The sequence below is a fragment of the Spea bombifrons genome, chromosome 2 (assembly GCF_027358695.1).
Source record: "Spea bombifrons isolate aSpeBom1 chromosome 2, aSpeBom1.2.pri, whole genome shotgun sequence".
In the NCBI taxonomy this organism is placed as follows: domain Eukaryota; kingdom Metazoa; phylum Chordata; class Amphibia; order Anura; family Pelobatidae; genus Spea; species Spea bombifrons.
In genome coordinates this window covers 63,468,871-63,540,959 of record NC_071088.1, presented here as the reverse complement: position 1 = coordinate 63,540,959, position 72,089 = coordinate 63,468,871, and the positions used below count along the sequence as shown (strand labels likewise).

At 39.4% G+C, this 72,089-nt stretch overlaps 1 protein-coding gene across 1 annotated transcript; it reads left to right on the top strand.

Moving 5' to 3' along the window:
- The first annotated feature begins 15,902 nt into the window (after positions 1 to 15,902).
- Positions 15,903 to 53,386, top strand: LOC128472631 (ephrin type-A receptor 7-like). The gene is made up of 3 exons (XM_053454543.1): positions 15,903 to 16,035; positions 47,896 to 47,960; positions 52,070 to 53,386. The coding sequence occupies exons 1-3, from the start codon at positions 15,966 to 15,968 to the stop codon at positions 52,778 to 52,780; spliced, it is 846 nt and encodes a 281-aa protein (XP_053310518.1). The 5' UTR covers positions 15,903 to 15,965; the 3' UTR covers positions 52,781 to 53,386.
- Positions 53,387 to 72,089: the final 18,703 nt, after the last annotated feature.

The following is a 72,089-nucleotide window of genomic DNA, read 5'->3' as shown; positions in this document are numbered from 1 at the left end:
TTTTTACTACTATCATCTGTATCTTGGTAGAGGACCAGATTTAGATCCCAGATGCTCCAAGTATTAACCAGCTCATTCTTACATTTTAACCTTTGCTCTTTGATCAGTGGCATAATTATACATTGGGAACCTACTGGAAGTTGGCTGGGCTTGGGGAGTCCAGTGTCCTTGGTGGTCAAGAGGAGAGAAGAGATATTGGTTATTCTGTGCCTTCTTTCCCTGTTCAATACTATGGACACAACTAACAGGTTATGATGTCAATTAAAGCTATACCCTCTGTAACCCCTATCTTTACCCCAGTTTATTTGCTTTAGAGCATTGGTAATAACTGAGAACTGGTAGTGGGAGGACTACACGGAAACAGACCATATGGGAATGGTAAGAACTACCAATAAGCCATGCCATTGGCCCCCAGCACCATTACACTCATCAAAAATGTGCTAAGATTGTTGTCTCTCCTTCCTATAGGCAAACTACCATTTAATGACTTTATCCAAGTAATCATTATTATGGCCTCCTGGTAACAAAAACTGATGCAAGTAGGTCACTATCTGACTAATCCTATTCCCTATTAATTGGAAGAATGGCATCGAAAATGAACAGTTACCTGCCAACGAGGCAAGTGTGTATTTACAATAGCCTGTAGCATTCATCATGAAGACAGAGAATGAAGAAGTGTGCCTTTAAGACATATTTTTAAATTATTTTCATAAGGTGCAATATAAGGCATTATTTATCTTTTTGGACTAATTCAATTTAAGTTATTGCCTTAACCAACCTGTACCTGTTATCTGAATAGGCCTCAAACAAACTTACAGTGCAGATGGACTGATAAAAACCTGATGCTAATGTAATAAATGGAAAGCCTTGCGCAATTACAATAATTTAATTTGCATAGCAAACGACTCAGAGGATTAGCTAATTGCTGCCTTTGGCTGTTAGCATCAGATGGCGTTGCATAATAGAGTGCCTTATTGCGTTATCATTCTGGCATGTGGTACATAATTAGAACTTTTGATTTGTACACAAACCTTTTTTAGCTGTTTAGGTTTCAAGAGCGGATTCTCTTTTTTTTTTTTTTATTTGTAATATCTGAAAGCATATAATTGCATAACAATACAGAAACTGTTTCCATAGCACTGTGCACTGAGAATCCAGGCTGTAGGTAGTAAGTTATTTCTGTCCATGTCAAGAAATGTCTTATCTCTGCTCCCTGTGGTTACCTCCTTCTTGATAATATAAAATGCTTTTTTCTTTTATTATATCCTCCCCCCCCCCGACAACCTAAAAAGTCCATTGAAAATGTTTCAGAATCTTGACAGAAGATCTATGAAAATTTTTATTTATTCTCCTGCTTTGCAGGGAAAATTATCATAAGTAATTTTCAAAAATAAGTAAGAAACCAGAGACTGTAAAAAAAAAAAAACACAAAAAAAAAAACCAAAAAAAACAGATGAAGCATCGTGAATGGACAGATTTTTTTCCACAAGTCAGAAAAGCTGATTCCATGCTGGCCAGGAAATTAAATACTAAATTTAATCAAGTTCAAATTTACAAAAAGAGGCAAAAGAACAGAATATGCTGAGATAATCCATAATTAATTTACAAATAATTTTACAAATGTTACAAATTTTAAAACGCTCTCATAATTACAATCATATTTTTATTCTACTGCCATTTGCCACACTCTGCTATTAAACTTTAAAAAATCTTAATTAGCCTTTAGACTTATAGTGAAGTCTGCCAAGTGCAGTGGACCAGATGGATTTGTGTGTGATGTCCAGTTCCCAGAAGAGGGCATAGCTAATATAGAAGAGCTGCAATGGACTACTGAGGACTTCTGAGGTACCAAATTTAAAACAAAAAACCCAAATATGAGTCTAGGATATGTTTTTATATCAAGTGTTAGATTATATCCCCTGCTATAAAATTTGCAATGGCTTTATCTTAATATTTTACTGGAGTCTATGGGGAAATTAGTATTCTACTGGTAGGGGGCATAATAACTGATATGCCTAGAGCTTCCCATCTCTTGTGAGTGCACGTGTGTTATGGGCTGGGACTAGGCACACATAGGGCCAGGGCTAGCCCCAGTTACCCTTTGTAACACTGGCGCACCTGGAGGGACCCCTTCTTTCTGTCTCCTCTTACCAGTTTGGAAAGGGCCATTCCTACCTGCACCACACCGATCCTGGTCAGAAGGGCCCTTTCTAAACTATTTTGAACCGACACGGGGAGACAGGAACATATCAGGGTCACGTGACATATATATTTATATATATATATATATATATATATGTATATATGTGTATATGTACTTGTATGTGTGAGCATACATGTGTACTTGTGTGTGTGAGCATACATGTGTACTTGTGTGTGTGAGCATACGTGTGCACTTGTGTATGTGTGAACATGGATGTGTAAGTGGGGTGAGATGGAGTGCGCGTTAGTGTGTTTACATATGTTGTATGTTGGAGGGGGGGCAAGGGGCAAAGAAGGCACAGACCAGCTGTTCAAGTTGAGGGGCCCCGGGGGGAATTTTTCACACCAGGGCCCTGTGGTTTCTAGTTACGCCCCTGCTTTGTAAGTAGGTGGGGGTAGGTGTAATCTGACACTAGAGACTCAAGGTCACAAAGCACAGTTACAAAACAAAACAGTTACGATGGAGATGCAGAGGGCAATCACACCATTACATGTCCAGAGAAACTGGGGGAAATTTGTAGCCCTTGAAGACTGCAGTTAGGAATTATTTGGGTATAATTTACTTGTGTTTGAAATGTTAAGTAAATCCAAGTGCAATCAGAGAGAACAACTTGGTATACACATAGGACATCTACAGGGAGCACATGGCCTTTCAATTCCAGCCCGCAAGTCAACTGGAATGTAACCTCAGAATGTGATTAGAAAGTGCTGTCACAACTCTTCCGTCAACTACATCTAAGCATCGTTCTGCCCCATTGGATGCAGAATGTTATCAAATATGCTAAAAATACCTTCATATGTATATTTGTATATGTAAAAATCGGTGACCTATATGTGACTTTTGAAATCCTGCCCCAGAAACAAAACAAAAAGAAAAAGAGGGATTATACAAGCAAATAATGTGATTTAATTATCATGTATGAGACTCCGTGAGGCAGCTTATATTTACACTGCTATTATTCTCCTTTAGTATGAGAGTATACTGGCTTAATGGTGCTAGACTTTCTTCTGAGTCAGCTTTGATATGAAAACATTACATTCAATTGGCTACAGAGATGAAATTCAAAGAATATCTCAATCCTCCAACCATTCAGTAAAATGTGCATGTAATTTAATCAAAGAGAGACCTTTGTTGTATAGAGAAAATGTTCTATAAAAAAAGAAAAAAAAAACTACATTGTGAAAAACACATGCTGTATTTTTTCCCCACTATTTATGAACGCAAACGATATTTTTACTCTAAAACTAAAAGCTATAAATTTTATTTAGTTATGGCTTTGTCATGCGGTGCACATTAACACACTTCCTGCAAACTAGTTGGATGGAAGTTGCTTGTAATGAACACAGCTGTGAGTTATCTGAGTTTAACCTGAAGTCTCCAGGTCAGTTCCCTCTATCTTAAGGCTGGGGAGTGGCATTTGGTCATTCCCACTTTTCAGCTGCCCCTCACCCTCTTTTCTCTGCTCAATGCTATCTTGCTAAAGGCTAGATCCACCCCTGCGCATGGCTATCCTTGCCCCTACATGTGGCTAACATCATACTTTCATAAGCTACTCCCCATACAAGGAAATGCTCTGGGTCGCCTACTTTGTATTATTCTTTAGTGATGTTTAGCCCCACCTGGTTTCTGTCTAAGTTTACCTTACACCCCTCTCCCTAAATAGCCCTACTTTCCTGCCCAGGTCTATGGCCCCATGCTTTTATATGGACCAGTCCCTCATCAGCCAACTATCAAAGTTAATGCATTTGTGGCACTCCCTGTCACGACTTACCTTCCCTCTGGGGAATCTTCGTCCGGACGCCGTGGCTCCCACTCATGGCAACACAGCAGACCATGAGTCTCGGCTCCACACCTCCCGTCTCTGGGCAGGTAGAGTTACTCAAAAGGAGGGGGTGCGTCCGTTCTGGAGACTGATAGGGGGCGTTCCTGCGTGTGGCGCCGGAATTTAATGTCCAGAAGTCCTGTTTGCAGTGGTCTTCGAGTTCAGACGCTCTAGCAGTTCTGTCCTATATTGTGTTATCCTGTGTACTAGAGCCCTGCGCGGGACTACTTTTTTAATCCCGCTCCCGCGGATTTTAGTCCCGCTCCCGCCCGCTCTCGCAATGTGGGTGTTCCGCTCCCGCCACATTTGTGACGAATCCCGCCCGCTCCCGCCACATTTGTGGCCAATCATGCCCGCCTCCTTACCTGATTTCCCGCGCAGTCCCGCGCGGCTGCCCTCGAGTTGTTCCCTCACGGCGTCTCTTCTCTTGCTCCGCCCAGGAACAAGGCGGAGTCACAGGAAGTGACGTCACATCACGTGACTCCGTTTTGTTCCTGGGCGGAGCAAGCTAGGAGACACTGTAAGGGAGCAGCAAGAAGGCAGCCTTGCGGGACTGCGCGGGATTACCGGGACCCGCAGGTACAGTGTCTGACCGCCCGCTCCCGCCCGCAGCCCCAGCAAGACCGCCCGCGCCCGCAGCCCCGGCAAGACCGCCCGCAAGTTTTTTGGCCTCCCAGTGCAGTCCTCTACTGTGTACCGATTCCTGGCTTGTGTGACTACCTTCTCCATGTACCGACCTGGCTTGTGTGACTACCATCTCCGTATACTGACCTGACTTGTGTGACTACCTTCTCCGTGTACCGACCTGGCTTGTGTGACTACCTTCTCCGTGTACCGACCTGGCTTGCTTTCGACGCTCCATTTAGCAGATCCAGCCCTACTACAATTATCTACACTACTGGCATTATTTTTACTCAGACTGTCTACATATTGCCTATACCCTCCCTGCTCTCTGTCTGGTGTCTCTCCTGGCCTGTGTGTCCCTTTGGGGGTCTCCCCATTCGGTATCTCTCAGGATGAAGATTGGACTGAACAGGTTTTGGGTAACAGGTGCATGACATTACACAAGGGTCATGGATCCCTCTGAGTTAGGCAAGGCATTATCATTCAAAGGGCAGATGCTGCAATCTCACAAGGTACGCTTTAAAAGTATGGAGGACAAGATGGATCAACTTTCCCACGCTATGCAGGTCCTGCTATCCAGATCAGGGTATGACCTCCTCTGCCGGTACTGCTGCTTCTGCTCAGACTACTACCCAGGCTGTTTCTCTACCAGTAGCTTCCTCTGCTCCAGTCTCCTTGAAACTTCCTGCACCTAGTCGCTACAGTGGAGATCCTGATCCATGCTGAGGTTTCCTCAGTCAATGTTCTATCCAGTTCGAGTTACCGCCTCAGATGTTTTCTTCTGAAAGAGCCAAGGTGGGATACATCATCTCATTATTATCCAGTAAAGCTTTGGCATGGGCCTCTCCGCTGTGGGAGAACGGCTCCCCCTTGGTTTATAATAGTACTTCGTTCATCTCAACCTTTCATAACACCTTCGATGTACCTGGGAAAGCTGCTACTGCATCTTTATCATTGCTGCATGTCTCCCAAGGTTCCTGAACAGTGGCTGAGTTTGCTATTGAATTTAAAACCATTGCTACGGAAGTTAATTGGTTAAGTGAAGTCCTTACTGCTGCTTTCTACGATGGTCTATCAGAACGGCTGAAAGATTAATTATCCACCAGAGATCTTCCTGGGGACTTTGATGACTTTGTATCTTTGGCTCTAAAAATCGATAGTAATCGGTAATAAGGTACATCTGATCCTGGTAATTGAGTTCTGAGTGCTCGAGAGGGTGGCCACTAGTGGTAGCAGATTTATATACCACATGTATAAAAAAACTATGGTCTGTGAACAAAATCTGTATGCCTTTAATAAACTGAGTAGAAGGGTGTACGTGATTTCTTCTTCTTTGCCTTTTTTGGTAAGGCTTGCTCACGGATCTCCAGGTCTTCATTTCTTATTATATTGCCATTCGAGGTAATGACACAATCGTAGGAAAGGTTATCTGTGGTGCAATTGTAGTTTCAATCAGGACTGGATGCTGAAGAAATAGATGAGACGGTATGATACAGTGCTTTCTCCTTCCATGCACCAGGAGTCATATAGCTGCCCTGTACCCAGGGTACCACTGAGGGCAGTTCAGTATGAGAAGCATTGAAGGAAGGCCCCTTCTTATCCAGAGATGGAATAGGGTCATGAATCTTTGTTACCAGTCCAGAGGTGATACTAAGGGCTATAGTAGTCTCTGGTGTATCACACTTTGCTGAGGTAGTGTTGATAGGAGTTGCAATCATGGCTGAACAGAAAGCATCAGGAAGTTCATCCATATGGGAGCAACCCACACTGCCACAGACTGTATAATCACAGACGTTCACAAAGCAGGAAGTCCACTTGATAAGGACACAAAGCAGGGAGTCCACTTGATAAGGAATGGTTCAGACAGTGAAAAAGTGGACCCTGACCTAGTAAGGATTTGCGTGCAAAATTTCCTTCCAAACCAGAGACATATTGGCCTTCGGCCGGCTCTCAAAGGGGAGGTAATGTCACAACTTACCTTCCCTCTGGGCAGTCGTCGTCTAGACGCCATCGCTCCTGCTCACAGCAACACAGCGAGTTACTCACAATAGGGGTGCATCCGTTCTGGAGACTGACAGGGGGCATTCCTGTTAGGGCGGATCTGAGCCCCGCTCGAGGGCCATAGCCTCGTGTTGCGCCAGATTTAAATGTCCAAAAGTCATGCTTGCAGTTACCCTGGTGGGGTCTTGATGTCCAGACTCTCTAGCAGTTCTCTTATATTGTGTTATCCTGTGTAGCGATTCCTGGCTCATGTGACTACCTTCTCCGTGTACCGACCTGGCTCGTGTGACTACCTTCTACGTGTACCGACCTGGCTCGTGTGAGTACCTTCTCCGTGTACCGACCTGGCTTGCTTCTGAGGCTCCATTTAGCAGATTCAGCCCTACTACAATTATCTACTAATGCTAATGCTACTGGCTTTAATTTTTATCAGAGACTGTCTATATATTGCCTATACCCTGCCTGCTCTCTCCCTGGTGTCTCTCCCGCCCTGTGTGTGCCCATTCGGTATCTCTCAGGGTGATGATTGGGCTGACCGTGTTTTGGGTAACTGGTGCGTGGCACTCCCTTCTCTTTATACTGGGGACAGTATGTGCTCTAGTTCCCAAGCATCTAAAATAATATTTATTCATCAGATTTATTATACTGTAGAAGTTTAAAGGTAGGCATAATGAAGATTTTTAGAGAAGTTCCAGATTCAATTCACAGTGCAGATAAATATTTGTTTAAAATGTTTTATTACATTACTTACTTTACTAGTAACCTTACACTCACCTATTGCCAAAAAAATCACAAGGACACTATTCCTGAACTTGCTATAGAGGATAGAAAAGAACTGCAGGTAAGAACATTCAGATCTAACCTGCCCATTGTTTCCTGTTGTAAAACATATTGAATATTTAGGATATCTTTATGCCTGTCCCTCGCTGTATTAACTTGTACTGAAGAAATTCAACTGCCAATCTTTCTATTTACAAAAAGTCAAGGTGGCAGTGTTGTTGAAAAAACTAATTAAACACAGTGGAACTGACAAACTTGGTAGCAAACCCAACCTTTAACATGTCTGTGTCACACCTACCGTGTCCGCCGGGGTCCCGCACTGTGCGAGCCGCCGAGGCACGCCCACGACGTGCGCACAGTGTCATGTGAGTTATGTGTTATGTGCGTGACTACGTGGCATGTATGCGACGCCTGCGGGTGTATCACACACTGACACTGCACGTCTATGGTATGACGTGTGCGACGACGCTATTCGCTTGCCTCACAATTACAATGTCACAATTACGTAATTCACGTTTTTATTAATTGTTTGTTTGCTGCTCTGTCTCTGCCATGTGGGTTCAGCAACCTGTTCTACCCCGGGCCCTGCGTAATAGTCTGTTCATATTCATAACTTTATTTTGGGCTAGTTAGAGGGAGATCCATGATCTCCCCAACCACCATGCTCCTCCAGTGGCGAGCAGGAGGAGAACTGAAATAAGGCTTAAACCACAGGATCAAAGTAAGAAATTAGGAGAGATAAAGCTATAGGGCAGAATTAACGAGGAGGGAAGAGAATGAAGAAAGAAAGAAGGGGAGAGTATGAGAAAGAATAGTGATTGGGAAAAGAGGGAGCAATAATGATAAAGAGGAAAGATGGATAGTATAGAATAAACCAAAAGAAAATGATAAAGATATAAGAGAGAAATAGAAGGAGATGATAATGATAAAGAAGAGATGGGGAAAAGGGGGGATAAAGAGTAAAGAGAGATATAGGAGGAGGAATGATGGGAGATAAGATAAAGAGAAAGGGAAGGATCAAAGTGAATGGGAGAGATAAAAGATAAAGGGGAGGGGTAGGTAGGAAAGGGAAACATGAACTGCTGGTTCAATCTGGGTGCTGGGGAAAAACCTGTAGGGCTAATCTGGGTGTTGGGCAAGTCCTATAGGTGCAATCTGCATGCTGGGCTAGTCTTGTGGATGCAATCTGGGTTCTGGGACAAGTCCTGTGTATGCAATTGGGGCATGTCCTGTTGGTGCACTCTTGGTGCAAGGGCTAACCTTTGGGGTGTGCAACCTGTGATCTACTATATATTGCTGTTTGGGATTTTCATGTATGATTTAATTGATCTATACCTTCAATGCTGAGTTTGCATGTGATTTTCAGTTGCTCTATACCTGCAACGTTATGTTTATTGGTAGGGATGCACCAATATATTGGTGGTCGAAATATATTAAAAGGGCATTATCGGCAAAATGCCGAAATAAAAAAACAGACGAAAATAATCGTCCGCAGTGGCAGGGATGCTTACCTGCGCATTGCTCTGTGCGAGCAGCATCTTGTCCAGGAAAAGCAGGAACCCAGCGGAGTCAAGAGAATGCACAAAACATGACTCTGCTCCGTTCCTTCTTCCCCTGGGGGCGTGACCAGAGAAGTTATTCGAGAGGAAGCAGCAGTGTCCCTGCAGTAGACGACAAGTGAGAGGTCTGCAGCTCAGGTAAGGGTGTGTGTGTGTGGGGGAGCCTGTAATCACACTCCTATCATGCCCAGGTTCTAGCATGTGCTGGCTGCCTGGGCATGATAGGAGTGTGATTGCTGTTAGACCTCATTTTTTTGGTGTGGTAGCCATTTTTATTAAAAGTAAGTAACACATCCAAATTGGACAATAAATGCAATAACAATAACTATATATATATATATATGATTGTTAACAGCAATCACAGTCCTGTCATGTCCAGGCATACCTAGATTCTATATGTACTGGCTGACTTTGCATGATAGGAGTGTGATTGCTGCTAACAATCATATAAGTAATATTGTTATTGAAATCACACTCCTATCATGCCCAGGTTCTAGCATGTACTGGTTGCCTGGGCATCATAGCACTGTGATTGCTGTTAACAATATATATATATACAGACATAAATGCAACTATATTATAGGTCTTTTAATTTTTTATACATTTTTTTTGTTTATGAACCCATCTTCAAACATTCACAACAGAACTTTGGTTTACCCTCCACGTTAGATCCCTGTCCTCAAAATACAGAAAATAAATCTACCATTAAGTGAGCATTGCCAGCTAAGTAGGTTTTACATCAAACCGTTGATGTTGTGTCCCTTGAGTTCTTATTCCCATCTACCATGAAAGATCAGACCCTAACAATCCTTTCACATGTATTAGGAGTTTTGGTTGTTTTTGCTTCCCATCAAATATGACTGTGTATAATAGCCTGAAGATTTTTTTTTTATCTACAAATAATTTGTTAACATATTTTATAGCTGTAAAGAGTATTTTGTTCCCACTAAGCATTCGATTTGTGTGCTAGTAAGTTATAGTATTTGTATATTTATGTTCTTGAAAACCAGACAGATTTTAGAAAAAGCCCTAGCCTTTCTCACTCTCTTCTAGCAAATAATACAAGTAAAACTGCCAGGGCTTTGACCTTTGCTCCTTACGACAAGTATCCATAGCAAGTAAGGGTAGAACCAGTAAACAGTATATATTCCGTTTTGTGAACAACATTCATAATGATTCATCAGACCTTGTTCATCACACCTTGTTCCATTGCACATTCTTATGCTCATGTGCCCATTATAGGTAAGTGGACAGGGGTCAGCATGGGCACCCTGACTAGCCATCCCAAATTGGTCGTTGTCAAAAATCGCTCAGATCCTTAAGCTTGCCCATATTTCATACTTCTACCACTTCAACTTTGAGGATGAAATGTCCACTTGCTGCCTAATATATCCCACTCACTGACAGGTGCCATGATAACAAGAATATCACCTGTCAGTGGTCATAATGTTACGGATACATACAGACCACAACAGGAAGACTTAACTGCCTCCCATCTCTTTGGTAGTAAATAATAAAAAAACAAACACTAGATCCACTGCTTGCCATAGACCTGCAGTGAACAATCATTTTATTCTTTTCATCATTAAGTCCTACAGCAATCTAAATTAGCATACATGATCGTGCTTATACACTCACTCATTTCTGCCCAGTTGTGCAATTTCTGTAATGCTTTTTAAAGTTAATAACATTAACTGGTGACATTTTTCCATTAAAACTGTGTACAGCAGCACATTGCCAATACCAGATTGAGATTTTTCACACTGCATTTTTACAGCGCTCATGTCTATCATGCATATTAAGTGTAGGTCTGTATGTTTTTTTGTTTTTTTTAAAATAATGATGGTGTACGTAGCACTGGCTTAAATGTCAAGCTATTAATAATGCTTTTGTTTGGACCTATAATATACATATTCACATATATAAAATAGTACTCCATGGAAAAAGAAATTCATGCAAATTAGTCACACACTCAACAGCTATATTCCATCCCTAGGCAATACGATTTTTGGCAAAGGAAGCTAATGCTGGTTTGAAAAATTCCTGCAGCACAAACTAACAAATATACAACTAGCTTAAGTAACCTCTGCAAAGTTATTTGTACGTCAGTGGTACTGTGCCTACGTGATAGCTCTCTAATCCATCTTAATATCAGTTCATTTAGGTACATACTTAAGACATATTTCTCTCTTAGTCTTAGTGTCACTATTAAGACATTCTGTTCCTGAAACTAAATGGTTACAGTTTGGCAAACACTACATGAATCATCACAGGTGAGACAATAAAGACAATAGCTCAAAATCATGCAATGTAGAATCTGTGAATTATGTGATTTATACATTTTCATGTTGGATCATGGTCACCCAAAAGGTGTATTAAATGTAAATTATCAGTTAGTAAAAATGATCTCTCCTACTTTATGTTGGCCGCTCTTTAAAAACTGTGTATATGAAAACCTGTGCTTTGCAGGGTATTCTCTGTGTTTTTGATGATTTTAATTGAGGTGGGGGGACCTAATATGTGGTTGTAAGGGATCTATTTACATCTCTACATAAAAAAGAACTGTACACAGAAAACATTTTTTTAAAATAACACACATGACACCAAAATAAATGAAACAAGACATTTTAGTTTTAGTTATAACTCAATAATACAAACACTTGCAACTTGAAACATAAACCAACATCAGGGCCGGCCTTATGGGTGTGCGACCTGTGCGACCGCACAGGGCGCCATGGTAGCAGGGGCGCCTGCCCGGGACTTAAAATATCATTTTTGTTTTTTTTTAAACTTTATTTAACATCATTCATGTTAAATAAAGTTTAAAAAAAACCAAAAAACAATGCTTTAATCTAAGTCTCGGGCAGGGGCGCCGAGCGGTTGCTCGTGAAGTTCTCAGCAACCGCTCGGCGCCCCTTACTCTCCGTTACTCCGTTGCGGTGCCGGCTTCTCATGTTGAGCGCCGGACTATTCCGGCACTCAACATGAAATGCCGGCATCGCGGCAGAGCGAGAAGACGGAAGCCTCCCGCTCTCACCGCAGGACTCCGGCAACAAGGTAAGTGAGGGGGGGGGTGTAGTTTGAAGGAGCAGAAGGGGGGTGTGTGTAGTTTGAAGGGGCATAGGGAGGGGTGTAGTTTGAAGGGGCATAGGGAGGGGTGTAGTTTGAAGGGGCAGAGGGGGGGTGTAGTTTGAAGGGGCAGAGGGGGGGTGTAGTTTGAAGGGGCAGAGGGGGGGTGTAGTTTGAAGGGGCAGAGGGGAGGTGTAGTTTGAAGGGGCAGAGGGGGGTGTAGTTTGAGGGGGGGTAGTTTGAAGGGGCAGAGGGGGGGTAGTGAGGGGGGGCACCAGAGGAGTAGTCCGCACAGGGCGCCACAACGCCTAAGGCCGGCTCTGACCAACATATACAAAGCTCTTTGCCCATACCCAGAGTTCACTGCACTGCACTAATAACCAGTTCACCTCCTTTCTTGGAAGGCAACTTCAACCCCAATAAAAGTCACAACAATAATTACAATACAGAAACGGGCCGGAGTGCAACTCCTCCATACGCCACTTCTCAGGTTCACTAAGGAGGAACTCTGGGTGTGCGTGTCTGTCTGCGACGTCAGTGGAGCCTTCCACCGACATCAGCAGGATTGCCCACCGACTTCAGCGGGACTTCCCGGCTACTAATACAGAGGGAGCTAAGTCACGAGACCTAGTCGAGGAAAAAGAACCCTAACCTATACTTCTGACCTACCCTTGACTTCACTATGCCCAAAACCACAAGAAGCCCCGTACCATGATATCAGGGCTTTACCATTACATTAGGTGCACTGCGTATGTGTCACAAATGTGGTGTGGTTATTGGGTATACTGTTGCAGATGATACCCAAATCTACCTGTCATCCTTCTCTGTTCTTTATGTTTGTCCTCACCCCATTCCCTTAAGATTGCAAGCTTGCGCGCAGGGCTCTCTCTACCTAATGTATCCGTTTGTCTTAGTCTGTCAATTATAGTCTTGACATATCCCTTGAATATTTGTATTGCATTAAGCGCTGTGTAAATTGGTGGCGCTATATAAATAAAAGATAATAATAATATATCAAACATATTCTCCCCAAAAGCATATTTGCAAGTACCTTGTGATCAGGGACAGAAAGTCAACTTCATTCCACTCTGGGAAGGAACGTTTCCACATATCTCCCATTTTTAGAATATGGTTGAAAATGTGGTTTATTTTGCATTATTATTATTATTATTATAAGTGTTTTCAAACCATTAAAAAACGGTCCTATGCAATACACATGGGCTTTTTGTTTTTACAACCACATAAAACGCAATCATTCTATTTATCGACTCATGATTTTCACAAGTAAGAAATGCGGCAGGATATTAATGCTCAAAGCTACTAAAATGTCGGGAAACGTGGATATACTGTATACCTCTAACCCAAAATGTGATTTGTTCAGTTGATTACTATATGTCTTGCTTGTTATTGAAATCCTACAATCTCAATCACAAACTTTTATTAGAGCCCTATATACTTTATTGCAGTTTGTGGAATCATGAACGTTTTAGATTCCCCCCCCCACTTTTTAGAGGGTGGTAGATAAATAGAACAGCCTCCAATCAGAAGTGGTAAAGGCTAATTCAGTGAGGAAATTTAAACCTGGGTGCGATAGGCACAAAGCTATCCTGAATTGAAAACAAGACCAAAGACTGATTAAGGTCGGAGGTTTCGAGGTGAAATTTCACTGCCTGAGACAAACTGCTACCTGATTGCACCGACCATTGAGTCTGGTGAGCAGCAGGAAGGCCGGAGAGCAGTGGTGACATCATGGAAGATGAGCAAACCCCCATTTATAGAAATAAATAAAAATAATATATAATATAACGGAGACAAAAGAGAAAATGTTTGTCGTGGCTCGTGATTAGTGGCTGTCTGCAAAGGGGTGGGGGGGGCTGGTAATGATTTTGGCCCCTGACTTATATTTGGTATAATTTGGTATACTCTGTGATTTAGGCCAAGAGTGTAATAAGTGGTTATTGTTTTTGCATTTGGGATGAATTGTTATCTATAAACTACCGGTAAATACAATTCAATTTCTGTGTCTTGTATCTTTATTTAAGCATTGCAATGTTGTTCAATTTGTTTGTCATTGTTATTATGGTTGATACATATCCCTAACGGCCGCATCCAAGCTCCCACTTTAGTGAATAAACCCTAAAGTTAATCCTGCGATGATGCCAGCCGCCATTTTTGCAGGAAGTCAGTAACCGTCATGACACAACGGCAGAGCCGGTTCTCTATTCCACATTCTTTATATACAAAGTCCTTTTAAATAGCCATGGCCTCCCCTACATCATGCTGTGCCCCCCGTGTATATATATATATATATATATATATATATATATATATATATATATATATATATAGTGTATATGTAACATTTTATAATTTGCCCCCCTACTGAAACCTTGCAAGCAGGACCCTCCATAAGTATCATAATTTAACAAACCTTGAGTCTACATACATTGCTGGTGCTATATAAATAAAATATAAGAGCGCTGCACTTACTTACAAATCCTGAATATATTGTTTGATTTTAACATACTGCATGTACGCATATAAGCAGTTTGGTTCCCCCCACGCTGCCCTGGCTTTCTGTGGGCTGGCAGTGCTCAAAAGGGGGACAGATGTCTTTTTCTTTGCCTTTAATCTCTGGCTTTTAACTCTAATTCCTCATAAATTACTACATGAAGTGTATTCTGTAGCCTGTACTACCAATGGACCCTGCGATGTAACAACTAACATTTTTCCTGAACAGTTGATTAGATGAGACATAAATACAGCAGCTGCTATTACGCTAGCGTAATACAGTAATATGTGCGTAAAAATGGAAATAGGTAAGGATAATGTAACGTGAGAGCCGACACATCTCCGAGGGGTTTAGTGGTTATTTGGACAATGGGTTTGCACAGCAAATTAGGACCGAATCACTGAGCATCAGTGGAAATAAATGGGTTGTAGATCAGTGATCAGCACTTTAATATTCTTTTAATTTAAGATCAGAAAGATGGCGAATATGTCTATGATCCTACGGGAACATCTTTAAGGAGCAAAGCACTCTTGCTACTGAGTAGCAACATTTCGGTTTAGGACCTCCATACAACAGACTATGAAGACTTTATAGCAGACTCCAGGGTTAAAAGCATTTGCCAAGCTTGGTTTCCCAGGCGGGGGGGGGGGGGGGGAGAAAAAAAAGGCAATTTCATATATCTGATGGGTGCTGGGCCCTAGGAAGATGCCCCTTATGCCCTGCTTTGTTCTAAAATGTACACATATAGCTGCCAATATATTTACATAATCACTCTGTCCATTTGCAGTCTCTAAAGTAAGGCGCACTTTTCATCGCAACACTCCAGCAGTATATTCTGCATGATCGGCGCAGAGACCTTCATCAAGTAGCACTCACTCCTATTCTACATCACAGCGTTATTAATTAATACAATTAATTGCTAAATTATTAGGAACCTATTGAATTGGCCCACCTACCCTTAATTGTATCCTTCACAGGATCCAGATTCTACACACGCCTATACTGCATCTTGTCCTTGATACCCCACATCACCTCTCACCCGAGCCACTTAACCCTTAACATCTCGTTCCTAGGCGCAGTATTGTATGCCATCGTCACACACACACAAACACCCTTATTCCCCCCTGGGTTAAACGCTCTCACCGCCCAGTCACGGTACGTGCCCCCGCACTATTCCCTGATTAGCCCGTGCCCTTTGCCCTCCACCTTCTTCACCCTACATCCCAGCACGTGCTGGCTCCCTCCCCTCCCTCTTTTCCATTGGTCTGTGCTCCTGTCCTGGCCCCGCCCCCCTCTTCCTATTATGGAGCAGCCCGATCCCGAACAGGGAGCTACAAACAGCATCAGGAGCAGCATCAGTATCGGCATCAGTATCCCTGGGTATCCGCTCACAACATGGGACTCGGCGTCACCCTTACCTGCCTGCTCTGCCTCACCCTGCCCCGGTACCACTCTGCAGAGCAAGGTACGTGCCCACAGCGGGTGGGGGGGTTGGATGTGTGTTAACCCATTCATTCCCAGTGTGTGTTGGGGGGGTGTTGGCATGCAAAGGGTTACCCCAATCATAGTGAAAGGATGTGTCTGTACAGAGAGGTGTATTATTTGTATATATATATATATATATATATATATGTATATATATGTATGTATATATATTGCATTTCTGGTTTCTCTTGATTTGTATAAGTTAACATGAATAGGAATTCTGCATTAATAGGTACGGCGTTGGTCATAGAATTCTTGAAGTGGTCCAATTATTATTTACAAAGTCTGCGTACCTGTATGTCAACGTTTCGGGAAACGTGAAATTCCGCCTGTCATTTGTCAGACAGTCACTGTAAGAAGCGATTGCCCACAGAAAGTGTCCCGGCAGGTGCACAGATTAGTATTACTGCAGTATTCTGCCCATAAATGTATCAGTTATTCGATTATTAGCAATATATGCTGTGTAACAGGTTATTATCACGCATTTGGCTACGGGTTACTGTTTATCCGTGGGACGCCTTAAACGGTTAAAATAATAAAATCATATTTCACAGGTGTGTCATTCTCTTTACCTTCTTCTTTTATATATGACTATGATTACTAAGATCATTAATACAAATAGTATGTAAAAATAATGCATAAAAGTGAAGCATGGACCTTTATATCTTGCCGTATTCTTAAGTATAATTAGTATTTTTTTTTTGTTCATTGTTATAGTGATAGAGAGGTGTGCTTGGTGCTTTACAGGGCGACAGTATATACCAATGTCTATGTTTATTTTTAAATTGCTTGTTCCTAATATTTGTCATGGTTATAGTTACCTTCCTTTCACCTTTGAATTGAATATTTCATTTGCTTCTATCCTTAACGGGATGGATCAACGTTAGTAAGAAATGGACTGCAATGCATGCATAGTTTATATATATATATATATATATGTATATATATATATTGGATCAGGTGTAATAAATCTCAATTCATTGAATTTGCTTTGTGTTTCGTATATGTTCAAAAGCCATTGTCCTGCTTTAAAGCACATGCTGTATAAATATTGACGTGCAGTACCTTCTGCAGTTGCAGGCAAGAATGTGCTGGTCTCTTCCCTCACTTCAGCGACATGTTAACCATTTGTCGGCAATATATATCTGTGTACAGTGTTTCATTGTTTCTCCCAAGCAGTGAAATAGTTACACCGGCTATTATTAAGATCCTGGTGATCATCCCCCTTAGAGAACCGGAGACAGATTCTCATATTCTGATATTTACTTTCAAGTCTGCTGCACCCATGGCCTTAACACATTGTTTTTGTTTAGAGAAAAAAATATACATGTGGGTTGAAAAAAAGTATATATTTTGGGTACGTAAAATGTTTTTATATTTGGGTAAAATTCCATGCTCTGCATGCTATTACTCTTTGGTTGTTACCTAATCGATTTTGTTATTATCCGGACCAGCCGTAGCTACATTTGCTTAAAAGTACTACGTTAAATATATTTTTGCTATCGTTAAGGGTTAAAAGTTGTCACAGAACCTTGAAGATTATTCTCCATAAAGATCAGTTTGAATCACAGTATCCCAGTTGAGATCCAGAAACACCACTGTCACCAGAGATGTACCTATCGCTCTTGAAGACCTTTTCATGCCTATGATTACTGATCTTTATGATTAAAACATGCAAATCAAGGTAGGAGAGATGATGTCATGGTTGCCCAAAGTAAACCATGAAAAATAAATTAAAATGATGTCTTTATTGACACTGTGATAGTAATTTAGATTTAAAATGTTTAATGCGAGTCTTGACGTCTTAAGTGTTGACCAGCGTCATTGATTGATTTGAAGCTTTAGGCATGACGGGCGGGCAGGGAAGACAAGCAGAGTTTACTTGTGACCCTACTGTCAGGAGTACCTTGAATGGTCTAGGTTTAAGCATGAATGACTGCAAACTAATATGGTATGTAACTGTTGCCGAGGCGGTGAGGTTTTTCAGCGTACACCAGCCAGTTGGCAGTAGAGAATGTGACAGGCATGAATCGGGCAAGCAACCTGTCATGTGTGATACTTTGGAGAAGTTAGGATGCTTTGGTATTTACCTGATAAACAAAAATCATTCTATAATCTTGGAACTTATATATATATATATATATATATTTGATATTTTTTTAATTATGAGTACATTCGTATGACTTTTTAGAAAATGGAAGAAAATGACCAGTAAAACAAGGTTTTCAACTGTTAGATGTAGAGTATCTCAAGTGGTTTGAGGAGGCCTCCATAAACTTTAAAGTTATATCTTCTTGGAAAAACACAAAGCCAAAATGAATAATGTGTTAAAGTGAGAACGTGATCTCAAGGAGAGACAGAAGAGGATTTGATTTATAAGGTTTGGAGATGAACAAGGTTCTTGATAGATTATTGAACAATGGTACTCAATGAAAAGGCTAGACTTTGATGGAGGGACGGAGATGCGAGTTGGTATCATAGCTGGAAAGGTTCAGAGTTCGGGATGCTAGCCAAAGATTAATAGGACTTTAGTAGATTGCATTCAGAAAGAAAGCAGGCTTCAGTAGGAAAGATGTGGATGAATCTATCTGAATTTCCAGGTGGATTACAGAGGTGGAAGCTGTGTGTCAAGTGTAGATTAAAATACTCTCAAGGTTAACATCGTCAAGGTTTAGAAGAGCTTAAGAAAGTCAGCAATGGTCATGAGAACAAACATTAAAGGAGAATAACTCTAATTTTACCCTGACTTACTTTCTTCTTTGTGCTGCAGATTTAGATCTGGTTGTGAAGGTTCCCATGAATCGTTAGATGCCCATGCAAAGTAGCAAAGTGACTATTTGTATCCTGGCAACTTGGCTAGAGCGACTTTTCTCTGAGATCTTCAATAACCTTAGAAAAGAACAGCAGTATAACATGAATAATAATAATAATAATAATAATAATAATAATAATAATTAGTATTATTTATTGGTTTACATATATTCCAGAGCACAGCCCCGTGGTTCAATAGGACATAAGTAGTGCATGGCATAGCAAATTGAACTCGCATATATTAAAATGCTCTACAAAAATGTTCAGTTCTGCAGAATTGAGTCAGTTCGCAAACTTAAAATATACCCAGATCCTTATGTGGATAATGATAGTATGTGATGTCATTAGGTGTTTTTTTTTTTCTCTCGGTTAAATCTAGGGCAACGAAACACACTAAAAGCTAAACCGACATAAACCCCAATGTAGTTGTACTCCTGATTCTATACATTGGTGTAATCGCATTTTTTTTACATGTCTACAAAGTATCTGCAGGTGTTGAGTTGGCATTGTGTGATAAATCCGTGATATGGAAAAAAAAAAGTCAAAAGCTGTTTTTGGTTTAGATGTGATTTTTATATGAGTTTAATACACAGCTCCCCCTTGTGTGTATAGATCTAATCTTGACGTATGGCTTTGAGGAAAGAATATACAAAAACCATGCATTTCACATGAATTAGTTTTCTCTTTATATCAAATTATTTATTTCTCAGTCATCCAGCGTATTACATCATACATAACATATAGTAAAGTAAAGCATGTACGGTATATATATAACGACAAGTCTTTGGAGTAGTTTAATGGAGTTTTCTCCACATTAGCAGAATGAGATGTTCCGTTGGGTTTTAATTTGGTGTAGTGGATGGAAACATGTTGCAGCCCTATCTATATTGGCATTTATAGGAGGATCTAAGGTAATAAATACAAGCTTTGATCTGGACAGTGTTTTCCTCTAATGTATACATTATCTTCCAATACAGATGCCGCACTGATAATGACAAATGTCACCTAGTTTAACCTATAGGGTGCAATAGATTATTGACAGATGCTTAAATGGCCGGTATCCTCATGATTCTAGCTTTGTGTAGAAGAGCGATATATATATATACATGGCATGTGATATCAGATAACTGCTTGACCCTTGTACAGCTCCAATGCCCTGTAAAATATCGCCTGCTACACCAAGATAATCTGACATTTCTGATTGTATAGTTTTTTTGAATCACCTTGCCGTGATATAATAGATCATTATTCCATCTGGTGTCAAACTTGGACTTCTCGCAAATATTTATTCATTTAAATAGTCTATTTATTTGACCCTGTATTGTGCTATTGTTTTATGAGACACCCTGTCATAAACTCATTTCTTGACTTCGGAACTATGAATATTGGCCACAGAAGTAAACCTGTCTTTCAAAGGGTTAATGCTGTATAATAGAACATGAGAACTAATGCATTGAAGAGGACAGTCTGCTAGTTTCTATTTGGTCCCCAGACTTTATTTCTCCTTAGTGAATCTTACCTGAAAGTGCGTAGCTTTAAAAACTAGCCAGTTAAATAATTATCTAGTATTATAAAAAAAAAATGCGACACAATATTTTTCAAATATCTGAACCAAGATTAAATAACATTAAATATGAGGAATATGACACAAAATATGATGTACGTTTAGGTGAAGAAAATTCTCTCTTTATATATAACGTTTAGAAAAAAGCTTTTTTCCTTATTATAGTCCCAAACCCAGTGAGCTATGGCTATAAACTCTATTCCGCGTTAGCTTCCATTGTACTAAAATGTTAACTTTTCCAGATGTGTTCTAGAAGAACCGTTGATGTGTTCTTATGAAAGGCCAGTGGGCATACAGCAAAGGTGGAAAACCTTGGGCAATTGTTTTTATTCTGGACAAAGACCGCTCATAATGCTCAGCCAGCCATTAGGTCCGACACGGCGCCTATTAAAGCAATCATAAGTGGGCATAACCTAAAGAAATTCGATATCAACTCCAGATTTTAAACATGCTGTTCCAAATCATTCATTCAGCTCTCCAGAATGTTAACCAAATAATACTTTATTTTTTTTCTCTGATCACATAAAAATAACACATGGACTTTTAAGAAGTAATAAATACATTTCGGCTACCTACATATATTCTGAAAGAAAGAAAGAAAGAAAGAAAAAGAGACGCTGCTCTGTATCGGAAAACTTTAGCTTGTTTTAGTTGTCATGGCAACACTTAGTACATTTAAAACCAGAATAAAATAAACACAACAAAATAAACCAATTTTTAAATAAAACAATGTACGCGATTACTAACCACATACACCATTATTCAAATAATTTTTTTTTTTTTACACAGCATAATAATCTGTAATATCTTAAAAAGGCTTTAACCCTTTGTGTGTTAAAGTACTTTTTGCGGAATTATCAGCAATTTTCCAAGTGTCTTTGTATGTTCCTAATCATATACGGTATATATATATATATTTATATATATATGTATATATATATATATGTACATATATATATATACATTCATACATATATATATATATGTCTACATATATATTTAACCAAATAATACTTTATTTTTTTTCTCTGATCACATAAAAATAACACATGGACTTTTAAGAAGTAATAAATACATTTCGGCTACCTACATATATTCTGAAAGAAAGAAAGAAAGAAAAAGAGACACGCTGCTCTGTATCGGAAAACTTTAGCTTGTTTTAGTTGTCATGGCAACACTTAGTACATTTAAAACCAGAATAAAATAAACACAACAAAATAAACCAATTTTTAAATAAAACAATGTACGCGATTACTAACCACATACACCATTATTCAAATAATTTTTTTTTTTTTACACAGCATAATAATCTGTAATATCTTAAAAAGGCTTTAACCCTTTGTGTGTTAAAGTACTTTTTGCGGAATTATCAGCAATTTTCGAAGTGTCTTTGTATGTTCCTAATCATATACGGTATATATATATATATATTTATATATATATATATATGTATATATATATATATATATATATGTACATATATATATATACATTCATACATATATATATATACATTCATACATATATATATATGATTAGGAACATACACTATATATAGATAGATAGATAGATAGATAGATAGATAGATAGATAGATAGATATTGGTTGTCATTCTAGAGGCGATATTTCTGTAAGATTCTGCTTGGAACATACACACAGGATAGTTAAGCCTACAATCTATTCCTGCATTATAATGAAAGGCTTGATGCCATCAGAAAAATTCCACCCACAGCTAATATTTGGAGAGGAAGCAAGTGCTTTAAATAAACAGCAACCGTAATGCAGGAATAAGCCTGTCTGTGTAATATCGTGGATGTTTGTGCGAGAGGGAGCACTACCCATATCCCATATAATACTTAGATCATCTGTATGCAGTAGATTGTCCAGTAGGGGAATGTTAATACACCATGATGATTGATAATACTGTAGCTGAGTTTGTTCAGTTGGTCAAAGATTTGCACTGTTCTTTCCAAAAATCCACCGCTGTGTATGGGCAATCCCGTTTTTTTTGCGGGGCAGACCTGATTTTTTTGGGGGGGGCACTTTTAGCACCGGACAACTGAAACGTAAGGGGTATTAGTTAGCACTCAAAAGAGCTTTATTGCTCCAAGGTAATAAAATACGGTATATAATTAAGCCTCAACAGGCGCAGAGCAAAAGAAATCAGACGATTTTATACTGTAGATGTAGCTTTTGGATTGGAGAAAATGCAAGTGGAAGCTTCTGTACGGGAGTATGTATACATGTTTCTGCTGTAAAGACAGCACAGTTGCATAAAAAGTATAAAATGTCATTTTAATTCTAAAATGATGTTCCAGACTATACATATATAAATATATAAAAGTTGATCACGTGTACCATTTTGTGGATGAATTTACTGAGCTAGAAATCTCAGCAAGCCTTACCTTAATAAGATCTGTACGGATAACATTTGCCTGTTATGAGTATGAGATCCCTTCAGACAGCTTTTTGTACACCCTACAGGCGCAAAGTCAAACTAAGGCAAAAGGGAACTAACTTACTAACTCACTCATGAACGTGTAAAACAGTGGAACATTCTCCTGAACTTATCAATTTGAATATTATCTTTACATTGCCACCGGGTACAAGAAGACAAGTTTTTCATTACTTTGCGATGAAGAAAGCTTTGCAATCTGTAGCTGGTTCATAAAAGGTTAAAAACTGCTTCTCAGATTGACTAACCTTGAATTACATACAAGACGTCACAATATTATATATATCTGTAAGCAGCTTAGACCTCAAAAATTGGACTTTTTACTGCATGTTGAAATCCATAGTGCATAGACTCTACTGCATTGTAATAGAGCCACAAGGGGCAGCTCGCCCTTGGTGCAGTCTTACCTTGGCTGCCCCCAGCAGCTGTCCCTTGGACCAACTCAAGAACCACCATAGTCTGAAGGTCTGTGCAGCCTCAATTAACGCTTCCTCCCTTGTGGCCTGTATATCACCTGTTGGTTCAAAGTGCCAACATATGATGTCATACGCAGGTGTCTGGCAACAAGCAGCACACAGACCATTAATAAGTGTAGAGTTTTGTGCCAGTAGATATGCAAGCCTCCATCTCCCTTGCACTCAATGTAATTGGGAATGAGGAGGAGGTGAGCCCCATTATGGATAAAAAGTGCCCTGTTTTTACAGCATCTAGATTAGTCATTGGCTTTAAAATGGAACTCTTCTCCTAGCTCTGCTGAACCCAGGAAGCATATACCCTACAAATACTCTGTAGCACTCCCATTCTAGCTGAGCCCCAACTGAAATCATTGGGAGAAGCAGGGCCAGTCCCATGTGTATTAGCACAGCATCATACATGTGGTTGGCTGGTTCTACTGAGCATGTGTAATACATGTTATGACGATTGCTTCCAACTCTCAGAAGAGGCAGCTGGGAGGAAAAATGGACTGCTACATGCATTTAACATGAAAACGTGGTCATAGTGGTCTTTAATCAGTCAAGTTTAACTATACTGGAATTGGACGACCTTTCCAACTTTATTTGTACCAAATTATGCATTAGGGCATCTGATTCTCTGCTTAAATTTTTTTTTTATGTATAGAATATTCTTATTTTCCTGTTTTATCTTAGATCATGTTTAAACAATGTTTGATTGTAAACCTGAACATCAGAAACGTTTTACTGCTGATATTATAGTACACTATTGCTTATCTATTCTTGCAATGTTAGTATTATTTATATACCATACAAGTGCAATACCTTTTTTCGTCTTTACCTGTAACTTATTATTGAAATTGATAATAAAGTTAATTCTAAAAAATAGGAATGCCATCGATATAACCAGCTCAAGTGTCTCATGAGGGCCAGTTTATATGCCTATAAAATGCTGTGCAATGGTATTAATAAAATAATAAAGAGGACATTTAATAAGGTTTCAGTGATCGTATAACAAAAGCCAGCATAAAACCCATAAGAAAAAAGAAAAAAGGTATTATGCATTTACAGGTATTTGAGCATGTAGGTCTGTGAGAGAGCGCAGGCACAAGAATTTGGTTCTGAGTTGCAGGACCACCACATGAGAAAGAATCTCAGCATTTCACAACGTTTTAATTAACACTTGATGCTAACCTGCCAGTTCTGTCAGATTGTAGTATTATAACTTTCCATCACAGCCGAAATTTGGGCTTGAGATTCCATTAGAAATCGCCCCCGTAGTGTTGCCAGTGGGACTATGCATGATCTTGGTGTGATGGCATCAGTCCTATCACACACACACAATGTGGCATAATGGTTCAAAAACACACAGCACATATTGAGGTGACAGAGAACCGTCTTCACAAAGTCATCACTGAAGTTTAGCCTATATAGAAAATCATTTTTCACAGTTAGCAGTATATGTGTAAAACCGCGACATCTAACCTAGCTAACTAATGGCGTCAGAAGGAATACTGTGGATGGTCAGATGCTCAGGTTATCTGGAACAAAAAAACAATGCAGTTTCAGAATAAGAAATATATGCTTTAGTACAAATCATCAGCAGTGGGGGGAGCTCATGAAGAAGTGTAAACAAGACATCGCAATAAAAGGAGTATTAAATAACTCAGCACTTAGTAACATTACCATGTTAAAATTATGTTTTTTCCCCCCTGCAATTACAATGTTATCAATGGCTTTGTTTGTTTCCTCTGAGGCTTTCATACCACTGGGGGCCATGGCACGTAGACATTAACTTCTGGGAATGCCCAGTTCTGTTATTTAATGACCATGCAATCCCATGCTGGCATGGTCTGAATGAGAGCAGGTGGCAGCGCTATCTCAGGGCTTGTACTGAATTGCCAATCTGTTCATACTAAGCAGAATGAAGTGACTACCGCCTAATTCTCCCGCGGCAAGAGGCTCTGAATTATTTTGCTTAAGTAGATATTAAAATATTATATGCTCAGGTTGAGGTAGGTAAGGAGACGCAAATGAAGCTCATGAAAAAAGCCTCTTTTAACTGAAGAGACTATTTTGGAAAAACGTTACATTATATAAACATTGATGTGCAAATTGATTGGGCTAAAGTAATTTAATGAAATGTATTGGCCTTTACGCTACATCGTACAGAACCTGTAAAAACAATATGTCCTCCTTTAGCTGCATTCACTTGTTTACCAATATGTTGACACGTACTTTCCCATGATGGAACCACACATTCATCACACCACATTCTTTTGACACAACTTTCTTTTGTTAAGCACAGGTTTAAGTGGGTTTACGTCAGCTGAGTCCTCAGGCCATCAAAGCATGTTTATCGTTATTTACAATATGTTGCACGTCGAAGTATTCCATCTACATTTAGGATTTCTGTAACTGTGGAACAATTCAGTGTTGTTCTCTCACAAGGTACATTGGGCTAAAAAATATGTTTGGGTGGATATTTCACAGTCTGTTGGTGATGCATAGATCCTAAAGGCTTGCCAGGACTTCTTTTGAGTGCAGTTCTATTATAGCCTTGAATGAAACAATGACTTTTTTTTCCCAATCTTCAGTACCCTTGAAGAAGAATCAATAATTTAAACCCCCAGGTGCCGGGTCTCTGAAAACCACAGTATTAAAAATACTATAAGCAAATGCAATCAAACAAGGTATGGCACAAAATCAATACACAGCCAACAAGAGTTGACTATAGGTGGGTAAACCTGCTCAAACCAGTTTTCTCAGGTGAAGATCAAATGTTTAGGGCAAGCAATTGCAGTCACAAAATGAAGCCATACTAAAAGTTAACAACTCTGCATCATCCCTTTATATGCATTTGCATCTTTTCCTTAGCTTGCCGTAGATGTGTTTTTCCGAACATTATAATTATAAAAAAATGTGTCTTTTAGGGATTAACACTCTGATTTCAACCAAATATTCTGAGCTCCTAGAACAGAGGGACCTCAGTAGACGTGAATCCTATCATGTTCACGTTTGCATGTGTTTTGCTTCCTATGATCTTTTGGTGTCCCAGTATAAACCCGTTCTGGCCAAATAATGAATCCCATTGGAATCATATCTAAACATAACAATCAAATTTCCAATAACATATTAAATACATACTCAATATATTGATAATTTATTCAATGTTTCTTTCTTTCTTTCTTTCTTTCTTTCTTTCTTCCTTTTTTCCTTTCTTTCTTTCTTTCTTTCTTTCTTCCTTCCTTTCTTTCTCAGAAAATTGCAATCCTGTGAATTAACTTGTATGCAGGAAGATTAGTACAGACAGAAACATATGGCGCATTGTACTAATCTGCAGCAGTATAGATTTTGTGATGTTTTTTATGCTTTTAAGATGCTCGTTGATTTTTAACAACCAAGCATTTAATTGGTGAGGAGTCTAAAACATAAGAAAAATAGAATACCGTAGGGGAGGACAATGGCGGTTCACAGTGATTCTAATTAATTTATATGCTCTGCAGAGTCGTCACCTTAGCATCCATATTATGTGCTCTAATTAAATTAACATTTGCACTGGTGGTATGTAATGTGATATGTATTGGGGTGGCGTGCAAATATGATCAATGAATCCTAAAGATTCATTGGGAGCACCCACCATAGTTTTTTTTACTCTAACTGCCAGGGATCCAGACACATTTTTCCCACTGGGATGTCACTGCTTTGGGTTTTATTGCATTAAACTAAAACATTAAAGAAACAGTTTAGTACCCCTGATAACCCTACTACTTTGTATTACTTTGAAATTGTAAACTTTCAAGCAGCACCTCCTTTATCTAATGTGTCAGCTGGTCTTATTGATAATAATAATGATAATAACAATATGCAATATTGAAAATATTTAAATCAGTGGGAGCGCTTTTGCACCAATGTGCACAGGGGTCCCAACTTACCCAGGCTGGCAGCATTTATGGAGGTAAGTATCTCACGTGAATGGAGATTTGTTTGGCCAGGCACAGCTGCTGTATGGAGAACACTTGGGGTGTGGGGAAGGGGCAAATATGGGGAGATGAAAATGTAAAGGCACCACGCAGCTATAATATAATATAATATACATTAAAGTGCATATCATGGCTGGAGTGTCCCCTTTAGTTTTACTGGGAGTGAGTCTTCTTCCCTTCTTTTTCTTTCTGTAAATTTTTCCAATGAGACTTATTCACTTATACATGGCTGGATATGTATCTAAACTGAACCCTGTGAAACCATTGTTTTATTATGTATAGCCTGCATGACCTCTTATTGCACATCACCTCAGAATATCTCAGAGATTTAAAATAATAATAATAATAATAATATATATATATATATATATATATATATATATATATATATAACTGTTTTGCAATCCTAGGCCCAAAAGTGGCTTCAGTTATCCATCCCTACTAGAAATAAAATGTAGAAATGTTTTAAGAGCACATTTTATGATTTTTTTTCTGTACATAAAACAGGAGAGCAGCCTTGAATACCTGATAAATGATATCGGATTCAATATTACATTAGTGTTTTGGAATCGCTGCTGAGAAAGAATGTTGGATTTCTCTCTATATATTTCTTAATATCTGTGCCATATTTTTTTCCCTGCCTGAAATAATTTGTATGCTGGGGTTTTCATTCTGTGCAACAGTGCAGATGGAACTTTTTTTTATGACATGGTAGATGGATATTGTCATTTAATGTTTTATATTGCTGTGTGCAGCTCACTTTCCTCGTCTCTTATCATATCTTACGGAAAGAAACTAGTCGTGTACACAGCACCATCTATTTGCATGTTGACTTCAATAAGGAATTCCATATTCTACAGATAACCAGTCTCTCTTCTGTCAGCGCTACTTTTTCTTTGTTCCTTTGTTGCTGCAGCCTTTCAATTTGTACCTACATTTTCCTTTGTCTAGCATCTGACCCTCCCATTTACGTCAGTATTTCTTCACTGCCTTTCTCAATCTCTATGACTGTAGTTGTCAATGGTTTTTTTGTTTGTTTTGCCAGTGTGGCCACGGCCTGGTGCTTACATACTCGGTCACATGCGTGTTCTGGTGGATTTTCATACATACATACATGGGAAGATTGTTTGTGATTGATTTGAAAATCAGAATAAAAATGTACAACATCAGTACAAACCATTCTTAACATCAGATATAATAAAAGTACTGTAATGTAGCACATGGCGATTCAAGTACAATACAAGCTCCAATTTTATATTAAACTCAGAATTACAGTTCCAGACACAGTGCATCAAATATCGTTTAGCACACTGGAAAAAAGTCTGGGAAAGGTGGTAGTTTGATAGGGTGTAGATGCGTGGCAAAGTTGAGGTAAATGGAAAGTGGGACCTGTCCTCATCTCCTAGACTGTCCATATGAGAGGAGCCTGCAACAGTCTTGAAAGCGTTTCAGAAGGAAGAGGCGTTTCATGGACGCCGCCTCGTGTATATTACTAGAAGAAAAAAATGTCTCCAAGGCGCCCAACAAATTTTGTGCAAAAGTGTGCCAAAACACGGAAAGGGATGTTCTCTCCTCTATAATGCATGATGGGCAGTAACTATATGTGCATAGCAACTACTGTGGGGTCACGTAACATGACCCTACTAATTCACACCTTTACAAGCTCACTCCTCTGCTCCTGGGCCAGCTTGACCTTGTATATATTATATATGTTTACATACACACACACCTCATATCCTAGACACTAGTAACACATTTTTATGTTAAAAGAGTTGTAACAACATTCTACCACCCTACTTCTGTATACCAATAATAAATATCAGTTTCTTTTGTTTGATGCTGCCCCTCACATACATGTAAAAATATTACATATATGCATCCATTACATATACTGTGTTTTTGTAGGCATAGTCTAAGAATAAGACTGCCCAGGCTGCTGGCCACCGATGACCTGGCTAGTTATGTCATGTGAACTGACTAGTGGCTGTTGATTGCTCTATGATTCTCCCTCACCATAAGTCTCATATCCCTCTCTCGTGTTATTGGCCACAGCTTCGAAATGTTACTGGTACCATCTTTTTTTTATGTCTTATTTTGATTTATGTATTGACCTAAACCAATGTGTCACTTCTGACAACTAAATAATAATCCAGCTCCTTAATTCTACTTACATTTATACAACCTGTCTTCATCTCTCTCTCTCATCCAAAGGGTTTTATGATATATTGCCCTCTCTTCACTAACCCTCATCTCCCTCTCTCTTTAATCTTGTTCTTTCCTTTCTTATTTTTTTCTCCTTGTCTCACCGCTTGCAATTTTTGATCAACCTTCTTTATTATTGTTAAGGGGGTTTCTTTTGTACACATTTTGGTATCATTCTCCCTTTCTGTCTAACTCATTTTCTGTCCAGTTCTCTGTTTTAATTCTCTCTCTGTGACTAACTTTGTGTCCTTCTCGGTCTCCTTATTTCTTCTATTACTCCTTCTCTGTTGCATTCAGTGAAATATTTTTTATGTTTCATTCCTTTACTTTTCATTACGCTCCATCTGTTCTAATTCCATCACTCTGCCTCTAGAATGTAAAATTTGTAATAAATTATTTAATTATGAAATGTTATTGTTGTTGCCACTGTGTTACCTGGTATGTGTTTTTTTAATGGCACTGTGTTACCTAGTATCTGTTCTATATCCAGTATTTACTCTGCTGATAGTGAATATGAATCTGAGCCTATTAAGAATTAATTACTAATACCTACTAAAAATTCACTTAACTTTAACATATTAATAAAGTAATTTAGGTTGAACCAGTACCCAATTTTGCTTTATGATACCCAAACCACAACCTTAACTACTGCTTTATAAAAGAGTAATGATCAACTCCAAGAACGATGACAAAGGCTAGTAAAAAAGGGCAATTCAAAATCATTGTAATGAGATAAGAATGAAGCGACACAGGCATGTTTAAAATATAGACGCCAAAAATTCCAAGCTGTGAAGGGGACTGTTGCCAGTTTAAGGAGAGCAGTCAATCAACATAACATTCAGCATCATTCAGCTTATTTATTAAAATTCACTTCAGTGTGTGTTTTGCTTTCTCAATTACCGGTAGTTTAATTGTGATTGAGGTATTTGGTTTATATCTATTAATTACTTTTCTTAATATCCCCCTACTTTTATCCTCCTCATCTTTGTACAAGCTGTCAGTATAAACTACCACCAAAGAGTGACCGTAATAAAAGGGGAGAAGTAACCTTACGGGGAGAAATAATAACGCACCTATTAAGAACATGAGGTTAAAAATGGATGCCCTTGGTCATCTGCAAATATGATGGGTTTCTAATAAATCCATATTCATTTTTTCAACTTTTAAACATGATCACTGAACTGTGTAAGAGTACTTGTATTAAAAGCAATACACAATCTTAAGAGATTTAATGGGAAACGAAAAGTAACTTACCTTCCAGTGCTCACTTACTGCTGCATTGCATCTTTGCTAAGGTCCGGTGAAAAACGCTGGTTGCCATCCGTATCAGTATGACTTAATATAATTGGTTGTAAGAATCAAAAATAGTTTCCTGCCTCTTTAAGCATGAGTGATAAAAAATGTTTACCTGTTAATTAAATAAATCTTAAAACTCAAGGACTGCTTTTGTCATCCCTGATTTAGATTATGGAGCATAAAATGGCTCCGTGATGCAGGGAGTACTGATTTTAAAGGATTAAAAGCATATAAATTAATTAGGTTAAATGTTAGATAATGATGGGAATAAATTTGAAAGTACAACCACAAAACTGGCGCTGTTTCACTTAGATTTAAACTTTAGCAGATCTGTCATGTTTTTGAAAATTTCCTTTGACGGTCTAAAAACATAATAAATTCAACACAGAATATATTCCAGTTTCCACAGGACCAGCCTGTGAACCTAAGCACTTCCAAAGGTAAACTACCTGGAAGTCTCCCTCTTGTGGGAAAGTGACAGTTGTGAGGCATGGCTAGCCAATCCTAGGACAGGGCTAGATTCACATAGGTGTAGGGGTAGCCCCAGAGAGTATGTGGGGTAGTGTGTGTGTGGCCAGATGCCACTCCCGTGGCTTAGAGTCCCCAGGACTCTACTCCCCAGGAAGCAAAGCCAAGAGTCTCCAGGTAAACCCATAAATGAAGCACAATTTGACATTAGTGATGTTTCTAAATTGTGTTTACTTTCAAAAGTAAAAATTCAGTAGACCCAGAGATTTGGGGTTTTAACCCAAGACTCATGGGTGAACCTTTGACACTTCCCATATATAGCAATGGAGATATTGTATTGTGATTTAAAACGCCAGTGGTCAGCGCCACTCATGCTGCCACATCTAAATTGACTGCATTGTGCGCGGAGAACATAGGATGGGAAAATGTGCTAAATGAAGAATATAATGGGTTATACAGGGGATGGATCTTCTTCCTGTTTTTTCTTTCTGCAGTCAGGTTGTAGTTTCCGTAAAAAGCTTGAAAATGCTATTGAATCCCTTTGTTCTTTTGCAGTACTCTTAGATATGCTTGAGTGTTAGTAACAGACATAAACCCCAAGCAGATGTCAGTTCTATTAAAAAGTTATTACGTGCGTGATAATGTGTTCAGACATTCTTCCTGTAAAATGTCTGATCCAGTCACACCGCACTAAGCGCAATGCACTAATATATTGAATCAATTCTGCAAAAAAAGGATGGAACTGGATCAAAAAGCTTGTAGTAATGACATTTTTATTTGCAGAATTTATTCTATAGATGCTATATTTAGATTAATTAATTACATTTAAAAGAAAACATGTTACATTCAATTTCACAATTGGTTTTCTTGCAATCCTCTGGGGAACAACCAACCAAGCTTAGGTAGCTAACCTATAGATAATGCAGACAGGCGCTCCTAAGATTCAAGAAAAAAACAAGATGGAAATATATTGACAATGGGTGGGATTCCATGGTGATTGGCTATTTTCAAAGTTGTTTAGGAACTCCGTTCAGTTTCTATGTAAATGGCCTATCAGTTCCTGCTTTTGCATCACATGACAATTCTGCATTCCCTGAAAAATTCTATATGAGAAGAATTGGCATGATTACTGAATTATTTATGGAAATGGTTCTGACATTCATCAGTAATTGGAATGATGGCGGATATTTATTCTTCTGTCGCATTAATTCAAAATTCAAGGAGACGGAGGTGTTTACGAAAGGATATTTTTATCTTACGGCACCTTAAAGCTACTCCGTTTACTATGGCTACATAGAGCTGGGGCATCTTTGTGGACTGGCAGTTAATTATTTAACCATCACAACCAGAAAATCTGTTTTAGGACTTTTTCTCTATTACAACTGTTCATGCGATATGCCAAGGATGTCCACCTGTTATATGGCCATTATTTGTATAATTTGGCCCTGCCTCGGCAGTGGGAAATTCTAATTCTAATGCTAAATTAGTCAATCTCAGGAATGCCATATGTCACAAGAACAGACTGAATTGCTATATGAAATGGATGATGTAATACAGCAGCACATAATTTGTTTTGAGGCTGGGGACAGTACAAAAATTCTTAAGGGACAGTTTTACAGTCCTTATCCTATTAATCCCAAAACAATTCTGACCGGCAGCAATGCTTTCTGTAATGCCTTGTACTGTTTCACACATCTGCCATCGGCCCCTCAACAATTCTATGCTTGATCTCTTCAGTAGTAACTAATCACGACACTTGAGGTGAGTCTTTTTGTTGTGATCTCACTACTTTTTCACCTTACAGAATGCAGATTTAAACTTAGAGTGATTGAATGTACGTCATCTCGCACATTAACAATCTACTGCAGTGATCTCTGACTCAGCTAATCTCCTCATCGAGGTTTTCATTTGAGTATAGATCTAGCAGCTTTTGCTGGGGTAATAATAACGCCGGGAAATAAATGTAGCTCCCTGTGGAATGCCGGCTTTTTATCACTCTCTCTTGGGCCTGAATGGAGACTTTTTCTCCTACTGTGTATTTTAACCTCTTCATGCGGTGTGGCAGCATGCGACATTTAATTAAAGGCGAAGCATACGATCCCCTGACACCCTCTGCAATCATTGATTTTTCTTAAAACACATAGCTGAATCCATCTTTTCTGGCCAGTGCTACAACTCATAAGACTAATATGGATTCTAAAGGGTTTGTTGCAATGGCGGCTGGCGGAGCAAACCCACTTGAACTTTTGTAACTTTGTTTTGCTGACCTTGAAATATAATTAACAAAGTTTTCAGCTTTGCTGATACCAACCAAAAGAGAAACAGACGTTTCATATAATGTTAGAAAGATTGCTTTGTACCTGCGATAACAAGTGGTCATCACTCTTCTATTTACATTTTGAGGATGATGTTTTCATTACATTTTTTTTATCAAATGCTGGGTTTCTTGCCGGTGTTCTTGCTTTTCACAATTCATGGCATACATGTGCTGAGCTATATGGAAAGTCCAATGCTGTCACACTCATTGCACAGGTTTACCTGGCAGGCATACACTTAGGGTTATGAATAATAAAATATTCTGTTGAAAAAGAGGTCCTGTCACCATAGAAACCAGGCCCATACAGCAGGACCATTTAGTTGGTTGATACGGTGATAAGACCACCATCAGAATCATCTTTTTGACGCTTGACGGCTAGGGGAAGGGTTTTATTTTGTATGACAGTATTAAGGTTGTATACCTTAATACTGTCATACAAAATAAAAACCTTCCCCTGCCATGAAGCATCAAAAAGCTGATAATGTTGAAAGATTTGGCCAAACCGTAGGTTTTTGTATCTACAACTGTTGAAGCGTTGTAATGTTGCATTGGTGTACACACCTTCCTGTAACCAGGGCAACTGTAGCCCCCCCCTTCAAAAAATGACATTTGTAATATTTGTATCTGTAAACTTGCCTCAAAAAAGAAAAAAGAAGTCTTTTAGTGATAATTATAAGATAAGTCCCTTTTTCGAACATCATAAATGAGGGAATATAAATATAAGATATACCGTATTTGCTCGATTATAAGACGAGGTTTTTTTCACAGCAAAAATCAGACCTCGATTAGGTTGCCAGGCTGCTTACCGGTGCTTTGGTCGCGAGCAGCGTCTCTTCTAGCAGCAGGAGAACAGGAAGTTAGTAGAGTGTCACATAACTCTGCCTCCCCCTCCTTCCTCTGGGGGCGGGGCCAGAGAAGTTGCTCGCACAGCCGGGCCCCTGCAGAAGTCTTCGAGTGAGAGATCTGCAGTTCAGGTAAGAGGGTGGGGGAGGGTTTTTGAGCAAGTATGTGTGATTAATGGAATGAATGAGTATTTAAATGTTTGTGAATGAGTATGTGTATGATAGCATGGATGTGTAAGGTGGGTGGTGGTGGTAGCATGGCATAGGGAGGCTGTACTCACACTCCTTTCATCCCCAGGTTCCAGCATGTACTGGCTGCCTTGGCTTGATAGGAGTGTGATTGCTGTTAGCAGTTATATATATATATATATAATCTCCAGAAATGCCTTTTAACCCCCTATATGCCACTCTGGCATATAGAGGGTTAAAAGGCACATCATGGGGCAGAGTGGCAAATAGGGTGTATAAGGCATTTCTGGGGGCAGAGTGGCAACCCTGGGGCAGATGTGCATAACTGGGGGGGGGGCAGGTTGGCAAATAAAAGGAAATAAAAAAATATATATATATTTTTCTCAATCATAGCTTTTATTAGATATGAAAAAATTGTTGACATGCATTAATATTTACTAGTAAAACTTTTTTTTTCTATAGGGTAGTCTTATATTCAGGCTTTTTGTTTTTTTCCCTAAATTAATATTTAGATTTTGGGGGGTCGTCTTATAATCGAGCAAATACGGTATATATATATATATACTTGAAAGTAGGCGCCTCCTCCACACCTCTGTCTGTTTAAATGTGTGCAGAATTTGTTAGTCCTATATAAATGAAAATAATAAAACAATGGCTTTACCAGGCCACGTCTCTGTTACGCCCTGATCTGATCTATCTCACGTGATTTAAAGATTGTTTGGTGCCTGTTGCTACAAAGCAGACAATTACTGCATGCTTTCTAGTTGTTTCTGTACCTATTAATTAAATGGTTATTCATTATGAACAGCGCTGGCAGAGGGTCTAAATGCTCACAAAACAGATCTATTCCTGATACGACAGAAGCAATGCCACTATGCGCATAATTCATTCAGACCTGCTTAGGCTCCCAGCTGTACCTTCATTTCTCATGTCCTGTCTTCCTTTGGCTCCGCTGCCAAAAACTGGACACCTTGTTTTATACATCAAGCTCACAGTGAGCGAAAAGAAAGGGATTTATCTTTTTCTTGCAGATTTCAGAAATTTGATGAGAAGTAAAATGCATTTTGACTATGTGTCTGGTATTCCTACACCGTCATTTATTTCATCTACATTTATTTTCTTCTGAGTAGACTTGTAAAAAGCCTAGTTTTGTTTTTGGTCCATTTGTCAACAAATTTAGTTTTCTGCCCTTTCGGTTTTTGACAAAATTTGAAAGGCTTTTACCATTCAGAAACAAAACTTGTTGTCAACCTCATTCTCTCTCTCTCTCTCTTACACTCCCATGTTCCCCCAAACTCTCTCTCAATGTCTCCCTACCTTCTCCACTGACTACTTCCATGTCTTTGTCTCCGGCGGCTCCGTTTATCCTTTTGCCTCTTTTTTTTCTTCTGTCTTCTTTCTTCGTCCACTTCTCTGTGAACCTGGCCCCCTGATGAACTTCTGCAAAAGGGTGGAGCATCCAGACACAACCTCTCCCCTCATTGGAGGAATGGGGGAGAGGCTGCCCACATGGCTCTGCCTTTTTGTGGAAGTGCACCGAAAGGTCAGAGTAATGCAGATAGATTCAAGAAGAAAGAGAGCCGCAGAAACACTTTTCTTTCTTCACGAATCTAGCTGCATTATTCTGGCCTCTTGGTGAGAGAACATTAGAAAGTATTAGAGAGAGTATAAAAAAGCGTGAGAGTGAAATTCAAACAAAAATTCTGAGCTCTTTGCTTAATTTTCATTTGTTTCATTGGGGGTCCCTCTTTTTCGGACATTTGTTAAAAATGTAATTTGGACGAATTCGAATGCACGAGTCTACTACTGAGTAATGATATTTAGAATGTAAGACGATTAGTCAATCTGCATATCATTTGATTACACTGTATGCCCTTATATCCAACTGTACAGAGTATATACACTAATTGTTTTGCGTAATCCTGGTTTATTTACTAAACACTTAGTAGTAAGTGAACTGCTACGAAACGATAAATAGCCTCTTGCAGTGAATTGTTGAGAAAAAGTTTCCAGCCCATAACATTATTTAACAATAATTCCTAATTTCATTGCTTGCTGGAGTTACTTTCCATTAATGATTAATAGAGAAACATTATTTTTTCCTCTTTGACACATGACAAATTAGGTGACTTCTGCAGGAGAGATTTTTAAACATTAGAAACACTGTTTATGTTATTTTCTTAACTTCTCCAATTAATCATCTTAATAAACCAAAAAAGGCAGCAGAATCATGTATTTCTTGGCCACACAAAATACTATATTTGTTTTACAGAATTGTTCATATCGCACATAGCTCAAGAATGTGCTTAAAATGCCCTGTCTTTTTCCTGTACAGGAGCTTGAAAATAATTCGGTTCCTACGGGAGTGTCATTAAATAGCTGGTATCAATCACATAGCATGGGTATAAATCATTTAAAGGCAAGGCAGGGCCAGTGATGCAGAGATAACCTTGTGTAATGGCAGATAGAGGCGCATAATGCATTCTCCAGCTACCATTTCTAGGCCAGATGTGTGAGGGCATAAGCAAGGAAATTGCTACCCGGATGAGAAAGTTTATTATGAGATGAGAATTGGCCGTGAAACATATTGTTTGTTTTGATTCTATGCTCATTTGATCACTTTTGTTATCGTCAAATACTGTTCTAGACGATTGCAACTTCAATTTACCCTAATGCCAGCTAAAGTAACCATTAAATATATATGTCAGGCATGTGGATGAGCCAATGCTCTGTGGAATTTAATGTTTTTTTTACCATAATGCATTTGTATTAAAAATAAAATAAAAATTGCAAGATTGTGATCCCCATAGGCGATTTCTCTGGAGTTTATTCACTAAAAAGGGAGTTGACAGGAGAGCTGCAGTTTCACCTCGCTGATTTCTCTTTACATTATGAAGTAACAAATCCAATGAGCACCTGCTCCAAGAATAACTTATAAAGCATATTTAAATCAGTGAGATTTTTTTTAAGTCATCTTGCTGGTTTTACTATGCATTACACAGGACCAGCGTAGCCGTTCTTGCAAAGAAATGTTTCCAAGGTCTCCTGTTGTGGTGCCCAAACAACTCTGTGTCCATGTCATTGAGATCAGTCCAAATGCAACATATTAAGGATAGTAGAACCCCGAATGTATTTACTTTAGGTGGTGAGGCCATCCTTACTGCCTTTTAAGGACGCCACTTGAAAATGAACAATGTAGGGTCTGCCAACTTGGCACAGTCCTCCATAGTGTTAATAAGCGGGTTGAGGAAGGCAATCTGTTATTTGGCAAAGGGGGTGCTGCCTCCTAGGCCACAATATGCCTCTGGCAGAGGGAGCAGTGTTTACAGTGCTTGCAGGTATGCAAGTCACTCACCTTCATTTCTGGGCTTGTGAACACATTTTACTTTGACTTTAAGATTAGATGTCTGCACTCAGAGCTCTACTGCATGGTGCCACTGTGGAACAAGAGTGGGTGAACACCGTGCTTTTTGTTCTTGGAATCCGTAGGACCTTTTTAAGAACAGAGTAATTAATGTACTTCCAAAGCACTTTGTTCCAGTTCCTTGTTTGCTTTTAAGTGCAAAGAAATGAGTAGGAACAGCGAGGATGCGCTGTGGAGCAGGTCTGCTTTCTGCTTGACTTCCAGCAGTGCTGTGTCTCTTGGCTCTGAGGAATGCCATTAACTACATGTCTCCGAATGATTCTATATACTAAAAGTATCAGAACTTGTTGCTTTAACAGTAGATAAACTGATGTTTCACAAGCTATGAAACTCCAGATCCTGCAGTCTAAAAATAGTTTAGATAAGAAGATGATTGATATATGCTTAAACCTGAAAAAAATGATTGGGTTTTGAAGCTTCCACACTAAACATTGCCTTGTCATTAACCTGGTGGCAAATCAGTTCCTAAGTTCGTGTTGTGCATTTGAAGGACTTAATTTGAAGATGTCTAAAATATATTTTATAAGGTGGAAATGTTTTGCTTCCAAAGCATCCAGTAATGTCTTTTTTATTTTGTGATATTAATAAAATCTGTTCTCCAAATTGTATTATGGTATGCCCTTCAAGACCTGCCAAGGAGTATGAGCATCTTTTTATTCACTATACCAGAAGAGGTTTGGCTGCAAAGTATATCTGCCAAGTGTCCTCCTTTAGGAGGGTAAATCCTGTGGAAGCACGGAAAAATAACTTTGGCCTTGTTAGTTCCATTGTAAGTTAGGTAAGCCCTGCCAGTATAGATGCCCAGTTCTGTGTTTAAATGACTACACAATCTGAAGCTGGCATGTTCTGAGGCTATCAATGAGACATCCCAAGGTGTGCACTCTGCTGGAGAGACCGATCTGTTCATGCCAAGCAGTATGAAATAATCATGCTTGTCCCTTTTGCATCAAGCCTGTCTGAGTCATTTTGCCTGAATTATTGCCTCAAAGGCAAGTGGCTTATTTTAGCTTAGGCTAACTAGGCCTGGGGCAGAAGGTCCCAGGGGTGCTGCAGCCCTTCTACCACTAAACAGGAAACAGTCCCCCTACTTAAGTGCAAATGTTTAATACAGGGGTGTCCAACCTGTGGCCCTCCAGCTGCTGCAGGACTACATCTCCCATAATGCTCAGCAAAGGGGCTGGCTGAGGTTGGTTAAAACGGTGATCATTAATTACCGCAACTGACCCATTAACATTATGAAGGACAATGCATGTCCTTAAAAGACAAAATGCCAAGATATGACCTACCCCAGAGCTTAGAAGAAGAACTGCGGCACAGAGGAACAGGCTGGTGCACTGCTCTGGCTTAGGCCCATAACATGGTAGACTCAAAGTAAAGGTGGCAAAGTAAAACAATAAGGGGGCATAGTTGCATGCGGTATCTATGGAGCACTTGTAAATATATGAATACTAAAAATGCCATAATGGATAGGATTTTACAAGGAACCTGCAAGCATACATGTCTGTGTACCATGGATGCACGGGTGGACAAAGATACAAATCTAATATAAGTAAATACCTCCCAAATGTTCCCTTTCTAGGAAGAATAGCCCTTATGTGGGACCCAAACCCTCTGTCTTTCTTTCCTTACCTAATGGCTAGGGTACAATAATGTGTACAGAGACAACTAAAATGTGTTTAAAAATGAAATTGATGAAATAAAATCTATTCTTCTAAATGCCTTATGCCTTAGGTCAAAAAGTCAGTTAAGACTTGGGAAAGCCCTACCCCTTAACCTTGCCTCTACTCAACGTATGGCCCGTTGAAACTCCTTGGCACCATACTTGGCTTATACTTGACCCGTTGCCTGTCCCCCAAAGATTTATAGATTGTAAGCTTGTTTGAGCAAGGCGTTTGTCAACTTTTGTTTCTGTAAAAGAACTTTAGTCAATTAAGCCTTTATCATGTTGTCAGATGCCCAGATGTTTTCTTTATGTTATTTCTTAGCAAAACAGAATCTTCCCCATCAATAGCTTTTTTCCCTCATGTAGCAAAGAGTTATTTCTGGAAGAGATGTGATCTTTTTTATTGCGTTTAAATTGATGAGTTTGTACCATCTGTCTAAAAACAAGTTTCACACCTCAACCTGTACAACAACAGAAAACAGACTTTATGACATCAATCAATATTATTTTTAACATAATATATTCATATATATATATATATATATATATATATATATATATATATATATATATATATATATACTAAAAAGTAAAAAAAGTGATTTTTTTATTCTTGACTACTAAGAATTGGGTGCCAACCCAAGTGAACATTGGGTTGGCACAACTTCTGCTGCACTTCTGAACTAACATAAAAAGTAAAGCATAGGAAACAAACTAGACATTGCTGTATTAAACCACCATACCACCATCACTATGTGGCACTATATAGAAATGAATTATTCTCTATGACAATAGTTCATAGAAACATAACATTTTACAGCAGATAAAAGGAAAAAAGGCCCATTTTTTCTGATATAAGACTCAGATCGTAATTAGTCCCTGGTCTTGTTTTAGATTCATCCCCTCGCTGTATTAGCCTCTACCACTTCTTATGGGAGCCTGTTCCATTTATCTATCACCCTCTCCTTATAGTAAAACTTCCTTACACTACATTAGAGCTGCTCTTTGTGATCTAGTTTTAGATTATGACCTCTTGTTCTAACAGTTCACCTCCTTTGAAATAAACATCCCTTCTGTACTATGTTTAATAAGGAGTATTTATTTACATGTTTTTATCACATATCCTCTCTCTCTTTTCTCCTCCAAGCTATACATATTAACATCCCTTAGCCTTTCCTGATATTTTTTAGTAGCCATATACTGAACTCTCCAAAAAATATCCTTCTGGTGCTTTTTCCTTAGCCATGTGCCTAATCGCTCGAGTGCTTTACTGGATAATTCTGGATTCCTCCTCTCCACCAGTCACATAGTGGCAGTAGCCATCCAGGGCATGAGTATAAGAGTGGAGCCAGGTGCATAAACTGAATTTATGTGTATGTGTAAGCTTGGGGTGATGGTTGCAAAAGCCTCAAACTAGCACTTTTTGTATTCTTGTTTGAGTAGGGCCATCCCTTCTCATACCTCACCCAAAGAATATTATTACATTACATTACATTTATTTATAAAGTGCCAGCTGATTCCGCAGCGCTGTTACATTCATAGAACATTTTATAAACACATAACACATACAATAACAAACTGGTGCAAAGGAGAAGAGGGCCCTGCTCTTGGGAGCTTACAATCTAGTCGGTGGTCGAGGGGAGTGAGACAATAGGAGAGGACAGCTTGGATGAGGATGAGTTGATCTGCTTCTGATGTGTTGAAGCCGTTTGTTCACATTATATCAATCACATTATATAAATTACATTAGTTTGATATGTAAGACCCCCCCCATTCTCACTATCTCTCCCTACCCCGTTCTCACTATCTACCCTCTCCCAACCCCCCCTTCTCACTATCTACCCTCTCCATACCCCCCCCCCTTCACACTATCTAGCCTCTCCCTACCCCCCTTTCTAGGTCACTAACCATGCAGTCCTGTTGTGGGGGCACGAGGCCACTGTCTGGCTGCTCTGCCGCGGTGCGCACGGCTTCACTGCTGAGCGCCAGCATATGACGTCATATGCCGGCACTCAGCGTGAAACGCTGGCACCCGAGACAGACGCCTCACGCTCCCACCACTGCAGGTGGGGGGCGTCAGAGGAAACAGAAGGGCATTTTCAGCAATCGCTCGGCGCCCCTTGGGCCCCCCTGACTGGCAGAACTCCAGGGCCCGGTCGCGACCCCAGTAGTTTTGCCACTGGTAACCAATGTCATGTTCTGGCCAATGGCTCCACTATTATCAATTTTGCCAGAATTGGCCATATATATAAAATACATAAAATGTGTCAATTACCAATTATCATCCAGAAGGTTGTTGAACATTTTATGTGTGTTTTTTGTATCAGATTCCCAAGCACTCTTAATAATAGATGAAATTGTGTATCCTTTCAAAGTATTTTTTTTTCTCGGCAAATGCATTGACTGAAATCACCCAGCGCACACAGGGAGGATATCTCCTGGTTTATAGCTTACTTAGAACTTACACGGTTCTTCTGTCAAAATGAGGCATTGCAAGATGGGAGTTAAGCAAACAATCCATATCTCATTAGCGCAATAAAAGGAGATGTTTTTTTTTGTATTATATTTTTCAATGGGGAAGTTATGAATCTAGAATAAACTAAAAAAGGTATGCTCAGTGAGGTGTTATTTGGAATCAGTGAGGTGCAAAATTGTTTGCAATCGTAGAGGTAATGTTTAAATATTTTATAGCTAATAATTTCAAAGTTAGATAACGCAAGCCCTGTCTGTATGCAACAGCGCACACACTGTTACAGAACTCTCCCTTCCGAGAGTCGTGTCCTAATTTTATACTTTCATCATAGATAAATAAAGGTCATATTTCGGCAAATAAAAATATTTTTAAATGTCATAAAACTACAATAGTAAGCAGAGGGAACACGTTTATCATTGGACCCAAATCCAAGAGTCCCTTTACCTCCCTTGGAAACAACACAAAAAAATGTTTATAAATTGATTTACATAAAATACATTTACATAAAACATAAAATTCATCTTGTAGATGCCTAACAAAATCTATAAATTGCTCTCTATAGGTCACAAGCCCTGGTAAAGATCTGTCCTCCTAGTCACAGCTCTTAAAACAAAAGTGCCCCCCCCCATGGACATTTGAAATGTTGGATGATTTGGTCCAATGTGTACAGGACTTGTTTTATATGACAGGATCAACAATATTGATACTACTAGGGTTTCCATCAGGGTCACGACTAGTAAAGCTGTATGGGTCCTGGAAACCAGAACGGCCCTGGAGCCCCAACAGTCTGACATGGGTGTAATCCTCCCACATGGCTATGCTGAATGCTAGTGCATTGTTTTTAAAGTGGGCACTTGTAACCATACATGGGAACTTCCTAAGGTAGGTCCTGGCTCTCCTTCTTTGTGGAGGTGGAGTTAGCCCCAGATAGATGAAGGCAGGGCCGGCCTTAGGAGTGTGCGACCTGTGCGGCTGCACAGGGTGCCATGGCTGCAGGGACGCCTGCCCGAGACTTAAATTAAAACATCAGGGTTTTTTTTTAAACTTTATTTAACATCCTTCATGTTAAATAAATTTTAATAAACAATGCTTTAATTTAAGTCCCGGGCAGGGGCGCCGAGCGGCTGCTTGTGAAGTTTTCAGCAACTGCTCGGCGCCCATCACTCTCCGTGACTCCTTGACATATTCCGGCGCTCAACATGAAATGCCGGCAGAGCGGGAAGACGGATTCCTCCCGCTCCCACCACAGGACTCTGGCAACAACGTAAGTGATGAGTAATGAGAAGTAGGGAGAAGGAGTAGATAGAAGGGGCGGGGGGGTAGTGAGAAGGGGCAGAGGGGGGTTAGTGAGAAGGGGCAGAGGGGGGATAGTGAGAAGAGGGGGTAGTGAGGAGGGGCAGAGGGGGGGACAGTGAGAAGGGGCAGAGGGGGGGATAGTGAGAAGGGGCAGAGGTGGGTAGTGAGAAGGGGGTGCCAGAGGAGTAGTCCGCACAGGGCGCCAGAACACTTAAGGCCGGCTCTGGATGAAGGTGACCCAGAGACTTGAGGAAGCAGCATTTCACCAGGAAACTCTGGGTCCAACCCAAAGGGTACCTAGGTATGCTTGTAACATCAAGGCTGGGGGAGTTGTAATTCTGAATATGGGGAAGACAATTGAGCTGTTAAAAATGTGGGGCTGTAGTGAAAGTGTGGTGGGATTTGTTTAATACAGGTAAAGATACTATAGGCTGCTTGGAGGAGTAACATGATAGAGTGCACCTTGAGGGATTTACCTCATGGGGAGAGGCCCAAGCCCCCAGTAAATTCTGTTTTATGTATTTGTTGTTATTTGTAGAAAGTATGTTAAGTTAAACAACCATATAAATGTTCATCGTGTATACTTATTATTGCCTGCCACTTTGCTTGTATGCAAATTGAATTATTTATTATTTAAATGGAAGCTAAAATCACTTGTATGGTGGCATGGGCAGTTTACTCAAGTATGCTCTTCCCTTTGTAGAAAAAGAAAAAAGAGAGGTGAAAAAAGTTGTATGTACTGATTTATAGGCACTAAAATGCATTGAAGTCCAAAAATTGACTTAAATTTGCATTAAAGAATAAAAAATGGGCACTGCAGAATCCATTTAATGAAAAAAAGAATGCCATCATTACCTGATTAATTTTACTCTTGCAGTGTGCGGCTGCTTGTGCTCAGCCAACAGCCGCTCACATAGAAACATAGAATTTGATAACAGATAAGAACCATGCCATCAGGCCATCTATTCTGTAAAGACTCAGAGGTTAATCAGTCCTTGGTCTTCCTTCAGGATAGCTTTATGCCCATCCCATGTATGTTTAAATTCTCTTACTGTATTAGCCTCTACCACGTCTGATGGAAATCTATTCCATTTACTTACCACCCTCTATGGCCCACTGGAGGACCAGGTTTGCTAAGGTAAATGTTAAGGAAAGTCTACAGTGCCATTGGACCCCAGCCCATAATGCATTTGCCCAGTTTGCCCTCTATGAAATGCAGCATTTGGGAAAATTTGATATACTGTACTTTAATTGTAAGTTCCAAAATCAGATAAAAACAAACAGTGCTAAACGATTTAATTGATCTATAGTATGTCACTATGCATTTTGTCTTCATAAATAAGGAATGTTCCCTGAGAATGTTGCTAAATTATTAGTTGGGGATGCTAACATTTTATACCAATCATGACATTGGCTGTTTATCGTGTATGTTTAATACATAATATTCCGCCGTTACAAGATTGCTACATTGAATTAGTATTTGTGTTGGGAATCGACTGAAAGTCTATTTGTGTGTTTTATAATCTGTTACTCTACAAATTATTCTTTGATTTGTTTGTTTTAGATAAAAAATGTTAATCTAGTTATAGGTTCCATAAGGGCATGCAATACAGCACTACAATACTTTTAATCAAGCTCCTCTGAACAATCCGAATAACCATAACCATCCCTACCTAAAATACAAAGAAAGGCACAAAATACATCACTAAGTCAACAGAGAATAAGCTGCTGGACAAAATGCAGTAACATCGCCCAGCTCTCCAGCACATACTCACCCTAAGTCCAGCTAAGCACCAAAACCTCACTCAGCCTCCATCTTGAGGACGACAATGGAAGACAAGGTTGGAGCAGAGATGAACTGGAGTTCCAGCAGAGCGACCGGCGGCAAGCACCCTGCAAGGATTTGAGAGCAGGGCGGAGTGAGCTTTATCAGTCCCGAGACGCTGAGGTACGAGGGCCAGTGGCTCCACCCTCCTTGACGCTGATAGACTTGTGGAAGATGGCTGGTGGCCACAAGGAGCATTGCAAAAACCCCACTGGACACTTAACAATGAACGGGGAAAAGTGTGGCGCAGAATACCTGTAGCAGAAGGCAAATGGTTGTACATTATTTACAGAGCATCGGGGGGCCCTGGGAATGACCAGGACAGGAGGTGACAAGAGAGGTGAATCCCATTGATGACGGTGGCTGCAAAATGGAAGACAAACTGGTCTTTCAGGCCTAGTGCAGCCTTATAGAAATACTACATCCACACTTAACTTCATGGGACAGTGCACGATACTACAACCCTGCACCACCCCAGGCTTATCTGTCATAGATGTGAGAACCTGTCAGTACATAAATCATCTTGTTACGTTTTGAAGATTTGCAGGCCATAAAATATTTTGCACCAATTTAATAGCAGTTTGGATTATGCTCACCATACCTGACTTTGAAATCTTGGGTGCTATAGTGAATTCACCTCACTATATTCATACTTGCCTTGTGAGATGAGATAAAACGGTGTGGTGTGAGGTGACGCTGAGAACTATTACACTGTTACATTGTCCAGGAAGGTGAATGAGAGCCCTACTGCCACATTAACTATTCCCGCACAAACGCATATAGCCAGTACTGTACTAAGAACCAACTGGCCCTGTGAGGCCAGTAAACAGAGGAATCAACAGCTGGACAGATATAACAATACGTTTAACTGGCCTGAGCCTGCTTCGATAAAAACCTGAACTCTGATGTAAAACATCTTTTTGCTTGCACCCACTTCTGCGCCACAAGATGGAGAAATTTGTGAGCAAGCCCCAAAGAAAATAATCTCAAAAAAAGTATATGGTTAACACCTCCCAATCTACCTCAATATCTGGGAAAAGACAGGACCCCCACCAAGAGGCCGACCTGGAGTCTAATTCTAACATGAAGCAAGATTCCACACCAGGCAGTGACCTCTCCCAGATCTCAAATCCAGGGCTGCGCTTAACTACGAGAACCATCGATTTCTCTTCTTCCAGGGTTACTCTGCATACGTGGCAAGCACACGTCAAATTTCTTGAGAATTCAAAGCTTTACACAACCTAGGTATGAAGGTTATATGTTTAAAAGTTGGTTACAAAACCTTGTGATGCTATTCCTAGAGAAATATATGTGGGTCGAAGCTTCAAGCTGGACATACTATATAACTAGCTTGGAGACAGTGTATAGCATCAAGACTTCGACACACACCTTGGTGTGGATCAAAACTTTTGGAGTGCTATAAGGAGCAAGGGAACGAAAGGAAAAAGTGAGATTTTGGAACCTACCACATATGTGAACATTATAATATAACACATTCTACAGGACACTTATGCCTGTGGTTGTGGTGGGGATTCACTAGGATAGTGTATCTATGTCATATGCTTGATACAAATGTCTTGTGGTTTGTGAATTGCTGATTATATGGTTCTCAACCTTAAAAGAAAAACCTTATAAAAAAAACTCTCTCTGGTCACCGTTAAACAGGTTCATTATCTGGTGCTTCTACCTTCTGTCCAGATCCAAATTCTCTTTCCGTTACTTTTGTCAGCTGAGTTTTGATATGCTAGACAGGGCTTTAAGGTTGTTTGACAACCATATTTTCTTTAATTGAGGTGTGATTTAGTCATCAGCTTTGTTAACTCAATTTCCTTCCTGTGCTTGCCAAAATAATTACAAATCTGTTTTGAATCAGACACCTATACAAAAATAACACAGCAAACTGCATTCAGTCACATTTTATTTGAAGGAATGGAATGCCATTGCCTGATACACTAAGTACCTCATTATTTTTATTAAAATATTTTGCTGCATGAACCTGTCTTTTGTAGTAGTTAGGTTTTTGTTAAATGTGTTTATTGTTTAACTGGGGTCACACGTTCTCTATGTGAACAGACAGTTTTGAATACTTTTGCCAGTTAAAAACATGTAATTAGGTTTATAAATTAACATGTGCTGTTATGCGCTATTGTGGCGCATTACGTGCCAACCACTTTAAGAGTAAGATAAGTTAGAATAAGATAAAAACTAAGACACAATTTATTAGCTTTCTTACTAATATCATTTTGATTTGTACATTATATAAGAAGACCTATTAAATGTGTAAACTATTTTGAACTATTTTATACCAGATGTTATTACCTTTTAATGTATAGGCTAAGGCACAGACCCAGAGTGGCCATCAGCAACTCCCCTGTGTCTTCCACGTCTGCAGTTGTATCAATTAGGTGGCCACATATGGGTCGTTTTATAGGCTGCTGGTCTTAAAAGTGTCATGGGTGATTTTAGTCCCTGGGTTTCCAAGGTTATCAGCATTACAAAACATTACTGTTGTTCTTGACATAAAAAGGTAGAGTCGTTGTGAAAGCGGTACATAAAAATGTGTCTCTGGTTTTATTGCAGTTATACTTCTGGATTCCAAAGAATCGCAAGCAGAGTTGGGTTGGACCTCACACCCATCCAATGGAGTAAGTGCATAATTCATCTGAAGTTGTATTTGGTCAGAGATTGGTATTTGTCACATCTGCCTCTCAGACTTTGTGACAAAGTTCGGTAACATAACTGATATTGGTAATACTGTATATTATTAACTGATAGAGTGAAGGCTATGATAATGCTGTTATTAAGCTTTATTATTATTATATATAATTATTAATATTTACTCAATCTGGATAATAGTGTATATTATTGCTATGCAAATGCAGTCTTAAAGATCCAACTTTAAGGAAGAGGCATGGCAGTAACATTATAAATATACAATTTACACCCAGTGTAGGGATATATTTTCAGAGCAAGTCCCATTATGTAGTTCATGTTGTACCTGTCACCATTAACCAAAATAAAAATCATGCTAACACCTCTTTCTCTTAGATAAGCTGCTTTTTATAGGCTCGGCATAAGGGAGGTTATGACAAATGCTTTGACGTGCCTCCAGGGTATACATAAAGTTCAGAAAGAGGCAATCTCCACAGAGGATGGTTTTATAGGATATTGGATAGGGGTAGACTGGCAGGAATGAGATACAGTATTTCTTAACAGTTGAGGTGGTCAGGATAGAAGTAATTTCTCTACACAAAATTGTTACAGAACGTTTTATTTCTGATGACCACGAAGGTACATGTGAACCACCTCTTAGCAATGAGGTTTTCTTTCAACAAATCATGTAATACAATAAACATTGTTTTTATCATTTAACAAAATGCAAAGTGAGCGAACAGAAGAAAAATACAAATCAAATCAATATTTGGTGTGACCACCCTTTGCCTTCAAAACAGCATCAATTATTCTAGGTACACTTGGACAAAGTCAGGCATTCTGTAGACATGTAGTTAGGTGTATGATTAAACAATACCAAACAGGTCTATATGAGCATCACTTTTATATGAAGGTTGAAAGAAAATCATAAAACAGAAATAATTGTGTAGTAGGAATACAACTGGGTGAGAAACATACAAACCCACTAACATGGTCAGGTTGGCAAAGACAGTGTAATGTCAAAAGTCATACACCATGGCAAGACTGAGCACAAGGTAGATACTCCATCAGCTAGGTCTCTCCCAAGCAGAAATGTATGTTCTGTCCAAGCTCTGACAGGCATAAAGAAACAGGGAATGTTGAGGACCATAGTGGTCAGCCACGGAAACTTAGGGCAGCAGATGAAAGACACATCATGCTTACTTCCCATCACAATTAAAAGAAGTCCAGCAGTGCCATCAGCTCGGCGTTGGCAGAAAACAGTGGGACCCTGGTATACCCAACTACTGTACGGAGAGGTCTGGTCAGAAGTGGTCTTCAGTGAAAAAAATGCCATACCTCTGATGTGGAAACAAGGGCAACTGACTCAACTACTCATGAAAACACAGGAACAGGGGCTCAGAATAATGGCAGCAGATGCTCTGGACTGATGAGCCAAAATATGAAATAGTTGGCTGTAGCAGAAGGCTGTTTGATGAAGAGCTGAAGAGAATGGGTGTTTTCAGGCAACAGTGAAGCATGGTGGAGGGTTCTTGTAGGTTTGGGGCTCCATTTCTGCAGATGGAGTTGGTGATTTGGTCAGAATTAATGGTCTTCTCAATGCTGAAAAGTACAGGCAGATGCTTATCCATCATGCAATCCAATCAGGGAGGCATCTGGTTGGCCCCACATTTATTCTTGTCAGGGACTGGGTCCATACAGACGACTGTAATGACCCACAGCGCCCAATGATAGAATTTCAGGAGTCACTGTGCAAGAGCGGAGTTGGAGAAGGCCTGGTTCAGGGCAATTGCACTCTCCAGGGTGTTGAGCACCTATTGGTTGTGCGGCCACACACCAGGGCCCTGACATAGCAGCGGATGTTATCCAGAAAAAAAAACAAAGTGATATCCTGCAGGCACCCTGGAGGCATGAGACATAGCTCTACAGAGAAATGTGCAGGATGCTACAGGCTGGGAGTAGGGAAGCTAAGCAGAGTACAGGAGAACATAGCAAGCAAGGGGGACAGAACAAGGAACAGGGAGACGAGCAAGAAACATAGCCAGACAAGATATGCATGGTACAAGACCCAACAGAGGACAGGGAAACAATGCACACAAGGCATGGAGTGAGGAGTAAGGATCCTCAGACGCTTCTCCTTTAAGCAAGGATAGGAAATCTTAAACTGGGACATGGGGAGAGGAAAGGGGAACTGAAATTCTCAGATAATACAGGGAAAAGAGGGCAAAGGCACATAAAAGACTGACACATAAAAATATAGGACTAGCCTATGACTATATGATAACAGTTGGACATTAAGTCACATCTTATGGCCATAGTATGCTTAGCCCACCACTACGCCAAAGTACTCCAATATTCGGTGGGTCCTAATGCTAAACCCTGCCTACTGCATCACTAATAAACTTAAACTAAGCAGTAAATCTAAACACAAAACAGAGAAGGACATACCTATAGACAAACATAACAAACGGGTGGGGCACACCTTATAAAGGAAACAGGAGCTGAAGCTAAGAGCAGGACTAGAATCAAAGAGTCAGAAGTACAGGACAGAGCATAAGGACGTCCAGGAATGGATTACAGCAAAGGGCGAACTGTAGCGAGACAGGGGAACTGTAGCGCGACAGGGGAACTGTAGCGAGACAGGGAAAACCAGAGATATGCAGCTCCGCAGCCTGGATGGGGCATGACAATTCTGCACCATGACATCGACCCCAAACATACAGCCAAAGCCATTAAGAAATATCTTTGGTATAATAATGAACAAGAACACCTAGAAATGATGGTATGACCCCCACACACCCTTGATTTCAACATCATCGAGTCTGTCTGGGATTACATGAAGAGAGAGAAGCAACTGAGGCGGCCTGTGGTTAGTTTTCCAAGATGTTTGGAACAACCTACCTGCAGAGTTCCTTAAAAACTGTGTGCTAGTGTACCTAGAATAATTCATGCTGTTTTAAAGCAAGAGGTGGTCACACCAAACATTGATTTGATTTAGAATTAAAATTAAAACTATTAAAATGTCTATTTGTGAAAGCCTACTTACTTTACTGCATTTTTTCACACATAGCATAAAACTTTTGCACAATATTAGATAAGTATACTGTATATATGTATGCAAATAAAATATACCTTTGTCTCAAGTTCTGTGGGGTTCTACTTTTACTATAAACAATGGATTTCAGTTTAGGAAAGTTACCTTGAAGTCATACTTTTTATGATGAGTAAGTTTTACACTTATCTTCCCTAATCTACAGCTGTTGCTAGCTCTTTTTTTCCAATAATAGAAAATTGTGCCCCCTATGTTTTCTATGTTTTTTTTCACAGAGGTTATGTTATTTCCATACCCTTACAAACGACTGCCTAGTTATACTGCTTTTACACACACCTGCCCTTAAACACACTTATACATATACACTGCTGTTACACACAACTGCCTATACACACGTGTGCACTGCCATATACACACATATACACTGCCCTTACACGCACTGCCCATATACACACACCTGCCTATTTACACACGTATACACTGCCCATACACACACACACATACATATATATATATATATATATATATATATATACCTACAATGCCCTTACACGTGCCTGCTCATACACATACACTGCCTGTATACACACATATACACTGCCCATATACAGGCCTGCCCACACACACACATATACACACACAGGTCCATTTTGCAAGGTCTACAATGCATTTTACTGCACACTTATGGGTGCATGTATTCTTTACTTACTATAGTAAGAAGATAAGGCTTATGCCCCATGGATCTCATACCTAATGCTCCCTATGCTGAAAGTAGGTAGCATACTTAAGTTTGCTTCCCGCACATGCTCTGTGGCAGTCCTTTTGAAGCCAATGTAAACTCGGCTCTCACAGACTATTGGGAGCAGTGGCAGCCAATAACTTGTATTATAGCTGAACACTGAAGTTCTACTTGCATACATTTGAAGAACCACACATTGATTTCAGTGGCAACACTACTGGAATGGAAGAAGGAAGTTAAGTTATGTATATATTTTACAGCATATAAAAGTTAAAGCATACAATTAAATGGTCCTTTTTTCTTTCTACTAGTGGGAAGAAATCAGTGGCGTTGATGAGAATTACAAACCGATTCGTACCTACCAGGTGTGCAATGTGATGGAGCCAAACCAGAACAACTGGCTACAAACCGGCTGGATCCTGAGGAGAAATGGACAAAGAATCTTTATTGAACTCAAGTTCACCTTGAGGGACTGTAACAGCATTCCTGGAGTGGTGGGGACATGCAAGGAGACCTTTAATCTCTACTACATAGAATCTGATTATGACCTGGGAAGAAACATCAAAGAGAGCAGGTATATCAAGATTGATACTATAGCGGCTGATGAGAGCTTCACCCAAGGGGACCTAGGGGAGCGTAAAATGAAACTGAACACGGAAGTCAGGGAGATCGGCCACCTGAACAAGCGAGGTTTCCACTTGGGATTCCAGGATGTCGGGGCCTGTGTTGCATTAGTCTCAGTGCGTGTCTATTATAAAAAGTGCCTCTCCACGGTGCAGAACTTAGCCGTTTTTCCAGACACAGTGGCAGAGGCAGCATTTTCGACTCTGGTGGAAGTTAGGGGGACTTGTGTGAATAACTCTGAAGTAGACCTGGATAATCCACCTAGGATGCATTGCAGTGCAGAGGGGGAGTGGCTGGTCCCGATTGGAAAATGTACATGTAGTGCTGGCTTTGAAGAAAAGGAGGGTAGCTGTGCAGGTAAAAATCAGTTTCCCATCTCTATAGATTTGCTGAAGTAATGTCTGTCATATATCTGCGGGGAGAAAAAAAAAATGTCTCCATAACTGAATGTTAAACTTTAGTAGGTAATTGTTGAGATTCAATTGTCATTTTGTTCCAGCCTATATAATACTGGAACATGCTGTGAAATGTATCCTTTGAATGTGTGTGCTCTGCTTTGCAAATTAACAATCAGTCATGATCGCTACAGTTACCCTCAATGTGGTTTAGGCGGTTATCAAAGAAAATGTTAATTGTGCCATTTTTCTATGTCATACAAAATTGCTTTTTTTCATATCTGCCCTAAGTGATTTCCATTTTTTCAAAACAACCTCAAAGTAAAGTATTCTGGTGATATCCTGCAGCTAAGATCTACTTAGTAAGATCTTATTGTCATATAAACCTTCTAATACAAGGCAATTACTAATATGCATTCATGTATCTAAAATGGCAAAATGGCTACCAATGAATCACACATTTTGGTTTACTGGAATAACCTGTAAAATCCCTAGATGCCCATGTCTTTAATTTGATCTAACATTTGACATCAAATGTATTAAGTGGTCCCTCATAACAGATAAGTGTTTATGGCAAGGTCTAAAAAAACCAATAACTGAGCTTTTACAAAATGGTCCTAAAAGAATGGTTCTTCAAATTAGTTGTTGCTGTTTTATATTGTAAGTTCAGGGATTTAGTGGAGGCTTTTATCCTTGGCTTAATATCGACATGTAATAAGTGAGTTACATAAAACCCACTGACCAACATGTTGCATATATGTTAAACAGTGGCAACCACTAGCTGACCGGGGAACCTAAAAATCCATGTTAGACTTGTATAATGCCAATATATGCCTCTACTTGGTATACATACCAAGTGTAATTTTTTAACTGCCTTGTATTGAAGGAAAGTTTTGATTCTTAGGATTTGATCTGTCATTTAAAACAACCATATGCCAACCAAGTGGCATACAAATTCTCACAACATTTTGTTGTATAACGTGGCTTCACTTATAATGCAAAATGTGTGTACTCAGCATGTAGAACAGGTCAGTTACAGACTTAATATTTATAGGATTTTTAGCTCATTTGGTTCTATAAAATATAGAGATACAGGGAGCCTTATAAACTGCTGGTACTGTATCATGCCAAGGACCAACATGAAGTAACAAAGGTTTGTGATGCCTCTTCTTTACAGAATCATTGTGGCAGCCATAGTTGAGCCAATATTATACATTTGCATTTAGTTCTATTATCAGCACTATGTGACGGGGCTATGTAATTCTTGCATGTTTGTGTACATCATTCTTGCTCCTATATACAGTAGCTTAAGGAGTTTGGATAGTGCTAGTATCGCATATAAGGTATTTGTTGTTGCAATATGTTAACCGCTATTGTTAAGTAATTTGTTACATTATTGCTAATATATATATATATATATATATATATATATATATATATATAAATTAGCTGAGTAAATCATTCCTCAAATGTTTTTATATGTATTAGTTGTTATCTTTAAAAGCGCGATATTGAAAAGTGGCTTTAGAAAAAAAAAAATAGTGCTTTTTTTAAACTGGGGGATATGGCAGTAATTATTGTACCAAAAACTACAATGGAGGACAGTTTTGAATCAACTTAACTCAAATATCAAAAAGGACACCATTCTACCTCAACCATAATCAAACAAAAGGAACTGACTTCTGGATCAGCAAACTTTGCAGTCCCCTTGCCCTGTGGCGACAGTGCTTTATTCATAAGACCCTTGTAATAATGGAATTCCATGCAATAACATATGGATCTGGAACAAACTGGGACGTAAATATTAAAATGGACTGTATGCAATTAATAAGTGGCCCCTTCATCTGAGTTAACAAAATATTATCATCTGTGTAAAGAGTATAGCTGTGTGCTTTTTATTTAAACAATATGATACATAATGTATTTTTCCATAATAAATGAGTAATCTGTTCTTTAAATATGGCTTTTTGATTTTTTCTTTAAATACTTTATCTTGGAGAACAGTATTAAATAACTGATTTGCAACATATATGTGTGATTCCGTGTAAGATATTGAAATTAAAAGCAAGTGCAAAGCTTCCTTAGGGTAAAATGAAATCACTACCTAGTAAGACCAGTGTAAAACAAACAAAAATTTATTAGCGACTCACAATCCCTCATTATGTCCATTCCTGTGCAGAACCACAACAAGCGTTGTCTTCTTAGCCAACCGGCTGCCATCTTACCCGCTCACACTGGAAGTTTTGCATGTTGCATAAGTGGACAAGCAAGACTTCCATTAAGTTTACTGTTAAACGTGGAGGCTTTGTCTGTACTGCAGATAGCTTCTTGAAGACTATTTTTTAAAACAGTGAACTGAAAAAGGCGTGCTACCATGGTAACCAACGATGGAAAAAAAAATAGCAAGGATGGCAAGAGCCATTAGAGTAGTAGCTTTCAAATGCAGGTGCAGAATAGGTGTGATGGCACACTTGTGGACATTCGGACTTTCTACCCATAGTTTGTTGTTAGTATGATTGGGGGACTTAATCACTTCTTAGGAGGGCGTAAATTGCATTATGTCCTGTGGCCTACACAGGCAGCTCATGCAACTCAATACATTTAGCATCTGTTGGATACATTTCCAAAGAAGAGTGTGAGCTTTTAGAAATTTTTTTGCTGTTTGGTTTGGAATTTGTAGGGAAAGAATAGGGTAAATTTATATTTTTGTGGAGCTGAATTTTGACATGTTATCCATCGCTTAATAAAAACATATATATAGGTTTCCCTAGGTAAAGTGGAAGCTGTTGATAAGATAAGTCAGTAACTCTAGAGCAAAACTACGGAAATTGGCCCTGCCTCCCATAGGGGGGGGTAAAGGTTTAGGGGTTATTTACAGTCAACACAATTGAGGATATCATGGAAAGGTTGAACTTAATGGATGAATGTACTTTTCAATTTCAGCTATATAACTGTATAAAAAAAACGAGGAACTTGGGGAACTTGTTAGAGATTTGGCTGGAGGACAGGGCTTTATTGACACCTTTTTTGTGACTTTGTGACCCATTAATCAAAACTTAGGTAATGCAATAGGGGATTTAGATGATTAATACTGTATTTTATTTGCACTACTTAATTTCTAAGCATATTTTAAGATGTTTCATACATATTGTTGGGACGTTTAGGCTGTAGAACATATATCCAGCAAATATTCCCAGAGGAACCGGTTGCAGGTACTCCGTGAAAACGTTGATGGAATGTACAGGTGAAACGTTTTACTAAAGTAAAACAGCTATTAAGCAAAAACAGCATTGTTCTGTTTAGGATTTTTGTTTAACATCAGATAATTCAGTGTAATTACCGTTGTTTATGCATGAAATATTTTTCCGTGCGTTTTTGTTAGTTCTAATTTCACGGGAAGTATGATTAAAGATCTGTGTTAAATAGAGTTGGACTCCATTAACTGTAGAATGTTTGGTCTTGTTTCCTTTATCAGCATTTTTTATAATAGCCTAAGACAGAATTCTGGAGATAAAGCCAGCAATATATACATTATATTACAGACACAGTAAAGTCTATTAAGTAGAAGCGACTGGATAAAGGGTCATGATTTTTTTTTTAATTAGTTTGATTAAAAGGCACATCTGCCGTTTCCTAGTTGCCCCTTCTTAGCTTTGATCATTGAGCCCTGACACAGTTCTATACTCTGACTGGGGTTGATTCCTTTACATGATATGGTCCAGCTCAATCCAGCATATGTCCTACCTGCAAACTATTTCATTATATTTAGGGCAAATAGACAGCCGTAGTATTTGTAACGGGTGCATCCTGATAAAGGGAGGTGGATTCTTCATTTAACATTAATGCTTAGTGTTTAGTGTTGGGTTGTAACACAACCAAGGGTTAACTGCACCCATAATATTCCATCTATGCCTCTTCTTTAACACCACTAAGTATAAGGATAAATATGCTCCAGGAATATATATCGAGTATATCTCACATGAGGTACCACTTGGCCTTGAAATAAGGTGCATTCATTATCTAGTACAACAATACTGAATGTAATAATAATGATAATAATAATAACCATGCATATGGAAAATAAAATGTAAAATACGGTATATATGAGTGCGTGTGATATCCATTTCAGATCATCCATTTCTGTAAAATAATTGGTTGCTACATCTTTTTGGATGTATCACATCAGGCTTTTACTGTTGCCTCCACCAAAGGCAGCGATTGTGAGGGGACAGTTTCATACTATGCTTCTTGGTAGAGTCATCTTTTCCATATGACAAAAGTGACAGATCCTTGGGCCACTCTCCAGTCTCAAGGGCTCACAGTTGTCCCTGTCATGGAGTAGAGTGGGGCAATTGCGCCCCAAAGCGCCTTTTTTTTTTTGAAGCGGAGGAGAGAGAGGCGCCGAGTGGTTTTCGCTTATCAAGTTTTCAGTACCCGCTCGGCGTCCATCTCTCTCGGTGCCGGATTGTAATGCTCAGCAGTGAAGCAGCGCGCATCGCAGCAGAGCAGGAATACTCGCCGCAGGACTGCTGGAAGGTAAGTGAAGTACAAAGGAGGGGTAGATAATAGGGAGGGGTGGTAGATAATCAATAACTATGTATAAATATATAAGGGGGCAGTACAGAGATCACTCCCTGGACCTATTTATACCCAGGACTGTATCTATAACAAGGGGACATCCTCTACGGCTAGAGGAAAGAAGGTTTCTACACCAGCACAGACGGGGGTTCTTTACAGTAAGAGTGGTGAGACTATGGAACTCTCTGCCAGAGGAAGTGGTAATGGTAAACTCAATAAAAGAGTTTAAAAGGAGCCTGGACGTGTTTCTTGAAAGCAATATTATGCTTTCTGGATATTAGGGACAGAACGTTGATCCAGGGATTTATTCTATATTTGGCCATATTTGGAGTCGGAAAGGAATTTTCCCCCCTGGTATGGGGCAATTGGCATCTGCTTCATAAGGGTTTTTTGCCTTCCTCTGGATCAACACAGTAGGGTCACAATCTGTATATAGGTTGAACTTGATGGACTTTGGTCTTTTTTCAACCTTATGAACTATGTTACTATGTTACTATAATGAGCAGTGGCGTCGGGAATGGGGGGGGCAGGGGGCCACATTTCAAACTTCGCCCCAGGCAGCACTATGTCTTGGGCCGGCCCTGAACTGAGCTGTTTTCATTGCTCAAGGACGTGTGTGTTGGGGATACTTAGACTGCCCAAGTATGATGGTGAATTCTTTATGATGAGCTTAAGAAATAAACCAACATTGCAAAATGTTCCGTATCACATGTATATTTTGTGTTAATGTCTTTGTGCTCTCTTCACTTAAGCAATCTGAGGGAAAGAGTGGTTAGCTGAGGTATTTTTAGAGGTTTTGCTAGTGTCCATTTACCTTTGAAGGTGGCCCTGTATGAATTTTAATAAACAAGCATACCTATCCAGGATAGGCTCCTGGGAATGTTTCCTCTTCTAGGATAGTGGATTTGTAGAGGGGCGAGGTGAGCCATACATAGGGGAGGGACTAGCCCCAGAGATGCCTTAGTGGAAGAGAATTTGTTGGGGAGCAGCGGAAATCAGGCTGGGAATAGGCAGAATGTAGATGTCTGCATTATGCCTGAAGAATGATAAGACATTATAAACTCCCCCACTACTTCTGTAGCCATTTCAGTACCTGTCACATATGTGATAGTGGACACCAGGGGAGGTGTATTGGAGCTAAACTATAGAAATTGCCTGGTCTTCTACAAAGAAAGATGTTAATACGCTTTTTGTGGCACCAATGATACACTGCAGCATTTATGTTACATACATACTTCGTATACAGGGCTGCCACCAAGGGGGGGTACACCCTGTACTTGTGTAATGCACCTCTGCCAGAGAGGTGCACAGAAGCAGGTGACACAGGTGCACGGCACCCAGACGAACGATAACTGAAGTGCCCAGCGGAGGTCACGTAACGCGTATCCCATGAACCCCACTATAGTACAGAGAGTGCCAGCTGCAGTGGAGGCAGAATTTCATGAGGTAAGAGGGGGAGGGTGGGAGTAGTGTGTGTTTGTGCATGCATGTATATGTATGTATGTATGTATACTGTACTGTGGAGTCAGTTTGTGTGTAAAGTGTTAAGAGTCAGTGTGTATATCTATATATCTACTGTATATATATATATATACATATATATATATATATATATACACACACATCATATATATGTATTTATATGTAAATGAACTATATATATATATATATATATATATATATATATATATATATACACACACATCATATATATGTATTTATATGTAAATTAGCTATATATATTTATAGAAATATGGACCCTTAGAGGTCAGAAATGTAGATTTTGTAAGTGCTAAAAAAATCCTTTTGGATTGGCATTTTAAACTCCATGTGTGCTCTCATTTCTTTGGAGATATATGTATATATATCCTCTAGATTGTAAGCTTGTTTGAGCAGGGCCCTCCTCACCTGTTGTCTCTGTAAGTCAGATTGTTATGTTACATACTACTTGTTTTGTCCTGTCCACCCATTGTACAGCACTACGGAATTTGATGGCTCTATATAAAACAATACATTTTTTATATAGATATATAAATATATATATATATATATATATATATATACGGTATATATATATATGTAGTTCATGGTTCACGTAGCTGTTTTCATGTAAAACAAGGAAATGTCTTGCTGTGTCAACATATATGCATAAGTTAGCCTTGTAAACTTAAACTTGGATAAGCTAACACATCATGCCAGTCGAAGACAGGAGCGAGGGTTGCTCATAAATTGCCTGTTACACTTATGAAGATATATTATTAAAAATCAGCCTTTCCTACAATAGTCATTCCCAACATTAACATATGTGCAGAGTGTGGTGTTAGTGTGTGAGGATATGATGTGTGTATTGATGGATTACATTAACATGAATGTGTATATTAGTGCATAGTGTTAGCACACGTGTATGTAAGCATATGATGTTAGCATGTGTGTGTTACTATAAGGTTTTAGTATTTGTGAGCATATGGTGTTGTCATGAGTGTGTGCTTGTGTTAGTGCTTTAGTGTGTGTGGGTAGGCGTCAGCATATAGTGTTATGGTGAGTGACAGTGGAAGGCCTTAGGCTAGCAGCGCCGGGGAGATGGAGAGGAGGTCAGAAAAAAGAATGTGCGTGTATGTTAGTATACAGTGTTAAAGATAGTGGATGTTAGAGCAATATTTTGTGTTAGTATGTATGCGTGTCAGTTTTGCAGGGCCCTCGTAGACCCAGGCGTCACTAACTCTAAACTTCCCTTGCTGGGACTAAGTGTGCTTATGGGAGGACCATAGGGCAAGGTGATGGGTGGAACATAGCCGGAACAATGGGTAGGACAATGGGGTGTACATGAGGCCGGCGAATGGGAAGGGCATGGGTTTGTATATGGGTTTTATATAAAAAATATATAATATACAAAAAAAATATTAACAAAAAATATAGGTTATTGCTGCTTGATAACAGTCCCTGTGCTATGTGAGGCGTAACCATTATACTACTAGGGGCACTTGAAAAACCTTGGTTTAGTGGACTTTGAGACTGCTACTTGTAACGGCCTGCGAAATGCATACAATTTAAGATTACTGGTTGCTTCAAGCATTCTTTGTAAGTGCGGGGTAAGATGAAGATCTGGAAATAGATGCCAGAAGTCCTGCCTCCACCTCAGCATCAGGCAGTACCAATCCCGTATTTTTACTTTTTACTTATAAAACAAATCAGCCCAAAACAATGACACCATAGAAACAAACAAATCAAATTAGAAGTTCCCTGTAGTTTTAAAAAATTAATTCAGTTATGCTAAATGCCTTGGTATTTAAAGTTCCATTTTAAGGTTATTTTTCTCTGCGCTTCCTGGAGATTTCAGTACACAATCATTCTCCAAGCACATCACTGGATGTTGTTCCACGTAATGGATAGTTTGCGGTTCGTAGCTCCCAGTGGACTCTGGGCGCCCGTGAGAAGCAGTAGTGACATATAGTTTAACTTGGAAACTTGCACAGACAATGCTTCAAACTAACATTAAAGCTGAGCTGCTTTTTCTCCGGAGATTTTGAAAGAGTGTTCAAGAAAGAGAAAAAAAAGGGACAATAGGTTGGGTCATTTGTTTAAGGCAGAACTGTAATGACTGTGACAATAAAGAAATGTGTAGCATCCATCCAAATATTTTTTTACATGATCAACACAGAATGTAATGGCTGATAAGAAACATTTGGCCCATCTTATCTGACAGTTTTTCCTGATTAAAAGACTGAACCCTTAACGTGTCCTTGGCAGGATAACTACATGCCTATCCCATGCGTGTTCAAATTCTCTTACTGTATTAGCCTCTACCACTGATGGCAGTATGTAACTTCCTTACACTACATGAGAACTTAGGAAGCCCCAGAACATTGTTTTTTTGTATAAATAATAAATATGAAATAAAATCATTTTGAAAATTTGTAAGAGATTTACATTTCAAGAAAACCTCAGAACCTTGATTCCGATGTGTAATGCATCAGGGTTACATTGGAAAATTATCATTCCAACACATTTTTGCAGTATACATTTTAACCATCCAGTTTCCGAGCTAGAAGAGGTTATGGACGCAGACTGAAGTTAATGTTGTAGGGTAAGGTTTTATTACCTACATTAGTTTACAGTTCATAAAACCTCATGCATGCTCCCTTAGTTTACTGGTTTACTTAAGGGACATAATGAAAGCCTTGTTATTATTACCGTTGTTTCAAACTGAGGATGCTAGAGGATTACGTGATTTAAGTGAAAGCTGGAGGTCACTTGTTCATATCTCTGTAGATCTAGTAAAGCAATCGGCTACTACGGTTTATGTGTTTAAATGCATTTCCATTACACGTTCTAGTTTTCTGCCATCAAAAGCCTACCTTTTCATGTGTGCTTGCCCCCTTCCGGCATTTAATATTTAACTCGTGATCCTATATTATGCTTGCCTTGAATTATTGGAAATGCAATATAATTGCTTGCTATCTCACACTGTTTGGGAATGGTCTTTCACGTCTTACAGTTCGCTGTTGGTTGTTACTCCTGTATGAAACACTAACGGTAACTGATGTGAACAGGTGTAAAAAACAAAACAAAACAAAAAAACTACTACTACGTTCATATGTTCTTACTGCTGTTGTTATTTGGAATAAACAAAATATATAGTTTTTTCTTTAAATATGCATCAAAGTCCTAATACTACAACTACATATATAGAATTAGTATATAGTAGGTTGTTGACCTTTTCCATATAACCTATAAGTAATTCTAATCCTGAAAATATTTCAGTACAGACAGAGGCGTAACTAGGGCTCTTGGGACAGGATCAGAACCTGGGGCAGGCTCTTGCCCCCTACTGATGTCACATCTGCCTCAGTAAGCGGAAGGGGGAACATGGGCTTTGTCTCTGGGCAGCTCAAGGGCATCCAAGACAGCTGCTTCTGTTGCCCCATGAAAGATGGAGCCCTGCATGGAGGTATTCAAAATTAATCTATCTTGGCTGTTGTATTCTAAGCGTCACATGGCACAAAAAAATACTACTGACCATCTAAATGATAAAAAAAATGTTATGGCCATGTTGGCAGGACATAGGCAGACAATGGATAGAACCTGCGGGTCCCATGAAAGGTACTTTACACTTGCCTAGCCCTATCTGGCTTGTGACTTTCCAGCAATGCACTTTACCTAGTTACTTACATGCAAAGTGCCATAACTCCCAGGTGCCATTATCCTACCACCATTTAGTGTTGTTAATTCTATACTTGATCTTTTATCTCCAAATGCAAAACTTTGCATAGTGTTGGTATTCAGCTGATGTTGGCATTTTTTATCTGTTCAACTCTACTCTAAATCATCAATTTTTCCATCCCATGAAACATCGGTCACGAATAGGCTTGTATAAATGTGAATATATATATTTCCAACAATTTGCTGTGTCCAGTGACGTTGACAAAAGTTTATACTGAAAATGGCATGACAAGAAGTTAATCTCTTTGGATATAGGGAAGTAAATATATTTCCTTTGTATTCAAATGCTTCTTCTTCTAATACACTTACCCTTTCCTTACATACTGGCATTAGGTTTTTTTTTGGAAGAACAAACCATAACACGGCACAGAGCTCACGGATAGAAGGAGAATGAATGTATGGTTGGAATGTTCAGAAAGGTCGGATAAGCGTTTGTAGAACGGCCTCTTACTGAGATTATTTTTTCGTTCACTCAAAGTTTACTGCTGGTTTTTCGGAAATATCAAAGATAATAGTTTCTGATGTGTGCATAAGTGGGAGAGAGAATTGAATGAAACTGAACCATGATATTTGGATACATTTTCTTTCTGTGTCAGTAAATTGTTGTTCGCCAGGCTAGGCAAACTACCCAGGTTGCTGTAGATTAGACTCTTGAAGTTCAGAGATCAGAAGAGTACGACAGTATGTTCTAAGACACTTGCGTCAGTGCAATTAAGATAATATATGAAGAATTGGGAGAATTATCATACCACTGGGATATAACTTCCAACAGTCCTAAATTGGATAGGACATTTTACTTCTGTTGTCTTTTGCAAGTGCCTCAGCTTGAGCTGGCAACCATGTATGAACAATCTCCAGTTTTAAAGGGCACATACATAGTATTTAAGTGACACGACTGTGTCCCAGGCAGCTTTTTAAACAAAGAATGCATATTAACCCCTTCAAGACCGGGAGGTACCTGGTACTTTCGGGTCAAAGGTCACCGGCAGACCGGGACATAACAGGTACGTCATCGATGATGCGTGATCCAGCGTCGCTATGGACGCTGGGATCGCGAGGGGCGGCTGCAGAGCCGGCCTTAGGCGTTGTGGCGCCCTGTGCGGACTACTCCTCTGGCGCCCCCCCTCACTACCCCCCCTCTCTGCCCCTTCAAACTACCCGCCCTCTCTGCCCCTTTAAACTACCCCCCCTCAAACTACCCCTCCCCTCTGCCCCTTCAAACTACCCCCCCCCTCTGCCCCTTCAAACTACCCCCCCCCACTTACCTTGTTGCCGGAGTCCTGCGGTGAGAGCGGGAGGCATCCGTCTTCTCGCTCTGCCGGCATTTCATGTTGAGCGCCGGTATAGTCCGGCGCTCAACATGAGATGCTGGCACCGCGACGGAGTCACGGAGAGTAAGGGGCGCCGAGCGGTTGCCGAGAACTTCACGAGCAACCGCTCGGCGCCCCTGACCGGGACTTAGATTAAAGCATCGTTTTTTTTTTTTTAACTTTATTTAACATCAATGATGTTAAATAAAGTTTAAAAAAAAAACAAAAAAAAAAAAAACGATGCTTTAATCTAAGTCCCGGTCAGGCGCCCCTGCAACCATGGCGCCCTGTGCGGTCGCACAGGTCGCACACCCCTAAGGCCGGCCCTGGGCGGCTGCTACTGGCCTCTGGGTATCCCCAGCGATCTGTAGCAGCCACTCCCCCTCAATTCCGTGCACGTGATCTCTTTGCAACGAATCACGAGCGCGGTCTTCAAGGGAAGATGCAGTTTGCCAACGCTGGTCCTGAAGGGGTTAAAGTACCTTGTAAATACTTTAACATGGATAATTTATACCCGCCAAAAAATAAAAATAGAAAACAAATATAGAGTCAATTGCCTTTAGTAGTTAGAGAGCTGACTAATGGTGGGGAAAGGGACACATGTACAACACAGCAACATAGTACAACAATGCAATAACAAAAATAACACCTGCATAAAAGTCCCCAGTAAACCATCAAATAATATAAGCAGAATTGAGTACATCAAGACGCATATTGAAATGAATATTTATTTAATCACGGAAGAGCTGTGCTATTTTATTATGAATGTAAATATTTCAAACACAAAATGTTGTGACAACTGCAAGCAGACACGTATAATCCGGTATTCAGTTATGACAAATTAATTGCTGACTTCTCCCTTAATGCCTGGTACAGATTTTCACAAATTACCTGCCAGCGCAGGGTGAACCCCTGACATGAGGTCTTGTTTATTAATTTGAAAAAAAGGAAAATAAAGCATGCACAATGCATCTCGCACCTGTGACATTGCTATTTCCATTTTGTACATGAACTATCGGACAGTATAGCATTTAGATTTGTGATCTGCATACAGATTAAAGTCAGGCAGCTGTCCTGTGGACTTAACAATGTGATACATGGGAGGTGAAGAGTGGGATGAATAAAGTATTTGATGCTACAAATGTGCCATAGGCACTACTAAACGGTACTAAATGATTATTCCCCCCAGCAACCATAGAGAGAAATTAAAGAGATCATACTCACCCATATATAATGTCTTTTCTTCTCTGGATGGAGAAAGTGCCACTTTGCACCAGAGTATCCCTGCACTGTTCTAACCACTGCCTTCCTACCTGTGACTAACCATGTCCCCATTATTATAATTTATTTATTGTTTATTATTTATTTATATAGTGGTATGCAGACACGGCACACCATGTTGTGCATAACATAACAACAAAACTAACATAACTAAACTAAAGTTTTAGACAACCCTACTTATTAACTAATTTAGAATCTAGAAGCCTCTATGTGCCTCTTGACAACCACCCACCCACCCAAGCTTGGCCCCATGTAGAGGAAGCTTACCTCAGAAAGTTACTAGGTATGTTGTTGCTGACATAGAATACCAATGTCAAAGTAAATTGTAGTCAGATTAGGTTAAAGGATCAATGACCTAGCTTGCAGTCCACAATCCAATTCATCCCAAAGGTGTCCAATAACCTCAGACCATTATCCCTCCTCCATTAAGATGTGCTTTTCTGGCATTCGCAAATAACTCACATTTGTCCATCAGACTTAAAGATAGTGAAGTGTGATTCATCACTCCAGCGAACATATTTCCACTGGTGCAGGGTGTAGAGGCAGTGTGCTTTACACCACTCTGGCCCATTTTGTGAAGGCCTGATGCACAGTTTGTGCTGATGTTGCTTCCAGAGATGGTTTGGAGCTCTGTAGTGAGCGGTGCTACAGAAGTTAGGCAATTTCTATGCGCCACTCACTTCCGCATAGAGCAGCCCCACTCTGTGAGTGTGGGCGTTCTACTGCTTCGTACTTCGAGCTGTTTTTACTCCTAGATGCTTCCACTTCACCATAATAGCACTTACTGTGGACCAATGCAGATGTAGCAGGTCAGAAAGTTCACACACTGACTTATGGCAAAAGTAGCATCAATTCTACCACTAATGATTATCAATGACGACTTATATGTCACCATTGTCTTTCTCTAGACAAGAGAGCAGTATTTTGCCACATCCACTCTCTGCCCAACTTCCCTCCCACCCCTATTTGATTTAAGGGTGTCTCGGCATAGCCCCAACTCTACATGAGGGCTGCCTCGGTTTGTGACTGGTCTTGCCTCATGTAGTGCTAGCCCTGCACACGAAGCTGCTCCTTTAGAGTGAGAGCTTTGAGTGGCCTTCCCTGGGAGTCCCTATGTATGCTAATAGGCAGCACCAGTGGGTCAGGGTTTTGGGGTGATGTGTATTTTCACAGCCTCAGCACATTTAAGGTAAGGTTGTGGGACTAATTCTTCAATTATAGGAAACAGCTATGTTAGAAAATATATCTTTGGCATGTATGGGGTTTACCATGGTTGGTATTTCATGCAACACTCTTGCATTAGATACCCTTAAAACAGATCACCCTAACATACTGAATGTAGGGTTTACAAGTGGCAGTGAGCTATTTCTTTTCTGTACCAATCATATGTATTTTGACAGAATCCTCACATGAACTGTTTGTATTTGAACGCTTCTGCGAAGAAAACTTTCATGTAAATTGCTCGGTCAATTATGTCAAGTTCCCCTGGTAACTATTTTCTTAAAAGCTAAGTTTTCATCGGGAGTTTGTGCATCAAATAAGGAGCTTTTTTTAGAAGTCGGAAAACAAATGTCGCTGGTGTCAGCGCAGTCCACCTCTCCCCTCCCCCAAGTCTCCATGATGTAAACTGTAAAAGAAACACTCACATGAAATGCATGAGGTTCAAGGATGAATGTTGTTAATACCTTAACTTGACAGCATCAACAGAATCATGTCTTGAGAAAGTGAATAAACTGCTAGTAGAGTGGATTGTATCATTATATCTGAAAGTAACAGCCTTCCTTAAAGGGAACCTGCAGCAATTATATGTACTTTAATGCATACGATTGCTGATGTTTCCCATATGCATATGCCCCTTTCACCGCCCCCAGATATTAGCAATGCAGGAGAGATTCAATTATCTATAAAGTTCTTTGTATTTTTTTGATTCTTTTTTACATTTTAATCCCTGCTTGGCCTAATTGGCCGAGAGTTTATCCAATCTCTGTCAGACAGGAAGATGATCTCTACCCAATCAAGGGGGGGGGGGTTTGGCAAAGCTGTCACCTAATATATAGCCAACCAGGACCCAAAGAGCAATGAACAGCTTCTATTTGCTGTACCTGGGAACTTTCCAAAATAGTCCATTGTGACGATTCTATGTAGTGATTTGACAAAAACTAAATGACTCTAATACCGGTTCGCATGGAAACCATGACTTATCATTATGTAAAGACATTGAGTCACCTGCGTTCATGTAGGGTTATTACCGGGAGAAAAAGCACCAATCCAAATGAGAGTGTAATATATGAAAAGCAATGTAGGATACAAAGTAATCAGCTCCAGACTGTGTCTTCCCCTTCACCCTGAGACACTAAGATTGGGCAAAAAAATCCAGAGCCTCGTGGTCAAACCCTAAGAGGTATGCTAATTGGTTGAGATTGGCCAAGAAATGTTACCTTGTCTATGGTGCCCAATTAGGATGCAGCAAGGAATAGGCAGCTCCTAATAGGCTGAGGTTAGTGTTAACAAACTACACCCACATCTAATTGAAAAGTGGCCTCTCAGAGCAGGTGAAGCTCACGGCGTTCCATACTGAACAATTGAAGGCATCTTGCTATTGTTGATGAGTTTGGACTTTTAGTTTATTTTGTTTGTTTTACCAGTGAATGGATTTAGCCACCCAGTATTTCTCACCTGTGACATTTGTTTAGTCAGTTCCCTGGAGAGACCTAGGTTTGTTTATGTTCATTTTTCAGACTTCGTCGATGTGTTTTTGCTTCCTATTAAAACCATTAAAAATATTTGAAGATTATGTAATTCTGTCACACTAGTAGACTGTTCTAAGATCCCTGAATCTTTGACCATTATCACACACACACATATATATATATATATATATATATATATATATATATATATATATATATATATATCCCTAGATTGTGAGCAGGGCCCTCCTTACATTTTGTTTCCATAAGTCAAATTGTTATGTTATATATAACTTGTTATGTCCTGTTGTACAGCACTGCAGAATATGATGGCGCTATATATATATATATATATATATATATTGTATATACAGACAATTAGATTAGTATTGGGAAGGAAAGACTTTGAAAAGCACTCTAACTTTTCTTTGTTCCCTTTAAATCACACAGTAAAGAGACACAGTTAAAATCATATTGCAATCTTACCATTGTTCTATGCTTCACTACCTCCATGGCAGCTAGCCATTAACAGCCATCTGTTTGGTGCAGAGCATTTACATACTGATTCCCCGAAGAGTTTTTCACTAATGTTTTAGGTTTTCTTTATGTTGAGATTGAATAATTTATGTTCTGTTAGGATACAGAAGGGAAAATAATTGAATGGGTCCGATTAACCCCTCCTGTGACAGGGATACTGCAGGGTATTGGAATGCATAACAATCAACCATTTGGTATTTTTATAAAGGTCAACCGTTTATATATCATTGGCACCCAAATGGGTAATGCATTTTAAAACAGGGGACACATAAGGAGTCACATGTGGTGTTTATTTATACTTATGTTTATAGAATCATTCTTTTACAGGATATACAAGAAACAGTCATGAGTACATAGAAATTGAATGGATATTACTATCTTGGAGTTTTTTTTTGGGGGGGGGGGTAATCAAAGATGTGAATTTGTACACTATTTAGGAAAGGATGATTGAATGACACATTATAACCTTCAATATTAAAAACATTGTAGCCAGAAAGTGCCTAAAGTAATGATATATGATGAAACCACATCCCAGGGCAGTCATATCCAAGTGATTGTTGATCAGCTTTTGCGAACATAAGCAGTAAACTTAGTTATGCAAGGAGTGTTTATCAATATTTTGAGTGCCCAGATAAAAGTGTGATTAAAACAGTAGCCCACAGGCATGTTAAAAACAGTATCTCCTTGCACCATGGGATCTCCCAGCACCAGAGGCATATTTTGGGCTAAGCCTAGGATGGCAGTTTCAAGGTGGAAGCAGCCTTTTGGCTGGGAACAGATCCCCGTAGGTGGTAATCAGGCTCCCAGTGCACCACTGCTCCATGGGCCGGTTGGGGAGATCAGAGATCTACTTTGTAAGTGGTCCCTATACACTATTGCGATCTAGGTCAGTTCCTAGCCAAATACACCAGTCCCTGGTGCTCTGTAAATAAAATGTAATGCGATATAATGTAAATTCCAGCCATCACATGAAAATTCAGTGCATACTAAGGTTTTGCCGAAAAAGTAGTAGATTGTGAATATTCCCACAATCATCCACTACTTCCACTGTTTTTCCCTCATAGTTCAATGAACAGAAACAATATACTTTGCTGTAAGGAGCAGTAGGAAGATTTAAGTATGATGTCTAGTTGGTGGTTTTCCATTATGGTTCTTTTGTTATAGTTTGAATGGTTACGATATGTTCTATAAATGTGTAGTATTACTATAATTGAAAACCAACAGTATGTCCGTTCCGAGATTATGTGTGTAAATTGAAGGTTACCCAGGTGTAGATGTGTTATTCAACACGCATATGCTCATATTAACAAGATTAGCTTGCCAGAAGATGTTGCTTGCATTAATGTTACTAGCTAGCGAAGAGGGCATAGGTGGACTGCAGTGTATAACAAGTTATAGGCAAAATAACATTGCTTGCACCTGAGATGAATGAAGGATATCTTGCTGGGGTGTAAATGTTTTGGCGTATTTATACCAGATTATAATTAGTTTTGTATGAATTATTTTTTAATATTTTGAATGCTGTTTTGTGAAATATAATGTAAAATCATTATTTAGATGCTTTTGTATCAGGAACAAAGTTGTCAATCAAGATTGGCCATTAGTAGCAACCTCAAGCATTTTGCCCTTTCTTTAGGGTATGTGACTTGCATTTTCAACCATTTCAGAGCTAGACGTTACTTCAGGGACTTCTTTTAGAAACCCCACATCAAGACCAGAGACAACTTAAGGGACGATGTTTAACATCAAGCACCAGTTGAAGGTTACGCAATTACAGCAGAAAAATTATGTTGGCAACTGATACCTCAACATCAGGCGCTGTCATCAATGTAGTTTTAGTCATCATCGTGAGTGGTTCTTTAGCCTCTTCTGGATCCAAAAGGTTTTGTAATCGCAACCTTAATTGTAAAAGGAGTTGTCTGCATCTATATAGACTAATTGAAATGTCTTGGTTGTCTTCCTTGGCCTCGAACAACAAGAAACTGAAAGCAAAGTTTCACAGTCCAAACCTTTGTTACTCCCAGAGAAACATATCTGCATTCAAATTTGTCATCTTCACAGAAGGGTTTTTTTCCAAGTGGCCTCCCAGGAGGGAACTTGAAACAGATTCACGGGTTGCTTTCTGTAGGAGTCTGCTTTAAACCTGGTACAGGCAAGGCATTTTCAGAAATGGCTCGAGGTTTCTGAAGTTCATCTACCTGCTTCCTCCAGTGCTCTTCAAGTTATTAGGTATATGCACATTAACTGGTCAGTATGTGCCAATAATAGTTAATAAATTGAATCTACATTTTTAAAAATTAGTTAAAGTCATTCAGCTGTACTGAGCGCCTTCTTTTTAATCGGATTACAGCCCTATAACTGCTATGGAACATTTGTGTTCTGTGTCAATAGAGGGAAAAAAACCATTAAAATTGTTGTGCAATATGTAACAAATAATAATGGCTTTTACACTACAGGAAAAGCTTTCACAATTGTGCATTTTGGAAACGGGAAACCATGGGATGAAGCTAATCCTATTTGTATGAGTCTGGGAAAACCACATATTATTTTCTTAATAAAGAAAGAGTATAGTTTTTTTAACAAACATACCGTAGTTAGTATTCATACATGTGTGTGGTCTTATAACCAATACTACAATACAAGGTCCTGGGTCAGGACTTACTGACCTAAATTGTTTGTCTAGTGAGAGTGGTGGTTCCTTTAAATTTATTAAATTACTGTAGAAATATATATATATATTTATATAATATCTTTATTTTTGTGTTTGTTTCTTAATTACAATTAGATGCTTTGTACATGCATTATGTGAATTGTTATTTGTGGGTTTGTCTCCTTCAAATAGTAATCTCAATTAATGCTTCACAAGAGAATTGCCAATTTTAGGGCACAGCGCCTTTCCAGGAACCTTGGAAGGGTTCACACTACGTGTATGACTACCATATAGCATGGTAATGTAAAAAAAATCCTCACTTGATATGACAATGAAACCAAAACTTCAACTTAACTTGTGACATATTATATACAATGGTAATACTGGCCAATAAGTACTGGTCTTTAATATTGAAATGTTTTGAAATATTTTATATTTCCTTTAGTGTATTTAAAATAATTTTTAAAACTCTAAACCTACGTATATGTACATAGAGCATTCCTATGATGATTGATCTATCGTTATATTTTCCCCCTTTTGCCATTAATTATACAATACTGTATGTTCCCCAAATAAAAGGTATGATTGGCACGTGTGAATGTTGCCCTTGTTCAGCTAAACCTCTGCTATCAAACTCTCGTTGCCTCACCTCACGTCCATCCTGCTCCACAAGGAGAATTTTAACGAGGCCCAAGGTTAATATTTTCCAACCTGATTGGTCACAAATGAGACAACTTCAGACTTGGGAGATAATGCTGTGGAGGTTTATGTTTGAAAATTACATATTGTCTTCTCTGACGGTAAAGCTATCAAACAACAGTTTTTTTATCTGCAGTCAATCAAGGTCAATGTTTCCATCCATTCAACTTTCTGGATGCAGTCTCTAGCTCTCTTTTTGTAAGTTTCTTTGCTCAGAGTACAGATGCAAACACAATTTTATGCAATATAGATGCAGAACTGAAGAATTACTTATGTAAAACCTCACACTATTTTGAACGGTGACTTATATTTAGAATAAATACAGCAGATGCTTATCACATGGATTT

Excerpts from the sequence above, each read along its gene's own strand:
- LOC128472631 (XM_053454543.1), top strand. The coding sequence starts at position 15,966 with ATGGGACTCGGCGTCACCCTTACCTGCCTGCTCTGCCTCACCCTGCCC. Across the intron at positions 16,036-47,895 it reads GTACCACTCTGCAGAGCAAG|TTATACTTCTGGATTCCAAA; the intron begins GTACGTGCCCAC and ends GTTTTATTGCAG. Across the intron at positions 47,961-52,069 it reads CCTCACACCCATCCAATGGA|TGGGAAGAAATCAGTGGCGT; the intron begins GTAAGTGCATAA and ends TCTTTCTACTAG.